Source organism: Muntiacus reevesi, chromosome 18 (assembly GCF_963930625.1).
Source record: "Muntiacus reevesi chromosome 18, mMunRee1.1, whole genome shotgun sequence".
Classification (NCBI taxonomy): Eukaryota; Metazoa; Chordata; class Mammalia; order Artiodactyla; family Cervidae; genus Muntiacus; species Muntiacus reevesi.
Window position 1 is genome coordinate 21,636,073 of NC_089266.1, and position 71,542 is coordinate 21,707,614.

Here is a 71,542-nt window from a genome sequence, read left to right on the forward strand (position 1 = left end):
CTCCTAAATTCTTTCTGCACAGTCACCTTAGCAGTGGGGACAGGTTTCTCTTGGCTTATTTCTTGTAAGATTCAAAAGATAAGAGGGATTCCTAAGGAATTGGATGGGCAGTATATTCTTACTTAAGAACAGAAGTTGAATAAATAGAAACAACCCCCGAGGACCAGTTGACCAATGCAGTCTCTTTAGATTCTTTCTTTAAATTTTATTGGAGTAGAGTTGATTTACAATATTGTGTTAGTTTTAGGTGTACAGAAAAGTAATTCAGTTATGTGTATGCATATATTCTTTTTTTTTTCAGATTCTTTTCCCATACAGGTTAATACAGAATATTGAGTGGAGTTCTCTGTACTACACAGCAGGTCCTTGTTGGTAAGCTATTTTATATATAGTAGTATGCTAATTCCAATCTCTGAATTTATCCTTCTCCTCCCCCACATAAGTTTTGTTTTCAAAATCTGTGAGTCCATTTTTGTTTTGTAAATGAGTTAGTTTACATCGTTTTTTTAGATTCCAATTACAAGTGATGTCACACATGAGTGATAGCCACATATGAGTACCCACATTTGATAACCACATATGAGTGGTATCATATGATATTTGTCTTTCTCTAAGTTTCTGTAGATTCTTGAGCACAGTTAGCATCTTGGTACATATATGATTTCTTTCCTTTGTATTTTCTTCCTTTTCTGTTTTTTAATGACGGGAGAAAAACTATCGGCAGAGGAAAATTCTTCTATGTGAACTGAACACGTCACATTTTTCATCCCACTTTTAAGAAATACCCACTACAGTAAGATGAACCCTTCTCTGGAAGATAAAAAAGAGAGGGGTCTCCCCCTTCCCTGGGCCCCCATCATTCTACAATCCCGGGGCTGCCTAAAGAGTAGTGGGTCTCTTCTGATTGCTCTCCAGGTTGGTTTTCAACAACCCACCCAGCATATCAAGGGGTTGGGCTCTCTAAGAAAACCTCCCCCTTCCTGAGCTGCTGTAGAAGCTTAGAAGATGTGGTGAAAATGAAAGATTTCCCAGGAACTGTACCCACAGGGTTCCGGGGACTTCACAAGCTGAAACCGGTGCCAAGTGACTCCTGCTTGAGGGCCAAGCAGGACAAACCATCAGTGTGGCCATTCGTTCAGTGCCTCAGAAAGTGCCCCCGAGTCATCTTCATTCGCTCATCTGACAGACATCAGTGTGCATCTGCCTCCCCAGCACCGCATTCTCTTCTGGGGATATAAAAAGGAGAAGACAAAGCCCCGTCTTCAGGAACTCAAGACTTCATGGGGGCACAATGAAGCCTCCAAGCTTGCTTTCTCACTCCCTACCCCCACTCCAGCCCCACAACCCCAATATCAGGAAACGAGACAAGAAAGTTTGAGTCAAGTTGGAAAAACTGTTGGGTTGGGCTGTTGACTACCATTTTGGCAGAGAACCCAGTGGAATCTGAGATGCTGAGAATTTGCAGCAATCGTGGTAGCTTCAGCTGGTCTTCTATGCAGCACCCTTTGGGGGTGAGGGGTAATACCCTAGGCTCCTCATGAGGGACAAGCCTACAAAATAGAAAAAAGAGCAAACAGTCACAAAGCTGGACACACTGCCTGCTCCCATGGAGAAAAGAAAATGATATAAGTAGAAAAAGATGCACGTGACAGAGATTTATATTGAGATAGGCAGTCAAGTAGGAAAAAGTATTACTATGAACCCAGGTGCCAGGTAAAGGCCTTGAAGCCTGGGCCCAGGGTGGAAAACTGCTACCTTTTCTGATGGGAGAGTAGTGGTGTTTATGGAAGGTGAGTATAGGGGTTGCTTAGGTAAACTAAACTCATGCAAACCCCATCCCACCCATTTCCTCACCAACAACTAATCAGTGCCAAGAAACTGGGTCTGGTTGAGTCTGATTGGGTCTGACTGAACCTGGCTGAGTCTGGTTGCATGTGCTTAGGTTGAGTTCGGTCTGGTTGGTGATGCACTCAAATACTGCCCATGACCTTTGTGGACTAGTAGTCAACACAGAGATGTGAGTCCAAGTCCCACATCTGCTCCTTGTTTGGAAAAGTCTCTGATTCTCTTTAAGCCTCAGCTTCCTCTTGTGTAAACTGGGGGACCTGATCAGGACTTACCATGTTGTTGGTGTGAGGAGTAAATGAGACTACTGTGAAAAGCTTGAAGAGTACCCAGCAGAGGTGGAGGCTCAATTTGTTAACTGTTGTTATCTGCTACATGGAGTCTTTCCCCATTCTTCCAATAAAAGTGGTCCACCTTGAACTCATATCACAGTCTGGCTTTATCTTTCATTTTCTGCCCTTGAAGAGATGATCCCTGTTTGATTCATATCCAGAGAGAATAGTCAGAATTCAAACAGTGAGATTTGAATCATAGATGATTCTTACGTGAGCGGGAGGGAACAAAAAGAATGTAGAAGAATGATGTCTATGGTAGAAATATGCAACTACTGCCAGCCACCAACACAACAAACAGATGTTTCTGAGTTGCCGGAGCCTGAAATTCAGTTTCCTGGATGTTAAAGATAGACTTGCTATGACTTAAGATGTGATCCATGAGGACCACCTGGGAGCTTGGGAGAAAGGCAGTTTTTCAGGCCCTACGCCAGTCCTATGGAATTTGAATCTCAATTTTGACTCCCAAGCATGATGCACTTGTGAATCTGGATAGACCAGTGGTTATCAGTCTTGCCTACACATTAGAATCATTGAAGGATTTTTTAAAAATCCTGATGTCTAGGCTGTCTCCCAGAACAAGCAGAATCTTGTTTATTTTTATAGATCACCAGATTATACCTCCAAATAGCCCGGGTTGAGAACCATCGGTCTAAACCAACCCTACAATTTACTGGTCAAGAAACTACAGTCCAGAGGTAAACTGACCTGCCCAAAATCACATAGCAAGTAAGTGACAATGCTTGGGGGTTGAGCCAAGTCCTCCATTCCCAAGGCTCTCTGTACTGTACTTTACTGCCCTACAGAATTGGGGATGGGAAGGGGGCACCAGGCTTCCCTTTCTGGCTTGGCATCTTCATGGTTGAGTTCTGAAAGAGGAGTTTCCTAGACACATGTGGCCTGTGCATGGGAATTCCCTGATGGACTGTGTCCACCTCCCCCCACCCATCTCCTGGGGGTAGGTCCCAGAGCCCAAGCTGGTTGGTGTTCTGGTTCTAGGTTAAAACAGCCCCCAAACTCTCACCCAGCCAGCCTGAGTCTGCCATTCCCACACACCCAGTCTTCCCAGAGACACAGAGCGCTCAGGGACTGTCCCCCCACCAGGCCATACAGTTCTCAGAATTCAGGTGAGGTTTCTGAGCCCCCACAGCCTCAGCTCCTGGCTCCTCTCAGAACTAGCAGGGACAGGCCCCGTTCTCAAAGTCAGCAACCGCGACGGTCTCGAAACTAGAAGGTCTAGAGGCTCCCCCTTGACTTGTTTTTGCTCTCTTGCCAGGGTTTTGAGGGAGGTGTGTGTGTCTCAAACCTCTGATTGTCTCTGCTCTCTGACTTTTCTGGTCTGTTTTTGAAGTGGCTTTTTGTTATTCTGCCTCGGCTCACTCACCTTCCTCAGCAGCTGGGGAAAACACTCAGCCTTGCTCTGCTCCCCGCTGAGCGCTTGGATTCCGTGTAAACTGCTCGCCTGCTGGCCTGGTCGGGAGGGCCTGGGCCTGTGGAGTCCTTGAGAACAATCATGGAGCAGAAAACCTCCTTGTGCTCAAGGAAGAGGAGGGAAGAGCCCTGAGAAAGCAGAGAGAACTTTCTAAGCACACTGTTACCTACAGCCTAGGCAGATCTGGAGAAGGCAGGGCTAGGGACCTCTCCTTTCACAAACGTCAGGGTTGCTATAACGAGGGTGCCCACCTGCCAGGCGAGGCTTCCCTGGTAGCTCAGTGATAAAGAATCCGCCTGCCAATGCAGGAGACATAGGAGACTCGGGTTCAGTCCCTGGGTTGGGAAGATCCCCTGGGGGAGGAAATGGCAACCCACTCCAGAATTCTTGCCTGAAAAACTCCATGGAAAATAGAGCCTGGGGGACTAGAGTCCGTGGAATTGCAAAGAATCAGACATGATTGAGTAACTGAGTATGCATACACACACCCCGGCCAGGAACCTCCAGTCTCTTCTGCTGAAATTTGAGTCGATCTAGAACAGCATTGAGATAGTAGTCTTTCATCATATGTGGCTAGTGAGTGCTTAAAATATGGCTAGTGTGACTAAGGAACTCAATTTTAAATTTCACTTAATTTCAATGAAATTTAAATAGTTACGTGTGGCTAATGACTGCTCTGTGAGGCAGAGAGGCTTATCACCAGTGGTTCTCACAGCTGGCTGCACCGCAGAATCACCTGGGGAGACGCAACCCTCGGATGCCTGCATCCACCCCAGTGATTCTGAGTTCCCGCATGGGGCATGGACTGAGCTGCAGAGTTTGGGAAGCTTCATGGGTGACTCCAGTATGCAGTCAATTTTGAGAGCCTCTGGCCCAAGAAACTCCCGACAGCTCTTCTAACCCTGACTTCCTACATTTTGATGTGATTACTGGTGTTTTCGGAATTTGAGGACCACAAATCAATGTGATACACCACATCAATGAAAGAAAAGACCAAACCATGTAATCATCTCAATAGATGGAGGAAAAAGCATTTGATGAAACTCAACATCCATTCATGAAAAAAAAAAAAAAAAAAACCCGCTTATAAAAGTGGGCATAGAGGGGACCTCCCTGAAAGTCCAGTGATTAAAACTTCACCTTCCTGGAGAAGGAAATGGCAACCCACTCCAGTATTCTTGTCTGAGAAATCCCACAGACAGAGGAGCCTGACAGGCTACAGTCCACAGGGTTGCAAAGAGTTGGAAATGACTTAGAGACTAAACAACTACAACAATATACTTTTTTAATTTTTATATGTAATTTGATAACAAAATAGACTGACAATTGTACAAAAAAAGAGAGGGAGAGAGAGAATAAAAGAGAGATGCTTTAAAAAAAAAAACAAAAAAACTTCACCTTCCAAGGCAAGGGATGAAGGTTCAGTCCCTGGTCAGGAAGATCCCACGTGCCTTGGGCCCAAAAAATTAAAACATGAAACACAGGCAATGTTGTAACAAATTCAATAAAGACTTAAAAATTAATTAATTAATTTTAAAAAAATCAGGGCTTTCCTGGTGGCTCAGTGGGAAAGAATTCACCTGCCAATGTGGGAGACATGGGTTAGATCCCTGGTCTGGGAAGATCCCAAACGTTGCACAGCAATTAAGTCCATGTGTCACAGCTATTGAGCCTGAACTCTAGAGTCTGCAAGCTGCAACTACTGAAGCCCACACGCTCTAGAGAGAAGCCACTGAAATGAGAAGCATGTGCACTACAGCTAGATAGTAGCCCCCACTTGCTGCAACTAGAGAAAAGCCCACATGGCAACAAAGACCCAGCACAGCCTGCTAATGTTTTTAAAAACATCGCCATGAATAGTAGTAATACTTGATGAAAAGCTATTCAATAACCCCTTGGGAGGACAGGAAAAAAGAGGGGTGGGAGGGGAGGGGGAAGAAGTAGAAAGAATAATAAATAAATAAAATTACTTAAAAACATTTTAAGTGGTATAGAGGGAATGTATCTCAACATAATTAAAGAATACACTTATGACAAACCCACAGCCAGTGTAATACTCAATGGTGAAAAGCTGAAAGCCTTCCCCTTAAAATCTGTAATCAGACAAAGATGCCCACTTTCATTGCTTCTGTTCAACATAGTATTGGAAGTCCTAGCCACAGCAATCAGACAAGAAAAAGAAGTAAAAGGTACCAAAATGGTAGGGAAGAGGTAAAAATTCTCATTCTATGTAGAATTTGAGGACCAAAGGGTTTACTCAGAGAATCCACACAAGACAATGTAAGGTATTTTTCCATGTTCTAAACATAATATACATTCATGGTAGAAAATTGAGAAAATTCAGAGAAATAAAAAGAAAGTTAAAATGCCCTGAAATCCCACCACCCAAATAAAGGGTTAAAACATTTAAGTGTAAATCCTCCCAGATATTTTTCCATGGATATATCCTTTTGTTTCCTTCAAAATTGGAATTATATCATGAGTCCTATTTTGTAATTAGCCTTTATAACTTTGTTTAGTTACTTCAGTTGCTCAGTCATGTCCAACTCTTTGCAACCCCTTGGACTGCAGCCCACCAGCTTCCCTGTCTTTCACCAACTTCCGAAGCTTGCTGAAACACATGTCCATCGAGTCAGTGATGCCATCCCACCATCTCATCCTCTGTTGTCCCCTTCTCCTCCTGCCTTCAATCTTTCCCAGCATCAGGGTCTTTTCAAATGAGTCAGTTCTTCGCATCAAGTGGCCAAAGTATTGGAGTTAAAGCTTCAGCATCAGTCCTTCCAATGAGTATTCAGGACTGATTTCCTTTAGGGTTGACTGGTTTGATCTCCTTGCAGTCCAAGGAAGGGACTCTCAAGAGTCTTCTCCAACACCACAGTTCAAAAGCATCAATTCTTCGGAACTCAGCTTTCTTTATAGTCCAACACTCACATCCATACATTACTGGAAAAACCACAGCTTTGACTAGATGGACTTTTGTTGGCAAAGTAATATCTCTTCTTTTTAATATGCTGTCTAGGTTAGTCATAGCTTTTCTTCCAAGGAGCAAGCGTCTTTTAATTTCACGGATGCAGTCACCATCTGCAATTAACTTGGTTTATGTGGTTAACAAATATTCATATATCACCAACTGTAAGGTTACATGCTATTTTATCAAAAATGTAAACTATAGTTTATTCAAATCCATATTAATATTGGCCCCATTTTTGCTAGTATTTTTTAAAACATTGCCTTGAATATAATAGTAGCAATACTTGATGAAAAGCCTTGTGAGGATAAGAAAGAAGAGAGATGGGAGGGGAGGGGACAGAAGAAGAGAGAAAATAAAATGAAAATAATTTGCCCAAAAAGCACAAAAAATTCTAAGTAATTCATATTACTCTCCAGAAAAGTTGAACCAGTTTACACTCCTACCAAAAGAGTGTAACAGTACCTATTTTTTATGTATGCATGGCATTGTACAAAGTGCATTTGATAAGTATTAACAATTTTGCTTGTCAAACTTAATGAGGTTTTTAAAAAAACCACCACCAACAGGAAGCAACTCATTGTTGTAAAGTCCAGCATATCTTAATAAGCACCAACTCTGTACAAGGTGCTATCTTAGATATGGATAGTAAAGATGAACAGAACCACCTTCCGTGGTGATCCAGTGGCTAAGAATCTCCCTGCCAATGCAGGGGACAGGGTTTGATCAATAGTCCTGGAAGATTCCACATGCTGTGGAACGACTAAGCCGGAGCACCACAACTACTGAAGACCACGTGCTCCAGAGCCCAAGTGCTGCAAACACTGAGCCCAAAGGCCCTAGCACCCATGCTCTGCAAAGAGAGAAGCCACTGCAAGAAGAAGCCTGCACACCACACCTAGAGAGTAGCCCCTGCTCACCAAGCAGCAATGAAGACTCAGATAAATAAATTTTAAAAATTTAAAAGATGAACAGAACTGATCCCACCCTCTGAGAGCTCAGGGCAGGGGGGAACTCAAGGACTTGGCTGTAAGGCAGGGAGGACGACATAGGTGCTAAATAGAGGTACAAAATTCACAGTACTGACCAGGAAAGAAAAGCTCATGATGCTTCACAGCAATGCCAGGAAGTCTAGGGGATGGGGAGGTGCATTTGAGCTGGATCCAGAAGATGAATACAGGCACTGGCGAGCATCAGGAGGTGGTGGCTTTGACCAATATTGAAAGGTACTAGATGCTCAGGGGACCAGAAGATGTCACTTCTATCTTCCAGAAGCTCCCGCATTTACCAACCCCCTGCAGTCAGGAATTTGCCTGCAGTAGAGGAGACCCAGGTTCAATCTCTGGGTCAGAAAGATCCCCTCGAGAAGGGGATGGCAACCCACTCCAGTTTTCTTGCCTGGAGAATCCCGTGGACAGAGGCGCTTCGTCCATGGGGTCACAAAGAGCCTTAACATGACTGAGAGACTAACATGTTCACTTTCACTTTGCAATCACAAAGCCCACCTTCAGATCTATCCCACAGCCTCTTTTTGCCACTTAACTCTCTTATTTGTGATGGGGGACAGGAGACAGTTTGGTTGCCTTCTCCAAAGTCACCTTCAGAGACTTCTGAATGTGAAAGTGAAGGTAGCTTAGTCATGTCTGACTCTTTGCAACAGTCCGTGGAATTCTCCAGGCCAGAATACTGGAGCGGGCAGCCTTTCCCTTCCCCAGGGGATCTTCCCAACTCAGGGATCAAACCCAGGTCTCCTACATTGCAGGCGGATTCTTTACCAGCTAAGCCACAAGGAAAGCCCAAGAATACTGGAGTGGGTAGCCTAGCCCTTCTCCAGAGGATTGTCCCAACCCAGGAATTGAATCAGGGTCTCCTGCATTGCAGGCAGATTATTTACCCATTGAGCTATGAGGGAAGCCCACTCAAGAGACCTCTATATGGATGCAAATACCAAACATAGCATCAGTTCGGTTCAGTCACTCAGTCATGTCAGACTCTTTGTGACCTCATGGACTGCAGTACGCCAGGCTTCCCTGTCCATCACCAACTCCCAGAGCTTGCTCAAACTTTTCATGTCCATCAAGTTGGAGATGCCATTCAACCAAACAAAGTATGGTATGATTTTATTTGGCTTATTCACTCCTTTTCTAGAATACATTGTCATACAATGTCAGTATGTCCATTTTTTAAAAGTTTCAGGGAATTCCCTGATGGTCCAGTGGTTAGGACTCAGCACCTTCCCTGCTGGGGCCAGGGTCCAATCCTTGGCCAGCAAGCCACAGAGTATGGCCAAAAAGTAAATTAAAAATAAATGAATTTTTTAATGAAAATTGAAATTAAAAAAGAGTTGCAAAAGTCAAGGTCATAGAGCAAGTTTGGGGAGACTGGGATTCCCCAAGCCTCAGCACCTAAGCCCAACTTACACACAGCACCAACACTGTATAGAGAAGGAGGTGGCCAGTTCAAGCCTTGACTCTCCCAGTTAGGATTTGTGGAGGAATTCACTTCATCTCACTGAGCTTGTAAAACATGGATTTGGAGGAATAGTGAAAAATGAGATACGAAGGGTGGAAAAGAGTTTTTTTTAAAACAACATGAATAAGAATAAGACGGCTTCCCTGGTGGCTCAGTGGTAAAGAATCTGCCTGCCAATGCAGGAGACACAGGTTCAACCCCTGGGCCTGGAAGATCCCACATGTAAGCTGCCTGCCACAACTACCGAGCCTGTGTTCTAGAAGCCAGGAACCGCAACTACTGAGGCCCACATGCCTAGAGTCTGTGCCCCACAAGAGAAGCCACTGCAATGAGAAGCTCAAGCACCCTAACTAGAGAGTAGCCTCTGTTCACTGCAACTGGAGAAAAGCCCACACAGCAACAAAGATCCAGCACAGCCAAAAATATATATATAGAATTATTTTTAAAAAGAATAAGTTGTAGGGGGGATCGGGATGGGGAATCCATGTAACTCCATGGCTGATTTCATGTCAGTGTATGACAAAACCCACAACAATATTGTAAAGTAATTAGCCTCCAACTAATAAAAATAAATGAAAAAAAAAAAAGAATAAGTTGTGACTCCCATCAATGTGGACCATGGTCAAGTTAGCCAGCTTCTTACTTTCCCTTTTTATGAGTCTGTTTCACACACACACTCTCACACACTCACACACTCACTCACACCCTTTAAACGAAGTCTCTGACGTACTAGCATTTCAGGAACAAGGCAAGTCCCCAGAGATGGCCTTTCTTCAGAAGCTCACTGAAAATGAATTCAGGAACTTGCCCAACTGTGATTCAGAGCAGGGGGTTGGAAGGGCATGACAGCCACGGGACCTTTGAGAGTGGGGTCCCCTTTTCCACCCGTTGACCGACACACCCCCTTCCCCCAGCTCTGCTCTGTTACGTCAGGGACAGAATTAAATTTCCCACCTGCCCTGCCTTCTTCACTCCCCCATCCCCTCCCCGCTCTGTGACACGCATCCCTGGAGAGTCCCCCACATCATCGCAGAACAAAAACAAAACAACAAAGAGAAAAACACCAAACCTTCCCCCTCACCACCCACCTCTCCACTATGAGTTGCCCACACGATAGGGGTTCTTCAACTCAGGCTTCAAATACTAGAAATGAAAAATGGTTTTTTTTTTTTTTTTTTTCACTTCTGCTATTTACACAGAAGTGCCTGCCAGTGCTCCTCAGGCGCTAAACCCACCGTAATTCAAATTTATTTTTAGGTTTCTCAACTGTAGAAGTCTGCAAAATGCCAAACTGGGCTCATGTGATACAGTCAACAGGAGAGAGCCTGGGGGACGGGGGTGGGGGATGAGCTATGAGAACCTGTCCTCCTCACCCCCAGCTCCCCCGCCCCGACCCTGTGCTTTACTGATTCTGCTTCATTTCAGCCTCATCGAGACTTGTAGAAGAAACCCAACTAGTATTGATCTATTTTCGTAGATATTGAAACTGAGGTTCTGGGTAGTTAAGCAACTCGGTCAAAGTCAATTAGTCAGTACCAGGACCTGGATTTGAAACCAGAACTGACTCAAAAGCCAAAGTTCTTTGTGCTGAAACCCTCCCCCTCTCTGTCTTTCTTTCTCTTGCTTCCACAGCAAATTCACGTGTACTTTCTTTACCTAAGTGTTTGCACACTCCCCACTCTAGCCACCTGTGCTTTGACCTTTTGTGCTTTGGAATAAAAATCAGGTCCACCAGAGAAGATTCTGGAAACTTAAGGTTTACTCCACCCCCAAAGCAGTGCATAGGCTTCCTTGCAACCTATTTCAGTGACTGACTCTTAGCCCCTTTCGAATCCTGGTGGGGAGGAAAGCAGAGGCAAGTTGGAACTCTCTAAGAGCAACCTGGGAGGCTGCTGGTTTGGGGCGACACAGATCTGGGTTGGAATCCCAGCTTGGACACTTATGGCACTTAAATGTCACCCAGCTTGTACTTTCTCACCTAGAAATTGGCAATGAGGTACCCACTTGGGAGCGTAGATGAGAGACCCAAATGAGTTCATGTGCGGGAAAGGACGCGAGTCAGGTCCAGACACAGAGCTGGCCATTCCATACATGTTTCCCTCTTGCCTTCCCTTCTCACCACCTCCGGAGAGGAGCACAGGACTTGACCAGGGAGCCTGGCCTGCAGCGAGCTCTATCTCTGAGGAGGTTCAAGACATTTATTAAGTAAACAACAAGGTTCTACTAAGACAGCCATATTCATATCATTTATTATATGATAAACCATAACGGAAAAGAACATTGAAAAAAAGAATGTGTATAAATGTACAACTGAATCACTTTGCTGTACCGCAGAAATTAACACAACAATATAAATCACGCTAAGTAGCTTCAGTCGTGTCCAACTCTTTGTGACCCCATGGACTGTAGCCCTCTAGGCTTCTCTGCCTGTGAAATTCTCCAGGCAAGAATACTGCAGTGGATTGCCATACCCTCCTCCAGGTGATCTTTCTGACCCAGGGATTGAACCTGTGTCTCTCATGACCCCTGCATCGGCAAGCAGGTTCTTTACCACAAGCACCACCTGGGAAGCTATACTTCAATTTTTTCAAAGAGTTTTATTAAGGCCAGCTTCCAGCATTTGCAGGGGCCAGCCAAGGGTACAGTAGAAACCTGCATACCACATGCCAGATATTTATGCCCATAAACTGGCAAGTATTAATAAAACAGGTTCTATCCCATTTTGAAAATATGTTTCCCTCATGTAAAATATATTTTATAATGACCTAAAAGGCCATGTTTAAATTTAGAATTCTCAGATTCCTTGGAGAGCTTCCTACCAGCTTCCAGCCCAGGGCCTGCAGCTCAGTCCCTTTTCCTTCCTACTCCCCGGCCTGCCATGTAAGCTCCGTCTACACCACCATCCTCTGGCCAGCTTTGAGCCTGGGGGATTCTGGATGTTGGGACCTGGAGGAAGACGAAGAAGTGGAAACACTGACCCACTGTGGGCCCATCCTTCACGTGACAAAGAGGGGTGCAGTTAGAAGGAACCATGGATACCACTGTATTGGTCAGAGCTGCCATTTGTCTGTCACTCTAAGTGGGAATTCATGCAGTGAGCTGGGACTGCAACAGTTGCCTCATCCTTCTTTCTGAATTAACCCCTAAACTTGACATTTGAAAGAAAATTATATTTTTAATCATTTTAATCAATTTGCAATCATCTTTGTCTCCCCCTGGGACAGAGGCCAAGGAGGGGGAGACTCTAACATCTGTCCTTTGATATTTACACATAGAATCTCTTCAGCTCTATTTTTGTCCTTTGCTCTTAAAAGTCTTTGCTCTAGAAAACCAGACAGTATAGGCAGAAACCAGATCTGTAGTTGCCAAGGGCTGCGGGTGGAGGAAGGGGTTGACTACAAAGAGATATGAGAGAATTTAGGGGTGTGATGAAATTGTTGCGTACTGTACCTGCGTGTGGTGGTGGTTACACAACTGTATGCATTTGTAAAAATCCCTAGAGCTGCATACTAACATAGGTGGGTTTTATTGCATGCAAACTATATCTCAAAAACTTATATAATAAAAATTCTTCAAACCACATTTTAAGAAAAGACTTGAAAGAGGAATGTGTTTAGGTCTCTAAAATAAATTTCTTTGGTGAGACTTTGAGGGTGAGTCAGTGTAGAGTATATCTGTCATGTTTGTAGCTGCCCATCATCTTATGTATGAACAGCCTTTCTTTCTGGAAGAAATTCCCTTGTTATGGTCTTGCCTCCCCAAGTAGAATTCAAGAACTCAAACTCCCAGCCTCCCTTGCAGCTAGGCATGGGCACATGACCTACTCTCCACCAGTCAGAAGCATTCATGAAGAGTTTGATTCAGAAGTATGGTGAGCGCTGCAGGGGGCTTCCATTTTTGCTGGTGTGATGACAGCAGAGACATTTGGCTTTGAGGCCTTTAGTGGTTGTGAAATTGAGTTCCTGGTCACCAGCTCAAATTCGTGTAGGGTGGGGATGCATGGGGAAGCTCTGTTCACTGCTCTCTGCTGCTGGCTCTGTGTCTTCCTGGGGAAAGACCTTGATTTCTCTGCGTCTCTTCATCTGCAGGGCTCACCTGCAGAACTGTTGTGAAATTAAGTGAAGTGATTCAGGGTCTGGTATGCAGTAGGTGCTGAGTAAGTATTAGCTCCTGTCCTCCCTCAAACAATAGGTAAGATCCTGGAAACTGGGAACTTGCCTTAATGGCCTAGGAGCCTCCCCAGAGCTGGCACCCCAGGAGCTTTATTCGGAAGCCAACGCTGACATTATCCTTTGAGGAGCAGGAGCAGGTAGTCAGATCTATATGCCCGTTAAGCTTCCCTCCTCAGCTCAGCTCCTCTCTGGCTGTACCAAGGAGTGAACATTATTTCATGAGCTCAAGGTAGAGCCTGTTTGGGGTCAAATCAACAAAAAGATGCTTCAGTCTACTGGTTGAGCACAAGAATATGCCAAGTGCTGTGTTAAGCATCCAAGAAATAAATAAGTTGCCAACAACGAGCAACCTGATGGAAGGAGAAGAATGCATAGATGCCTGTCATACAAATTAGACTGAGAGATACTAAGACAGTACCAGTGTGAATAGAATGCTGTGGGCTTGAGCACCAGAAATTCTTCAGGAGGCAAGGGCTCTCTGAGCAGGGTCTCGAATGATGAGTTTGAGTCTAACAGGGGAGGAGGGATTCAGAGGCATCTTACCCTGAGAGAAGAGCATCTGGAAAAGCCCAGAAGAATGAATGTGCATAGCACTCTTGAGGGAACTCAAAGTTGGTCCAGAATGATGGCAATACAAAGTGGGTAGAGGTGAGGAGTCTGACTCCTCAGGCCTCAGGCTAGAGGTGGCCTGTACAGAAGGGCTTTGAATGACATGAAGAGAGCACAAGAGAAGAATGAAGTATACATGGTCTCTTTCCCAGCCCCGCCAGAGATGATCAATGGACTCCTCAAATGTGGATGACCAGAGAGGACATCTAAGGTCATCTGGTTCAATTCCCAGGTGAAGAAGCAAGCTTCTTCAATGAGGAGTTTCTGGAAAATGGCTGGCTGAACCGAGACCAGAACCCCTTATTCTTTCCTACCACAACAGGCAGTCTCAAGTGAAACAAGCGTGAAGCCACTTGGGCTTTCTAATACCTACAACGTACAGACTCAGCTGTGACACGTGCAACACTGGCCCAGTGGCGGGCCTGGCCTAGGAGGTGGGGAGTGGGCATGCTGGCTGTCTCACTCATCAGTTGTCACGAGACCAGACATCACTTCCCCCCTCCTGCTTTCACCACAGAGGCTATTTCAGTCCAAGTTTCTGATCACCCTCGCCACCTGCCAAGACAAAGGTCACCACAGATGTCAACACCGGGTTTCACGGAGGGACAAAAGGAGCCCACAAGGGATTCTAGGAAACCTTCAGCCACACACAGGGGCTCCAACCTAGAGCTGTTGGCTATATTCAGACACTGTGACCAGCCCCACCCTCTCTAGGGGTCAAAATTAGAATGGTGTGAGGTTCCACTGAGCAATTCTGGAAGCATAAACTGCCCCCTGCTTTCCCTTAACCTACCATCAGACCCCCATCCTCACCTGCCCCCACCGCTTTCCTCAGGGAACCTGGCAACGTGAAAAACACAGACCTATAAACCCTGCCTCTTGATGCCCGACAATGAACCACGCAGCAAAACAGGAAGCATCTTCTTGTCATTATGTTCTCTATGCAGGCACGTCCCGACAAGAGGCAGGAAACCACCATCGGGCCGTAGCAACAGGTGTCAGGGTAACCTGAGGCTTCCCGCCAGTCCTCCTTCCCTTTTCTTCCTCCTGGAGAGCAGTCTCCTTTCTCTCTGCAGCCTGACAACTCCTCACCTCTCACCTGCTGCTCCTTTCCCTCTTCATGGCCTGAGGCCTGATAATGACCCTCAAAGGCCCTCAAACCTAGTAAGATTGTTGTCTCTCCCCCAATATCATTCTTGAGACCGGCCAACCAACACAAAATGTACACATACACTGAAATTAAAAGAACTTCTCTTGGATTTTTCGGATTGCCAACTTCTAGGTCAGTTCAAAATAGAAATTCTCTCAAATTTGGGAGTGTCCCTGGCTGGCTGAGGCCCTAAATCTATCCTAAATCTGCCTGTTGTGTTACCCTGCACTGGTGGAGACCCACACTCCTTGGCTTCAAGCGGGGTTGGTTGTTCCCAAGTGAAAGAAAACAAGGATCGAGGGAGGAGTATTAGAGGCATGGTCTTGGACTTTGCCCATTGAATTACAAACCCAGAGGGACCGGAAGCCAGAGGACACTCTGGGTTAAGCCGAGAAATTGGTACTTTAACCAGGGTTCCATCTGCACCAAAGGCTCTCTCCAGAGGACTCTGGGTCTGCTGCCTTCTCGTGGGTCTCTCCAGATCAAACCTTCTACTGAAGGTCTCTGTTCTTCCCTGCCCTGAACAAGACTTACCCTGTTCTTTCTTATGTTAACAGAGGGGCTGAGTTTAAGGTAGGCTAAGTTTTTCTTTATCCTTAAGGTCACTGGGTTATCAGTGGATGGTTGGACTGAATGACTGTAAAAGTCTCTTCCACGACCTGCTCCCTGCTCCTTCTCAGAAAACTTTGCTCATGGGCAGGACTTCCCCATGAGAATGCAGTGCACACATTCTCAGAGAAGAGGGCAGTGGGTGAAAAGCCTGGTCTGAGAACATCTTTCCTAGGAGTGGCCTTAGCCCTTTAGGTCACGCCTCACGTCAACTTGGCATGGTAGGAAAAGCCCCTTAGCTTGGAGTCAAAAATCAAGACACTTCTCTTTTAAGTCTCAGTTTCCTTAGTCAGAAAATTGAAACCTACCAAACTGAGCAACTCAGATTGTTAAATGCAAATAGACTGAAGAATGTGCTTGGAAATATGCAAGCCCCATACAAATGCGGAGACGTTGCCTTCCATTAATTGACATGTTCTTCAGTCATTAGTTGACCATGGCGTGTTGGGTCTTCAGATCCTTGCTCTTGACCCAATACCTGGCAAAGCAGATACTCAATAAATGGATACTGGGTAAATGATGGGCCAGTGAGTGGAATGGACAGATGGACAAATGTTCATGAAGAGTAGTGGGGAACAGTCAACTATGGGACAAACATTACACACCATCTGTTTCACATGTCACAACAGCAGGGAGATTCGCTCCAAACACACAGCCAAAGCAAAATACATCTCATGTGTCAAACACAACCAGATCATTGTACAAGTAACAAAGGCCAGAAATCTGGCCCCCAGACGCATCTCCCCTGCAAGGCCAGGTTAAACAGTGCGGCTTTCCCTGTTCCCCCAACTCCCAAACTGAGTGATTTGGGAAAAGTGAGGAAGCTGTTCAAGGTCTGCCAGTCAAGACTTCTGGCCTTGGCCCTTGCCGCAGACCTCTCACCACCACCTTCCTCCCTTCTCCCGGGTCACCCCTGCTCCCCTCAGACAGCACTTTTTCCATAAGCTTCCTGATTCCCTTCTCCGTGCTTCTGCGGCATGTTGGGCTTGCCCCTCCCCTCATTAGTTAGCTCTTAATACATTGTGCTTTAATTTTGTCTTCCATTATTTTTTAAATATTACCAAATACTGAATTCATAAAAGCATAAAGAATATTACATTGACATCTTTGTCCACCGGAAGTCAAACCTTACCAACACAGTTTCAGTTCCTAAAAATCCCTCTCCATTGACACCCTCTTCCACCCCCATCTTGAATTTAGTATCTACCTTTCCATGACTATTTTTATTTTTTTAATTGGAGTATACTTGCCTGCAAATTATGTTAGTTTCTGCTGTACAGCAACGTGAACCAGCTGTATGTATCCATGCCTGTTTTTATACTTTTAATGCTTATGGGCAATTTCCTCTTTATTTTTCCATCTCCTCCACTGTTACGGAATGAATGTTTGCATCCCCCCAAATTCATATGTTAAAGCTCTAAGACCCAACGTGGCTGTATTTGGAGATGGGACCTCTAAGGAAGGAAGGTTACATAAAGTCATAAAAGTGAGTCTAACCCAACAGGATTAATGTTCTTAGATAAAAGGTGTCACGGGGTTAAGAATCCATCTGCCAACACAGGGGACATGATCCCTGCTCTGGGAAGATCCCACATGCCGTGGAGCAACTAGGCCTGAGCACCACAACGACTGAACCTGTGTGCCTTAGAGCCTGTGCTCTGCAACAGGAGAAGCCCCTGCAGTGAGAAGCCTGTACCCCACAATGCAGAGTAGCCCCCATTCGCCATAACTAAGGTAAGGCTGCACAAAATCACGAAGATCCAGTGCAGTCAAAAATAAAATTAATAAAAAAAGGAAGAGACCCCCGAAAGCCTTCTCTGTATGTGTCTCTCTTGTGTGTCTCTGTGTCTCTTTGTTCCTTTCTCTGTCTCTCCCCTCCAAGCCGCCTTGCACACTCTAAGAAAAAGTTATGTAAGGACATAATGAGAAGGTACCCATCTGCAAGCAAGGGAGAGAGGATGCTCCTCCTGGACTTTGATCTGGGACTTCCAGGCTCACAATTAACTGTGAGAAAATTAATTTCCTGTGTTCAAGCTACACAGTTTGTGGTATTTTGTTGTGGCAGTCTAAGCTAATATACCCACCACGTTCCCCATGAGCTTGGCAAGATCAGGGACCGTGGGTGTTCATCTTCATATCTGCAGAGTCCAGCACTGTGCCTGGCATATAAGTGTTTATCAAATATTTGTTGAATAAATGAATGAGTGAAGGCACTGCGGAAGAAATATGGATGTCCTAGGGCCTATTCCTGGGAGCAAAGTGTTCTCTGCTCTGCCATGACACAGGTCTTATTCAAGTTGCTGCTGAAACCAGAATCTGCAGTCAGCTCCTAACAATATAAATTTAAAAAGAAGGAAGGAACCCCCAAGAGAGAGCTGGAGGAAGTGGTGTCACCTTAGGGAAAGGTTGAAATCACATCATCAATCAATCAAATATTCACTAAGCATCTGTTTATTAGGTATTCAGTTCCGAACTGCCTCCACTTCTGTAAGACAATCAATCTTTGGAAAAAACGTAGACCAAGTGGTACAAAGATGCCCCAGATAAAAGTGAGCACAATGCATTTTCTTCTCTTATGGACAAGTCCTTGGTACTAAACCCAGTCCCCGAGCGCTGGTAAGGGGTTTCACTTCCAGAGTCCCTTCTTTGACTTTAAAGATTTTCCAGACAATAAAAAATAAAAATTAATAATTTTTCTTTAAAAAGATTACCCAGAGGGAAAGAAGCAGCAGTCTCAAGGGGCTGACTTCAAATCTTTTCCTAGGTATGCAACACATGGTCTTAGCAAGTGGGCTGAGACAGAGGATAATAGCCAGGGCACCTGTAAGTGAATATTAGATACATGTTTTATTTACTTTATGGTTTATTTTTGGTTGTGCTGGTTCTTTGTTGCTGCGTGCCAACTTTCTGTAGTTGCAGTGAGTAGAAGCTACTCTTTGCTGCCATGTACAGACTTTCATTGCAGTGGCTTCTCTTTTTGCAGAGCACAGGCTGTAGGCACACAGGCTTCAGTAGTTGCAGCATGTGGGCTCGGTAGTTGTGGCTTGAGGGCTTTAGAGCACCGGCTCAGTAGTTAACGGCACATAGGCTTAGTTGCTCCAAGGCATGCGGAATCTTCCCATACCAGAGATCGAACCCGTGTCCCCCACATTGGCAGGTGGATTCCTATCCACTGTACCACCATAGAAGCCCTAAAAATATATTTTTAAAATCACGGCATTAAAAAAAAATAAATACAATAAAATAAAATCACGGCATTGTTTGGCACAATACAAAGACCAGTCAAAAATGTACACAACACAATCTTTCTTCCAAAAAGCATACCGACTCCACTTGAATAGAAAACAGTTCCCATGCTGTTGTTATAAATGCCAATTTGAGTGTCCTTGAAGTTAAGTGCTATGAATGTTCAGAGGAGGGAAGGAAGAGAAGGTGGGCCAGGCTGGACCTCGAAGGATGGGATGCAATTTGGAAAGCCATAGGTTCCTCCTATATTGTCCCTCTCAGAAAGAGTGCATGGTCACTAACTGAGTGCTAGCGTGTGGAGGGGAAGCTCGGAGTGTTGAGAAATACTAGGGAATCCCCATTGCCTTGCTCAAGGAACAGCTAAGAAACTGAAATGGAAGGCCTCCAGCCCAAAGTGTGCCATGTTCACACAACCAGAGTCGGACAGGTTGGTAAAGACGGTGAGCAGAGGTCTGGGGTGGGCACCACGGCTTAGCATCCAGCTGAGTCTGCTGAGAAGATCAGAGTCAGGATGCTTCCCTTATCCCCTAAAAACACGGCACATCTACCACAGATCTCTTCAGTCCTGCCCTGTATCCTGTGGATGTGACTTGGGGTCTTCTCTGGGGCCTATGTGGGGCTGGAGATCCAAGAAAATCCCTGAGGACAATAAGGATTATCCTGAGAAGGGAGCCTGGAGATTATGTGATCCAATTTCATTACTTTTCAGGTGGATATCCAAGAATCAGAGAGAGGAATTGACTGGTCTGAAGCCGCATAAAACATTCCAGCAGAGGAAGACTGGAACACAGGTCTTCTGCCTGTAAGCTCAATTTTTCTTAGAAGCATCTGACACATGGAAGCTTCCAGAATAGTTCCAAACTGAAGTTGCTCTGCCCTTTCTTGCCAACACCCTACCCAGATATAACCCACTAGAGTCTTTCCCACCTAGTGCAAGAGATTGTCTATATCTTTAAAAGTAAGCAGACTCCAAGTACCAGTGATGGGAGCAGCCAAAATCTTTAGAACAGAAGGAAAGTTCCAGGTCCATGAGGGCTTCTCAGGTCTCCATTTGGCAGGTTTGGAATAAAAGAGACTGGTTAAGCAGTGGACAGGATGCCACAAGAAAGTTCTGCACTTCAGAGTCTCAGATGCCAAAGCTTGGGTATCTCCTAGGCAGTCCATATCCTTACTTCATACTTGAGAAAATTGAGGCCCAGAGAGGGGAAGCAACCTACCCAAGATCATACAAAGAACTGGTGAAGAGCTTGGCTTAATGCACTGCATCCCAATTGAATGTTCTTCACATCTTTAAGGCAAAGAAAAGCTATTCTATCTATTTATCCACCTGTCTTCCAGCCCTATTCAATCTTGGATTTCCTTCTCTCATTTTAGGTAAAGCATCATGTCATGCTTGGTCTCAGTCATAACTGTAGGCAACTGGGATACAATCTAGCCATAACTTCTTCTACACAGTAGTCCCCCCTTATCTGTGGGAGATATGTTTCAAGACCCCCAATGGATGCCTGAAACTATGGATATTACCAAACTCTATATATCATACTTACTATATTTTTTCTATACATACATATCTATAATAAAATTTAATTTGTAAATTAGGCATGGTAAGAGATCAACAAAAATAGTTAACATTAAAACAGAAAAAGTATAACAATATACTGTAGCAAAAGTTATGTGAATGTGGTCTCTCTCTTTCTCTCTCAAAATGTCTTATTGCAGTGTGCTCACCCTCCTTCTTATAATGATGTGAGATGATAAAATACCTACCTGATGAGACGAAGTGAAGTGAATGACATGGGCATTGTAACAGAGCATTATACTACTGTTGAGGTGTCATCAGAAGGAGTATGGTCTGCTTCAAGTGATCCTAGATCATCAAGCCATGATGATGTCAATGGTTGGGGATCCCAGGTGGGACAGAGAAGGACAGTGCAACATTTCATCACATTACTCAAAATAGCATGCAATTTAAAAGTTCTGAATTTTTTTTTCTGGAATTTTCCATTTGATATTTTAAGACTATGGTGGACCACAGATCATTGTAACCACGGAAAGAAAAACCATGGATAAGGAGGGATTACTGTGCCTTAAACTCCTTAGGAATAGGTATCATCTTCTATCAGTCAGAGCGGAAGCAAAAAAAAAGAAGACCTGCTCTAGGTATTTCAAACAAAGGGAAGTTAACATAGGGAGTCAGTTAGACAGATGACAGAAGAGCTGATAAGTCAAACAGAGGATCTTGAAGCCACCCAGATATTAATAACAGCAGGAAGTTGCCACCATCCCTAGAACTGGAGAAACACAGGAAAAGGTAGTGCTACCAGAGCCCAGAAAATAGGGCAGGAGTTGGAACTAAGGTGCAGGCTACTCATCAGGTGCTGGCACGACAGACATAGGGGTTGGCTGATGGACTCTGGGATCAAAAACATGTGGCCATGGCTGGGGATGCCACTGGCTGTTGGAAGCAGAGAGAGAAAGGAAATATCCTAACAATGGAAAAATATGCAAATATTTACCCCTCAAAATATTGGAAAGGCTATACTAATATCAATCAAAATAGATTTTAAGACAAAAATTGTTTGCAGAGACAAAAGATATGTTATAATGATAAAAAGGGTCATCCATCCAGAGAACATAACAAGTAAACAGACACTCACCTAAACAACAGAGACCAAAAATACATGAAACAAACATTGACAGAACTGGAGGAAGAAATATGAGAAATACACAATTCAACAATCATAGTCAGAGACTTCAATATGCTACTTTTAATAATGGGTACAACAATGAGGCAGTAGATCAATAAGGAAATAAAGGACATGAACAACAGTATGTATCAACTGAATCTATTAGATATCTATAGAACACTTCACAACAGCAGGATACACATTCTTCTCAGGTACACATGGAACATAGATAGACCATATGTTAGTACATAAAACAAATCTCAATAAATTTAAAAGAATTGAGATCATATAAAGTATGTTTTCTGATCACAGTCAATAACAGAAGGAAATTTGAAGAATTCATAGATATGCAGAAATTAAACAATACACTCTTAGATAATCAACGGTTCAAAGAAGGATTCACAGGGAAAGAAACTGGAAAATACTCTGAGATGAATAAAAATGAAAACACAGCATATAAAAAACTATGGGATGAAACCAACACAACATTGTTAAACAATTATCCTCCAACTAAAAATTTTAAAACCTATGGGGTATAGCTAAAGATGAACTTAGTGAGAAACTTACAACTTTAAAAGCCTATATTAGAAAAAAGAAGAAAGATCTCAAATAAAGAACCTAAGCTTTTACCTTAAGAAATCAGAACAAGAAGAACACACTAAACCTGATTCAAAAAGATGGAAGAAAGTAACAAAGGCTATAAATATTTATTTAATGAAATACAGAATAGGAAAAATAGAGAAAGTCAATAAAACCAGAAATTGGTACGTTGAAAAGATCAGCAAAATTGACAAACCTTCAACTAGACTTACCCAATACCAAACTACAAAAATATATTGCAAGAAAATGAAACTACTTACCAATATCCCCTATAAATATAGATGCCAAAATCCTCAACAAAAATCCTCACCAAATCTAGCAACATACATAAGAAAAACAAAAAAACCAAAAGATTATACACCATGACCAAGTGAATTATCCCAGGAATTCACATTGGTTTGACATTTTAAAGTCTGTCTCTATAATACACCACATTTAATAGAATAAAGGCAAAAATTATCATATCAATGGACAGAGAAAAGGCATCTAACAAAATTCAACAAACTTGGAATAGAAGGGAATATGCATGATACACAAAAACTAACTCAAAAAGAATGTCAGAACTAAAACTATAAAACTTTCAGAAGGAAGCATAAGAATAAATCTTCATGGACTTGAATTAGGCACTTTTTTCTTAGATATGACACAAAAAGTATGTGAATAAAGAAAAATAATTTGCTCATAATTTTAAAGTTTTGCACATCAAAGGATACCATGAAGGCAGTGAAAATAATCCACAGGCTGGGGGGAAATATGTATAGGTCATGTATCTGATAAAGTTCTTGTATCAAGACTACATAAAGAACTCCTATAACTCAACAGTTAAAAAGCAAATAATCTGGGGGGGGGTGGGGGGTAAAAAAAAAAAAGAAAAAACAAATAATCCAGTTTTTAAATGGTCAAAGGATTTAAATAGACATTTTTCCAAGTAAAATTTATAAGTGGTCAATGTTGTGTTGTTGTTGTTTAGTCACTAAGTCTTATCTGATTCTTTTGCAACCCCATGGACTGTAGCTTGCCAGGCTCATCTATCTATGGGATTTCTCAGGCAAGAATACTGGAGTGGGTTGCCATTTCCTTCCCCAGGGGATCTTCCCAACCCAGGGATTGAGCCCATGTCTCCTGCACTGGCAGGTGGATTCTTTACCACTGAGGCACCAGGGAAGCCCACAAACGGTCGACAGGCACATGAAAAGGCACTCACCGTCATTAGTCGTTAGGATAACACAAAGCAAAACCACGTCACACCCACTAGGATGGCTAGAATAAAAAAAAAAAACATAGAACAGGTTTTGTTGAGGATGTAGAACCTTCATACATTGCTGATGAGAATGAAAAATGGTGAGGCCACTTTGGGAAAAGCTTGACAGTTCCTTGAAATGTTAAACATGTAGTTGCAATATGACCCAACATTTTCACTTGTAGGCATGTTCTCTAGAGAAAAAGAAGCATATCTCCACACAAAAACATGTATATGAATGTTCCTAGCACCATTATTCACTATAGCCACAAACTGGAAACAACCCAGATGTCCAACTCATCCTGGATGAACAAAATGGAGTATGTATGCACACGATGGAATATTATTGTGACATAAAAAGGAATGAAGCATTGATATCTATAACAACATGGGTGAACCCTGAAAACACTATGCTAAGTGAAAGAAGCCAGACACAAAGGCCACACAGAGAATAGTTCTATTTATGTGAAATGTCTAGTACAGGCAAGTCCATAAAAGACGAAAGTAGATTTGTTGTTACCAATGGCTGGGGGTGGGGATGGAGGGGATATGGAGAGTCACTTCTAATGAGTAAGGGTTGAGGAGGGGTGGTTTTTCAGGAGGAAGCTATTTTAAATGTTCTAAAATCGATTGTGGTGATGATTGCCCAATTCTGTGAATATACCAAAAAAATTTTTTTTGACTGGTACTCTTTAAAAGGGTGAATCTATTTGTGAATTATATCTCAATAAAATTGTACTTAAAAGGAAAGGAAAGAAAGAGAAGAGGAGAGGAAAGAGAAAAGAAAATGAAAGAAAAGGAAAAAGAGGAAAAAAGAGACAACCTGGTCCAATGGCTGACTCATGTTGATGTACGGCAGAAACCAACAGAATATTGTAGTGATTATCCTCCAATTAAAAATAAATAAATTTCAAGAAAAGAGGGAGATCCTGGCACATCCCTCCTCTTCTGCTTTCCAACATGGGTCAGTGCCTCCCATTGGCCAAACCTACCCAAAAGTCAGAGGGCAAAGCTGTTTGGGAAATGTAGTCCGCTGTGACACCAAGGAGGCCCAGGGAAGGATGGGGATGGATTCACTTATCTCCAGCTCCCTGGCATGTGATACCCAGGCTGCAAACACTTGTCACATCAATAAATAGTTTCATTCCCCTGCTTCGGGCGGGGCCCTGAGTCTGCAAGGGGGGCTTTCTGAATGCAAATTACCTAATGATTCATGATCCTATGACCGGTGAGTGGGCCGTCCTTCTCTTTCACCTTCTTATACCCCATACACCCTTTGGTCCCAGGAAGCCACCTAGTCCAGACCCTGAGTGAGGCCGGACTAGGGGGAGGAGCTGGGGTGGGAGGGGCAGGGGAGAGGGTGGCTCCTCTCAGAGCTTAAAAGGGGCTCGAACCACATCCTCCCCAGACAGAGCCCCGGCACAACCTTCCTGTGTGGTTTCAGCCGCCGAGAGAGTCATGGACCTGGGTGAGTGAGCCTCCCCCAAGTGAGAGAGCAAGCAGTTACCGGGGTCACTTGGATGCCCAGAATGACTTTGTGGAATGGGGGTGGAGGATGGGGTGGAAGGCATGGGGGAGCCTCCCAGAGGAACCAGGTGGCTTTGGTGGGAATCAGTGGCTCCTCCCAGAGAACGTGCCCCCCTGTTCCTCCAGGCACTTCTTTCGGACCCGGGGAAGGGGGTGACCATTGTTACCAAGAATAGTAGGTTCTGCAGAAGGTGCCAGGGCTGGGGTGGTAGAGGTCTGGACAGCACCTGCTCTAGTTAGCCAGGGGGTGATGGGGAAGGCTCTTGGGGTCCCTGTTTCATCAGAGAAAACTTAGAGGGTTCAGGACCCTCCATTCGCCCTCCTATTCCCACCTCTCTCCCAGGCTAAATAGGGCTGAGCTTGTCTGCTCTCTTAGGGTTATGACGAGAGGCAGATTCAAGGTGAGTGCATTATGTAAATAACACTATACAAGCAACACAAGCTGTGCTTTTTTTCCTCTCTGCTGCTCATCCCACGGGAAAGCTGTTGCCTTTTGTCGGTCAAAGGCTGAATGGGCAACAGGAAATGAGACCACGAGGGGCCTTCAGCTGGGAGAAGTCACAGCCAGGGCCTCCAACTCAGCCCCCAGTCTCACTGACTTTTTCTACCCAGGGAGATGGCTCTTCCCTTTCCAAAATCCATCCTCTGGTTTAACCTTGGTCTTTACTAGAGGGAGTCCAAGGGAAGCCCCAAGCAGCTTCTTGAGGGGTTCACCCAGCTCCATACACCCCATTTACAAATCTCAGCTTAAGTCAGACTGGGCTGAGGCTACAAAGGCCAGGTTCCTGGACGGCTTGTTCTCACCAGCAAACAAACACCACAGCAGCCTCAAAGCCACAAGGGGTTGGCTTTAAAAAGTGAAGGTTCCCTGTTCATCCTCTGCTGTCCTCACACCCCTCCCCATCACACCACAGCCTCTTGCCTTCATGTCGGCTTTTCCCGCCCACTCGGAACCCAGGGTCTACTCAGCAAACAGCTGTCAAAGGGCTAAAGTGGCTGTTGCACCACCCCCCCGCCCCCGACCCAGAACTCCTGGAAGGCAGGCTTTGATCCTTGCATCTCTGATTCCCAGGGACTTTGGAGGTGTGAGCAGAAAAAGGTTTGTGGAATGAATGAATGGCATCAAGAACTCTGACTTTAGTTTTTAAAAATCTCTTCCAACTTCCCCTCCTCCCAGCAGCTTGCCCACTAATCCCACTTCCCAGACATCCACCACCACTAACCATGGTACCAGAATGCAGACATCATTCCCTGGAGACCCCGATCCTGCTCCTCTGCTTGACCTCTGTGAAAGAAACCAAACAGGTCCCAGTGGTGCACTGGTAAAGGCTAGAGAACCGGCTCCTTGAGGTGTAGTGCTTGTCAATTTCCACAGTTACATGTAAATTCTCCCATCATAGCTGATTGAAAGCTGTCAGCCGATTTCAAGCCGTGAAACGACTGATCACAGAGTCAGAGAGAGATGAGCCCGTGAGGGCAGCCACAGCACGGCACGGAGGGTCCTCCTCCCGAGGACTAGGTTTGGGGTGCTAGATTCACAGGCATTAATGGGGGAGGGAGGTCCCTTTAATGCAGGACATGTCTCCAGGATAAAACGATGCTCTTACTGCTTCACTCAATTCGAGAGAGCCCCAACGGCTGACTGAGCCCCAAATACTGGAAGGAGGGGACATCACTGAGACACTTTGCTCAGATCAGGCTCCAGGGCTCTGGGCCGTTTGTAGGACGGATAAGCCACAAAGGATCTGTTTCTTTCTCTTTGTCAGCCCTGCAGGGCGCCTGAGGTGGGTGAGGGGTAGAGTTTCTGTTACACATAATGAGAAACGCCAGAACCAGGGCTGAGCTGGCCTTTTTCACGATTTGAATGGGCAGCCCCGAGACGCCTTCCCCGTCCATCTTCAAGAAATGGGGCCTAAGACTTCAGTTAGAATTTTCCAAAGCAGAGAAGAAAAAAAAATGAGCCATGGGATACTCATTACCCACAGCTCAGCCAGAGATAGTGGCAGAGGGAAATGTTGAAGGAATTTAGGGCCAATCCCTCTGGCCTTTGGGGAGCCTGACTGGGGAAGAGGGGAACCCTGCAGCCTGGGTGAGCTGTTGGGAAATCTCTCTTCTTTGCTTGGTACTTTCAGTCAACTGCTATTGATGGAAGAATTCAGGCAGGACCAGTCTGTTGTGGGGAGAGACACACCTGTCAATGAGCCATTGCAAGAGGGGGAGAGAGAGTGCTGATGGGGTAAAAGGAGGGCAGTTGTGAAACCTAAAAAAACGAACAGTGACTATGAGTCAGGGGGCATTTAAGCTGGGTTTTGAAGGATGTGTAGGAGTTCTCAAAGCAGACAAGGAGGAGCAAGGGGCCTAGGAGGTAGCAGGACTAGCGATCTCAATGGCTCAACTGTCAGTAATGTAACTGAGGGAATGGGCATAAGATATAGTAAGTGAACGGCAGTGGAGTGATTCAGAGGTTAGCCCCACCTAAAGGCATCGAAATCCAGTTTTTTGAAAACTCCATGTAACTAAGCAGAATATCCTGTGGACTCACCCTGCAGGCTCCCAGCTGGTCAGCTCTAATAAAAATTAATAGAGACAAGAAAGAGGCAAGTTGAGGAGGGTGTAGAGAACCTGACTATACTGAGAAGGAAGGGAAGTAGGAGGGACAGGCAGGGTCAATCTTTAAGAGTCTGTGTGGCATTGCTGAAAAAGTTTGGGCTTTTTTGCTGAAAGCAATGAGAAGCCAGTGAAGACTTTTCTGTTCCAGTTAGGTGAGTTAAATATTGTGATCTGTGTTTCAGAGGAGCTCTGTGGTGGCAAAGCCTTATGTCAGGGTAGAAGTGGGGCCAGCTCTGGGATGTCACAGGGATAGAGGCAACAGAACGAGTGACCAATAGGTGGAGGAGAGTGTGGATTCCCTTGATGCTCCACAGAGGCCCCAATACACAGCAGACTCAATGGAAACGAAGTAGCAGGAGTTCCATCCAAAAATCTCAGACCCATCTCCTTGCAGCTGTGTGACCCAGACAAGTGGATTAACCTCTCTGAGCTTCTATTTTCTGAAATGTAGAGTGAGGCTCACAAGGGTAACTCACAGGATATTAGAAGGGAACGGAACATAAAGCCTGGGAGGCAGCACGGAAGAGGAATTGGGAGTGTGGTTTCTGAAACTAAATGGATTCAAAGCCCAGCTACACTACCAGCCGGCTGTATGACTTTGGGAAAGTCACTGATCTCTAGTTTCTCTCACCGGGAGCTAAGGTTGGAGTTCTAGGGAATTTCCTTTTCGTTGTAATCATTACTAGAAACTCAAGAACTCAGAAAATACCCAGTGCATCACTCAACCACTCCTCAGCCCCTGAGATTCCCAAGTTCTCTGGCCCCACGCTGGTGGCTGCCCAAGGCCAGTTGCTTTATGACTTTGTAACAGACAAAAATCATTTGAGTCAAGGCCGTTGACCAGGCCCCCTGTGCTTCACACCAGAGTTTCCCCAAGTTCCTGTTTGGTCACCTTTCTTGAAAAACAGCCTATGCTGGTCCTAGAAGATCCCTGCTCAACGATCTTCTCCAACACACCTGGAAGGAGACCTCACCTACACACATCCCCCAGCCCCGTTCCGGAGCCCTCCACCAGCCAGTGGCAAAAGGACTGACGGGGCCCAGGAAAGGAGCTTGATGGAGTGAAATAGGAACACAACTCTTGCTCCTCGTGTTTCACCCGTTGTGACATCAAAACCTTGAGGTTTCTCGGTTCTCACTGACAGTCAGAGCAGGCTTTCTCTAGAGTAACCGAAAGACTGGTACGTGTTTAAAGAAACCTCGAGCGCTTCACATCAAGATGAGTCAGTGGAGGTTGGGCAGCTCGTTGGACCGCGAAGAGAGTGTGCTTAAGGGTAGAGATGTGGACTCGAGCTCAAGGGCTCTCAAGGATAATTCAGCAAGGAAGGGGGATGAGAGAGAGGAGTGGTGATCTTGCACAAAAATCCATTCCCACCCAGGACTGCAAATACTCAGGGGCAAGTCAGGGATGACAGCTCCTGCCCCCGGAAACAGAAGGTGAAGCTAGGAAAGCAGGTCCAAGTAGACCTGCTGGCCAACCACGCTCAGCATCAGGCTGTCATCCTTAGGACTGGTAGAGAGGTCCTAAGGATTTAGCAGGAGGGCATGGTGGGGATTGGCATCAGAGCTATGATTGAGGAAGATGTGCCTAGCAGTAATGTGCAGTATAACAGGAGAAATGCCTCTTTATTTATGTGACTCCATGCCCTTCCTCCTCCCTCCAAGACACCCCAACCACAGAATTCCTTCTTAGGCAAACTCCCTGGATAACAGCAACTTGGAGGTCATGTCATGAAATTTCCAGCAGGTGGTGCTGTGGCCAAGCTTACGGATTCACTGGCCCTGTGCCGCTGCATCTTGGGAAGCAGAATTCCTTGCTTGCTTGAAGGGAGCTCTGGGCCTCCAGAAGGTGCTAGAAGCAGGGTCCCAAGCATTGGTCTATTGACCCTCCTGAGACTAGAGATGCGATGGGTCAGCAAGTCCTGCCTTGGATTCATTCTTGGCATCAGAGTTACTGCGATGGGTCAGCAAGTCCTGCCTTGGATTCATTCCTGGCATCACAGTTACTGTCTCCCACGGGCTGGTCCAATTATAGGAAGGGGTTTTACAAAGATGAAGAGGGCACAGCTCTCAGACTTTAAGTGAGATAAGACTTCTGTATAAATCACCTTGTCGACTTGCTTGGTCTCCCCTGCTTGACCCCCTGGAAGAAATAAACTCCAAGTCCAGCTCTCAACTCAGCCACCAAGCAGGACTGAGCCTCCAGGGCTCACATCAGGCCTTGTGAGAACCTGGGTTCTTAACCTGCCATTCAGAACTAAGGAGGGCCTCTTGGCTTCCAGAAAGTACCCAGGCTCTGACTCACTCCTTCCCACCATTTTTCTCTTTTACCTGCCTCTTTTCTCTTCCACCAAGGCCCTAGATTAGAAGCAAGTTAAAGAAGAGAAAACATATCCACGCAAGTCAAGTGACCTGGGGGAATGGCCTCACTCCTGTCACAGAGCCACACGCAAGGTCCCCACAGGGCAGCTTGGGAGAAGGGCAAGCAAGTCGTTCATTCATTCAGCAGCACACAGTCTCTGGGCACCTCCTCATTTATGGGCCTGAACTAGGTAAAAGGGACAATGTCCCTGGCCCAAAGGCAGACTGGGGGCATGGGCCAGGTGAGCCACCAGGGAGTGTGGATGGATGGCAGCGGGTGAGGGCTGTTTCAGGGAGCCCCATGGGCCCTGAAAAACTTTCCTCTTTGCCATTAAGAGGCAGTAAGGAACACTCCTTCATGCAGCCCTGTGAAATCAGTCTACTTCCTCAGCCAGCCTCCATCAGGAGACAGTCAGGGCTTCAGAGGTGGCTGCCCACCCACTGGGTGCAGGAAAAATGCCCCCCATTGGCTCCTGGCACCAGAGCAGAGCAGGACACCCACACACCACCTCCATCACCTCAGGGTCTTGCTTCCTGCATAGCATGGAATAGGAGGGGATCATCCAGACACAGGAGTCAAGGTCAGCTGAAACTCAACCTTGAGGGATAATTTGGGCCAGGATGGACTTTCCAATTCCAGAAGAGACCCTGAAGAGCCAAGGCGGGGGAGCCGCCTGCCCTGCATTCTGATCCCCCTCCTTTGCAGGACCCCTTCTGGAGCTGAGGAGGAATAAGAGGTGAGGGCAGTGAGATTGGGCAGCTGGCCAGGTGCTCCAAGGCACAGTCTGGTTCTCAGGTTCTCAAACGCAGTGTCCAGAGCTTGTGATGAAAGTTCCCCACGTTCTCCCTGGCTCTGTGGGGGTTTCATAACAAAGAGCCAGCACGGCTGAGCAATAATTTTCTCACCTTGTCTCCTTCAGGGAAGCCAATGAAGAACGTGTTGGTGGTGGCCCTCCTCGTCATTTTCCAGGTGAGGTGTCCGGCCTGCCAAGGAAAGCTCTCTTTCCTTCCCCAAATGCCCCTCAAGAAGCCTAGCCCTTCCCAAACCCAGGCCCTGGGGTTCTGGTGGAGTCACTGGGCATTTACTGGAAAGAAATAGACCCAGGCACAAATTTGGTCTTCTTTAAACTGATGACCACCGTCTACATCTGTTGAGTGACCCTAGAAAGCCACAGGTATTCTCTGAATTCCTTTATCCATTTCAATTAAAACTTTTGGGAAAGCAGGTTACCCTGCATTCCCCACTTCACTTCCAATATCCCCACCAAGGAGACAGAAAAGTAGACTCCTGAGTTCTTGGACAGAGTTATTTGCTTTGCAAAAAAGTGAAGGCTGTGAGGTTACTGGATCTGGAACATATGTGCCCACACCCATGCGTGTAAATTTTCATATGTGAGATGAGAAAAGAACCTGTCCACTTCACATGTGAGATTAGGAAAGAATCTGCGGGCAGCTTACTATCCTATCGCCCCAAAGATATCTTCCCCCCAAGACCTCCAGCTAAATATTCCCTTCGAAGACCCAGTTCCCTTTTCTGAAATAGACTGATCTGAGCCTCACTGGGGGAAGGGGAGGGGAGGATGGGGACCCTGGAGGGACGGAGGGTGGATGGAACCCATCCTTCAGGGGGGCCCAGAACTCTGGAGGAGCAAAGGTCACCAGCTTACAGGTCTCAACTTCTCAATCCCAGATGTGCAGACAGAAAAATCCACACCCACCAAGTGCCAGAGTTAGAAATCCACTCTTCCCCCGACTTTGCTGGGGTTGGGAGCTCTGCTGGAGCCAGAGGAGGCGGCTGAGGCCAGAGCTGGAGAGGCAGTGCTTCAGAATTTGGCTCCTCCCCAGGTCTGGAGGCCAGAGAGGCAGTTTTCCAGGAGCTCTGGCCAGAGGCAGGCCCCAAACTGGGCACTGTTCCCAAAGCCCCATCCCAGAGGCCTCCTGGAGCTTGGATTGTAGCCTACAGCCTGGCCCCTTCCCCATCAGCACTCCCTCCCCACCGTCTCCCCTCTTCCCAGGACTCCAAAGGGCTAGAGTGCTAACAGTGGAGGCTGGAAGCTTGGGGAGGGGATGAGGGACAGCTGGGCTCATCCTCCTCTTTACCTGGGGAGATGGGGGTGGCTCAGATGGGGCAGGATGCGGTGGGGCTGTGGGCTGCAGAGACAGCAAGCCTGGTGGCCCCTGGTGAGGGGTGGGGAAGGTACGAAGACGAGAAAGAGGAGGCAGAAGGGGGCAGTGGGAAGCACACGTCATAGAGGCTGGGTGTATTGCCCGCTGAAGCTCAGAACTCCCTCATGTCCAGATCTGAGGTCTCGGGTGTTACCCTGGGCAGCCAAGGACAACCAGCCTCTCACAGGCCTCCCGGGCTGCAATTGTACCTGGAAAAGAGAAAAGGGTTGCCACTGACATCTCTTCTCAAGATAGCATTGCCCCCCAAAAGGCTCCAGGATTTGATTTGGTCCTCACCCTGTCCCCACACAGAACAGTGATGAATCCAGAATTTGGAAGTGAGAAAGAGACAGGCAAATCCGGAGACTGGGTTCCCGTTCTGGCTGAGTAACCTTGAACCAGTCACATTGTTTCTCCAAGAGCCTCCTTTCATCACCTCTACGGTCCCCCCAGTTCCTCAACTGTGAAAATCCATCATACAGGGCTGCCCAGGGCCCCATTCCCAGAGGACGGACCAGGAGCTGAGGCAGTTTCCAGCCCAGCTCCCGCCCTGCACCACTCAGCCATCCCATGTGTCTCCTTCATTGATCAAATCACAGCCGTCTGCCTGAACCTTCACCCTGCCCTGCAGATAAGCTAAAAAAAAAAAAAAAAAAAAAAAAGCCCTGACATGTGAGCCCTACTGATTGGAATTTGCCAGAAGAGACAGCGAGGAAGAGAGGAGCAAGGTGCGGGGAGAGGGTGGGAAGATGGAGGGAAGGCAGAGACATGGCTGCGCTTCCTTCCTGTGCTCAAGAGGACTCACAGCTGAGGCTGTGGCCCTGCCATCCACTTGGGCCCGCATTGCCTGGGCTCCTGCTGCCTGCCGATCTCAGTGCTTTGGGCCCCAGGGATCCACAAGCCTTCCAGTCACTCACCACCCATGATGACAGCATCTTGCCCCAACCCAGGGCTTTGTGGCCTCTTAACAGAGTTTTACCTTCCTCTCTTCTCACTCCACTTCCCTGGTGGCTCCGGGGTAAAGAAGCCACTTGCAATGCTGGAGAAACATGTTCGATCCCTGAGTTGGGCAGATCCCCTGGAGAAGGAAATGGCAACCCACTCCAGCATTCTTGCCTGGGAAATCCCACGGACAGAGGAGCCTGGTGGGCTACATTCCATGGGGTCGCAAAGAGTCAGACCCAACTGAGCGACTATAACCACCACCACCTTCTCACTCTGGGCCCTCCTCAACTTTAGCCCAAGTGGATTTTCCCTCAAAAGCTGGGCTATTTTTGTAGGCCCCCTCCCTTGGAAAGTTCTTTCTACCAGATTCCAAAGGAGGCTCAAAAAGAAAGACCCTACCATCCCATTCTCCTGGAGTTTCCAGCAGGCAAAATCAAAGCTCCATGAAGAAAAAAGGATGTCAGAATCCAAGTTAGGATCCTCACAGCAACCATGTGAAGGGGATAGTATTCATCTCCACTTCACAGATGAGAAAACTGAGGCTTGGAGAGATGAAGTATATTTAACCAGCCCAGGGCTCTTTTGACCCCCAAGCCTAGACCATTTCTAGTCTGCCATTAACACCTGTAAGATCAAGTCTCTCAGAAGACTTGCTACTTACTGGAAATGCAGAATCCCAGGCTTCACCCCGTCCTACTACATCCTATGAACAAAATCCCCACGTTCAAGTTCATGTTAAACTTCGAGAAGCCAACAATTTCAAACTGGAGAATCACCTGGAAAGTTTAGAAAAACAGATTCCTGGGCCCCAGCTCCTGACATTTGGGTTCAGTGGGTCTCAGATGGGGTCTGAGAATTTGCAGATGATGCTGATCACAGTTGGAAACCACTGCTCCAGACAGTCCCAGGGCAGTGAGATTCTGACCCACTCAGCTAAGCTGGAGCATGTTCCTTCCCCGCAGGTGTGCCTCTGCCAAGATGAGGTCACGGACGATTACATCGGAGACAACACCACGGTGGACTACACGCTATACGAGTCCGTGTGCTTCAAGAAGGACGTGCGGAACTTTAAAGCCTGGTTCCTCCCGATCATGTACTCCATCATTTGCTTCGTGGGCCTGCTGGGCAACGGGCTGGTCATGCTGACCTACATCTATTTCAAGAGGCTCAAGACCATGACCGACACATACCTGCTCAACCTGGCCCTGGCGGACATTCTCTTCCTTCTCACCCTCCCCTTCTGGGCCTACAGTGCAGCCAAGTCCTGGGTCTTTGGGGTCCACGTTTGCAAGCTCATCTTTGGCATCTACAAGGTAAGCTTCTTCAGCGGCATGCTCCTGCTGCTATGCATCAGTATCGATCGCTACGTCGCCATCGTCCAGGCCGTCTCGGCCCACCGCCACCGTGCCCGCGTCCTCCTCATCAGCAAGCTCTCCTGCCTGGGCATCTGGATGCTGGCCATGGTGCTCTCCACCCCAGAGCTGATGTACAGCGGGATCCAGAAGAGCAGCAGCGAGCAGGCACTGCGGTGCTCCCTTGTCCCCGAGCACGTGGAGGCCTTGATCACCATCCAGGTGGCCCAGATGGTGGTAGGCTTCCTGATCCCCCTGATGGCCATGAGCTTCTGCTACCTCGTCATCATCCGCACCCTGCTCCAGGCACGCAACTTCGAGCGCAACAAGGCCATCAAGGTGATCATCGCCGTGGTCGTGGTCTTCGTAGCCTTCCAGCTGCCCTACAATGGGGTGGTTCTGGCCCAGACGGTGGCCAACTTCAACATCACCAGTGGCACCAGCTGTGAGCTCAGCAAGCAACTCAACATCGCCTATGATGTCACCTACAGCCTGGCCTGCGTCCGCTGCTGTGTCAACCCTTTCTTGTACGCCTTCATCGGCGTCAAGTTCCGCAGTGACCTTTTCAAGCTCTTCAAGGACCTGGGCTGCCTCAGCCAGGAGCGGCTGCGGCAGTGGTCTTCCTGCCGGCACACCCGGCGGTCCTCCATGAGTGTGGAGGCTGAGACCACCACCACCTTCTCCCCATAGGAGGCGCCTCCACCGGGACTAGAGGGACCTCTCCCAGGGCCCCATGGATTAGGGACGTGGAGAAGAAAATACAACAGCTGCTGAGGGAAAGGTTGGTCTGGCCATTGAGGTTTATCTTGTAAAAACCTGAGCCGCAGAAGACAGAAGAACGCCAACCCTCGCTAGCTACCTCAACCAAGGTTGCAAAGAGACGTGGTTGATAAGCTACCCCAGATCCTGCAACACTCCAAAACCAAGACCATTATCCTCTAAACCCCAAACCAGAGGTGAAAGTCAAGAAACAGCTCACACCTCGCGGAGTGAAGGGGAGCGGGTGTTGGTGAAATCTAGGTGGTAGAAGGGGCCCGGCGAGCATTCCAGATCAATGTTCTTCTCAAAAGAAGTCCTCCCCAAGACTCAAGGCGAGGTCTTCCAGAAAGCCAGGCTTTGTCCCCAAGACCAGAGATCATGGGGAAGCTCCTCGCCTGAGCAGGGGAACAGGGATGCCAGTGGGTCAAACTAACTCTCTGAATCCCTGCCTCCATCTCTCTTTTTCCTCTGTCATCCGAGCCAGCAAGAATCGGCAGCCTCCAAGCCTCCTAAAAGCATGCTGACCCCTCGCCTGCCACCTCTACTCAGGCTCTCCACGCTGAAGGGGTGTGGTGCTTCCCACAGGCCAGGCCCCGCCAAAGCCATGTTCCCAGCCAGGATTCTGGGGCAGAGATGAAGTATGGCCGGCCCATCTCAGGTCTCAGCTCGGCTCCGAAGGGAGGAGCAGGCAAGGAGAAAGGTTAGGGGCCGGGGGTGGGTGACAGCGCTGCCTGCCGCCAGCCAATGAGCTGCCGCTTTGTTCTTTGCCACGGGGACAAAACCTCTCTCATCCTGTTCTGCTTTCAGTTCATTAAGAGAGCATATTTTACTCATACACAAATAAAAGTTTTCCCTGGAGGAAACAACAACTTTAAAAGAAAGGGAAAAAAGTTTTTTTTTTTTTCAGTAAATGGCGAATGAGTGTGTTCTTGTTTTGCAAACCCCATGCCCCACCTGACCACCCCCACAGCCCTTTTCTCCCCCAGGCTTCATTGTTCAGAGATGCTCAGAGCCACAAGGTCAGCTTGAGCTATGCTCTGAGCCCTTCCAATGACACAGGCCCTGAGTGGCTGAATGAGGTAGGAGGGGCAGAAGGACAGGGTGTCCAGCTTGCAAACACCTTTCCAGAACTCATGGGACCCAAGCCTGTGCAGTCAGCAATGATCTAGAGACACAGTCTGAGCCGAGCTCTGAAAAGAACCAAGTTGTCCCTGTAAAGTCTATGGCTGGGAACCCTTCCCTGACCCTTAGCAGCACTTTCACACTGTCCTGTTCATCTATTCCAGCTCAGTCTGGAACTGGAGCCCCTGTCCCTTGCTCAGGCTCCCCAGGCTCCCAAAATGGTGTTTAGAGGGAGGACCACCCCCTGACACCCATCTGCCATGGCATCCTGGATTCAGGGGGCTTGAGATGGGACCCACGTGATATATCCTGTACTGGATACTTGGGAGTCAGGTCTGCCCTTGACCCTCGCTGGCCACTATTGCAACAATGGCCTTCCATTGTGTGGACACCCATCGTGGAGGGGAAGGGATCAAGGAATAGCCACTGTCCCCATCACAGGCCCAGGATCCATGTCACTGGGTGTTCTGATGCCTGCCCAGTCCCCGGCTTCTCCAAGTCAGAGAGGTTAGTCCAGCCTGCGATGTATGAGGAGGTGTCGGAAGGACCTGGCACCGTAATAGCTCAGGGTCTGGAGGTAGAAGGAAGCTGAGACCCTCAAGAAAAGGTGATTCCATCAATTTTCCAAAGCGAAAGAGCCTCATTGGAAACAGAGCCTGCCTGGAAATGAAACCCATTCTCTCATCTCATAAGCGCATTGCAGTACCCTCCTCCATGGGATGCACTGGGCTCAAGCCAGGACCGGCGCCCTGAGAAGGATGAGGCTGGCACGTGGAGCCGTGGCACCAGCAGCCACATTAATATTAATCAGTGCAGCTGCCATGGTGGGAGGGGTCACCCCAGCACGACTGCGGGCCCTGAGGGGAGCGTGCCGGGACGTAAGGGTGGGAACGCTGGTGTGCACATCCTAGTGAGCTTACACATGGGAAAATATCCTCCCTTCCTGAAGGGGAAGAATGTAACAGAGCCGTCATGAGCAGGAACCCAGGCCAACCGCATAAACACACCACCTCGGCTTCAAATACGTTTTTCTAAAATATCTCCAAGTATTTGCAAAACCCCCAGCAATGTCCATTCCCCACAGTGCTATGTCTCAGAAGCACTGACCTCGGCTCACTGCTAGCCTGATTGCTGCTCGCTTGCACAACGCTCTCACATGCCTACCCTGAGGTGGGGTGGGGGCCTAGAATCAAGGAAGGGACTCACTGGGAATACCCAGGGCCTCACTCTTTCTCTCTCTCATCTGCCTCATGTTCACAGCCCCCACGACCCCTCCAAAACTCCCCTTATTTCCATCACCAGTGCCTTGCCCCCTCTTCCTTCTCAGTTACAACCCCAGGCTATAAATCTGACTTTTTAGCCCGAAGCTGCACATCTCTTGAACCATGGCCTCATGGAGCTGCAAGGAACCTTAAAGATCAGCGGGCCCAACCTCTAATCATTCTCTAGTTGGGAAAATTGAGGTTCGAGGGAGGAACTGATTTGCCTAAAGAGACACTGCAACATGGGGTGGTAGGTAAACTTGCTTTTGGACTTGAGGATTTGGCAGGACTGCAGGAGGTGGGTGGGGGAGAGTGGAGACTCTGGAGCCCAGCCAACTTGGACTCTCATCTCTGCTGCTTCCCAGCTGTGTGACCTTCAGCTGTTGCTCAACTGCTCTGAGTCTCAGATTTCTCAACAGCAAAATGGAGAGGATTTGGCAAACATGTAACACAATGCCTGGAATGCCTGGAGCTCGGAATCTGCAGCCAGACTTCCTGATTTGAATCTCAGCTGCACTACGTGGGCTGATTCCTTAGTCTCTCTGTGCCTAGGCCTTCTAATCTGTGTAATGGGGATGGGGCTTCCCAGGTGTCGCTAGTGGTTAAGAACCCACCTGCCAATGCTGGAGATGTAAGAGACGCAAGTTCGATCCCTGGGTCGGGAAGATCCTCTAGGGGAGGGCACAGCAACCCACTCTAGTATCCTTGCCTGAAGAATCCCATGGACAGAGAAGCCTGGCAGGCTCCAGTCCATAGGGTCGCACAGAGTCGGACACAACTGACATGCCTTAGCATGCACATAATGTGGATGACCAAAGAACCTACCTCTTCGGATTATTGTGAGCAGTAAATGAATTCCTATACGTAAAATGCTTAGAAATCCTTAAAAACGATTGCTGGTAATCATTAAAATGTTCAATAATTGGTAGCTTTAAAAAAGTTGCTAACCATAAGGAAATCAAATTCATTTCCATACCCTTGTAATTTATAAATCAAGCTAGGAGACAACTTTGAAATTAGTCTCTGCTTCTCACCCATTGTACAGGTGAGTCAACTGAGGCTTGGAGAGGGAAATGACTCTCCTGAGGTCTCCCTTGCGCTCCAGGCAATGGTAGAACTTAATGGTGCTCGAGCTCCCATCCAGAACTCTTCCTCCAGTCCACCACACTAGCTTACACACATCTACCGTCACACACACCAGCCTTATCCAAGACTGTCTAGCACTTCTTAAGCAGGCACTGTCCCTCTTGTCCTGCAGTAGGTCCCTAAGAAGAACCTCTCCTCTCCCTCTTCAATAGTTTCCATCCTGGCCATTAGGTTGGGGAGAATGAAGTGCAAAAGAAATATGACTGTGGTTCCAAAGGAAATTGGACAACTGATTTTTTTTAAGAAAGAATCCGCTCTGGGTGTTAGGTTCTCAGTTGCATTTCTGTGTTGAGGGTGAACAGTTCGAGGAAGAAGAAACTGGCCTCTGAGGGTGAGGGTGGGGGGTTAAGGCAAGTGACATGGGGAGGGGAGAGCAATTCTGAGAGGTGAGCAGAAGGCAGTGGGGAGGAAGGGGAGGCGTGAGTTCTGAGGATGACATAGCTGGGAGCTAGACTTGGAGAGTGTTCTCAGTGGGTAGAAGGACACCCCCACTACACTCACACACACACAGCACGCACGCATTTCCCTGAGCCTTCCAGTCTCACGTGGGGAGGAAGGGGCTCTGTTAGCCCTGCAGACAGATGGGCCCATGGCCCATCTTTGCCAGAAATTGGTTACAAATGGCCCGTTTCCCTGGTCTGAGCCCATAGAAAAATCCCCCAAGGAAGAAGAGGAGGGATCTCTCCCTTAACTCAAAAGAACAACCCTGTCAGCCCTCCTAGCCCCCACCCCAGGAAAGAGGCCCTGCCGGAAGTAGAAGCCTTGTCACACACACACACACATCCCACACAAACCACACACACACACAGACACACAAACCACACACACACAGACACACAAATCACACAGACAGACACACAAACCACACACACAGACACACAAACATCAACCTCCCTGTCTTTTGTCATTTATCTTGTCTCAGGCCCAGAAAGAGATCCAGACAAGGGGCCCGCGGCAGAGAAGATTCACAGCCCTCGCTCAGCAGCCAGCGCAGCTCTAGACTAAGGAATGAATCAAACTGAGCTCATCCAGACTCAGTCTCGAGGGGATGTGAATTCTCCCTCGGGCTCCTCTGTGTGCGGGCATGTGTGTGTGGCTCAATTCTGACTTCTCGGCGGCTGTCAGTTCTCTGCCTCCCACATTCTCCACTTTGAAGGTGGAGAAAACCTCATTTTTGCCTATTGTTCATCAGCCCCAGGGTATTCACTTGCAGGACTGTTCTGTGCGTCACAGTGACCACTACACAGCGTGCCTCTGGATTCTCATCTCTGGGGAAATAAACATCTCCCTGCAGGGCAGGGCAGGGGCGGGTTTTGCCTGGTACTGAGGGGCCGTTCAGTTCCCTCTCGTGGCAGTAGGTCCCAAGGTCAGACTGCAAGAGAGCCAGAGGGCAGGGGAGGAAACACGCCTAGTCCTGATGTCCTCCGAGGCTGGGTCAGAACTCGCTTAGGACACAAGAGCTCATCATTGCTCTAAGTAAATATCTGACATTATGAAGTTCAACAGATGTCGCAGATGAAACGCCCCCAAACTCTTTCCCAATGTTTACAAAGGGGCCTGGGAACTCATGCACATTTATCTTGTATGGTTTATGCAAGCTGCACTCAGAGCTGAGCAGAAACATGATCACATGCAGCGGCCGAGGGGTGCGTTCTTCGCAGGCTGGGGAGGGGCGTGCATGGCCAAAGGCATGTGATCAAGCCAGGCGCCAGGAGTCACCCACAGGGGCCCCAGGGCTTCCTCCTGCTTGTCCTCCCTGACAGCTGACTCCCCAGGCATGCCTGCGTGAACCCCCCTTTCCACCACACACCTGCTCTGTGCCCCTCTGTCAGGGATGCTCATCTGCTCAGGGCACTGCTGCTGCTGCTGGCAACCTCTGGACTCAATCGTTCAAGGAAAGGGGAGCAGGCAGAAGGACAGGGCCTGGGCAGTTGACAGACCCAACCCTCTGCGTGTCCCCTCCAGAGCAAGAGACAGGCCCCGACCCACCCAGCATCCTCCAATCCCGTCAAAGGCAGAACTTGGATTTTGGTCCAAGAACTATATACCTCCTCCACTCCAGCCTCCCTCTCAGTTACCCTACTCCTGCCCAAGCCCCCTTACTCCCAAACGTGGACATGGACTACTCAGAACTTGTGAGTTTTCATTTCTGGAGGACTCAGAGCTGGGAGACGGTGGGTGGAGGAGGGGAAGGTCAAGAAAGGGACTTCAGGAAGCATGGAGCCTCAGGATGAAAGCAGCCTCAAAGAAGGGGGAGGGGTCCTAACCTAGTTGCTCACGGCTCATGAGTGCTGAGTGGCTATGATGCTCCAGGACTGTGTTCTGTATCCCATCTCTTGCTGAATTTTTATGACAACAGGTGAGGAAACCTAAGCTTAGAGAACTTGTGTAATTTATCTGAGGTAACACAGCCAGCAAAAATAACTACAGCTCGGGACTTCACTGGTGGTCCTGTGGGTAAGACTTCACTGTCCAATGCAGGGGGTGTGGGTTCAATCCCTGGCCAAGGAGGTAAGATCTCACATGCCTCACAGTCAAAAAAAAACTGAAGCATAAAACAGGAGCAATGTTATTAAAAATTCAGTGAAGACTTTTTAAAATGGTGCACGTCAGAATCTGCCCACAATGTGAGAGACCTAGGTTCCATCCCTGGGTCAGGAAGATCCCCTGGAGAAGGGAATGGCAACCCACTCCAGTATTTCTTGCCTGGAGAATTCCATGGACAGAGGAGTCTGGTGGGCTACAGTCCATGGGGTCACAAAGAGTCAAACACAGCTGAGTGATTAATGCCACATCAAAAAATTATTTAAAAAAAAGAATAACTACAACTTTATTAGGATTTTATCATGCACTACACACTGTACTAAACTTCCCATCTTATCCCATTTCATTTTCACAACAACTCTACTTGAATCCCATTTTACAGAAGAGGAAACTCAGGTTCAGGGAAATTAAGGAGATTTGTCCAAATCACACATCTACCATTTGATAAAGCTACTGAGTGATTTCAACCAGTTCTAGCTGGCTTCTCAAGCTCATGCTCCTGCCACTTCACTCCACGGGCCAACTAAATAACTGTTTATTCATTGTCAAATATATACAAAGCCCCTACTTCTTGCCAGCCATTGTGTTCAGTACAGCCAACATTTCTCATAACCCACTGGATGCAGAACACTGACCTGGGAGGAGGGAGAATCAAGTGATAAAGACACAGCCCCACCTACCCAGGGGGATGTGATCCCACAGCTGGGCGGCAGCTAGGCTTTGTTGCTCCCTTCGGGGTTTGACTCCCCAGCTCTCCTCCAGGCCCTGATTTCAACACAGGCTTCTTCCACAGGCTCACCCTGCAGGGCTGTGTGCCTGAGAGGTAGGGGTGTCCTGGCCCTACCACGGGCTCACTGGGCAACATGAGCAGGTCCCCTCTCTGGGTCTCCATCTCCTTAGCTGTGAGATGAGCGAGCCGGACTAAATGGGTGGGGTCAGCCAGCAGAGCTCCGGGCACATTGATGCCTGAAGAGGTGCAGAGTGAGTGGGTGAGGGGCTGAGGAAGCTGCCACACCTCCAGCTGTGGTTTCTGGTGGGGCCACCGAGGCAGCAGGTGGAGGGAAGTGCTTGTCACTCATCCAACAAAGGCAGTAAAACAAAAGCCTCCCGGGGCTCTGTGGGTGCAGGCAGTCAAGGTGCCAAAAATAAAACACACACCTTTCCTTTGATAGACCCTAGCAGCTGCGGAGGGGCCAGGCCCCGGGGGAGTGGTGAGGAAAGAGCTCAGATTTCATGCGCAGCACACCTCCCCCTGCCACCCCCCACCAACACACACACACACACACAAGCAGCATGCTCACTCATATACACGACCAGCTTCACAGGTCTAAGACCCGTGCAATCACACAGAGCCTGCACTCAGGAGGGCCCACACCTAATTAAATGCTCAACTGTCTCTGTCTTGAAATTCTTCACAATTTTTGAACAAGAAGCCCAGCATTTTCATTTTGGACAGGGCCTTGCAAGCTCTATAGCTGTTTCTTTGGGTATGCAACCTTAAGTACGTGCGTTCACCAAATGTGAAGAAGCACAAAACAGTTATATCAGACAATATATACACTGTACACACACGCACACAAGTACAGAAACATAAACACCCACCCCACACCAAACAGTCATTCCTCGTGCACACTCACCATAGTACACACACACAACCCAGAGGGCCGTGGACACTCACAGCTGATGCTCAGAGACCTGCAGCCCATCGGCACAGTTTGATCAACTTTTAACATTGGGGGCAGCAGAGCAAAGTACTAGGGAACCGGCCCTGGGGTGGGGTGGAGAAACAGGTTTGTTTACTCTGTCCCCAACATCCCCAGCAGCTATAGCCAGCTTCTCTCATCAGCCTGGGACCAGGAGCTGGGACCAAAAGAAAGGATGAACGTTGAAAGTGGAGGGGTCAGAAAAAAAGAAGAAAGCAAAGAAATCAAATGGAGAGAGGGCAGGGCACGCAGGGAGGGGGAGAGAGGACAGCAGGGCAGGAGGGAAGTCTCCAGGCAGTGAGCCTGATCAGTGGTCCCATCAGAGTCTAGGCAGTCTTGGAGGGACTTCCCTGGTGGCTAAGACTTCCAGGGGCTAAGACTCTGTGCTCCCAATGCAGGGGACCCGGGCCACGGATCCCAAATGTTGCAACTAAGATTTGGAACAGCCAAATAAATAATTTTTTTTAAAAAAAGAAGGTTTTGGACTCAGAAAGTAAGAACAATGACTCTGACTTTCCCAAAAGTACAGCACACCCCACCTCACCCCAGAAGAGAGGCAGTTCTAAGCTTCCCCACCTCTGCTTCTCACTAGCCACCAGTCCTTGGGCAAAGCACTTAACTTTTCAGCCCCAGGCCCCTCCTCACATCCTCATTGCAGGGTGGTCAGGTAGGCATCAACACCGTGCTCTCACCTCCTGGATTCTCCCCAGCACTGGGCATCTCCTCTCCTTGTCAAGGCTTGCCATCCAATCCTGGGTTCAGAAACTCCCTCTTTTCCAGCCAGATGCAGATATGGATCTAGCCCAGCGTCCTTTCAGGGACCGTCAGCATCCCCAGGTTCTTTACAATCCTGCTGCACCTTCCCCCCGACAAGCCAGGAAGACCCTGGAAGATCTGGGACTTTTTCTTCCTCTTCTACTTTCTCCCCCCAGCCTGACTCCCGTCATGTAAAGCTGCCCCAGGCTCTCTGCCCTGAGATCCCAATAATCTGTCAGGTGGTGCCATACACCAGGGAGTTCACCAGGAAACAAATCAGCTCTAAGGAGAGTCCACCATGCCCTCAGGCTGTCCCCATTTCAGTCATCTTCGGGGAAAGAGGAGCTGCCATCCAAGTGGCACGTGAATAACCTTGGTTTCACTGGAATTCTTCCAAGAGCGTAGGTCCCTCAGAGCCCCCACACACTCATACTCCCTTGATTTAAGAGAAGGAAACAAAGGCATTGAAAAATGAAAGGGTGGGGGCAAGCAGTAGAGTTGTGGTCTGTGGTCTTTTTCTCATCTGCAGCTCCTAGGAGACCAGACATAGCGTGGTCCTTCCCCACTGCCCAGCCTCTCCAGTGGACAGATGCCTCCTATGCCCCAGGCCAGCCAGGGCGGGGGCTTGGTCATCAGAGGTCCCCCGGACAGGAGGAGGGAACAAAGCAGATCATTTGGCCTGAGATTCCCATACCAGCTTCACCTTTTTCCTTCTCTGTCACCTCAACAAGTACTCTCTGCTTCCAAGCCTTAGTTTCCCCCATCTGAAAATAGGCATAATATTGTCCTAACAACTTTCCTAGAGCTGTTGGGAGAATTCCACTCCATGGGATCAGGAGGATGGAAGAGCTCTCTGTGACCACAAAGTGATAAGAAAATACAAACTTTCTTTGTATTGGTTCACTTAATGATCTCTAACTGGAAAATTCACACACAACAGGGGACTCATCTTGGTGGTGACCAGACATGAAAACCTCCAGCCTAGACATCAGTCTTTTTTTTTTTAGTTTATTTATTTTAAATGAAACAAAGATGAATATTTTAATGACAAAAAGTACAATTCACAAAGAATAGACATCATAACCACAAAGACACCTAACATTAGACACCTAATCACAAAGGAACAAAGATAAATAAAGCAAAAATTCAAATAAATAAATAAAGCAAAAATTCAGAAGAAATATAAGGAAAAAGAAAAAAAATCATAGTGAGACATATTAACATTTCTCTGAGAATATTTTATCAAATGCAGAAAAAATCAGAATAGGAGCATCTGGAATGATGTCATTAATAATTTAAATATAATAGACTTCTATTTAATTAATTAATCTTATAGCCTACACAAGTATATTTAAAATTCTGTATGTTATGCGTTGCTATTAGATAGACATCAGTCTTTAGGGAGGGTAGAGAGAGCCACTTCCCACGACAATCACTGGAATAATCTCTGAAGGCGTGGGTGCCTGCTTTGACCTTTTAAGGGTAACTTTCCCCCCAGAGATGTAGGAGTTTAGCACCCCTGACACATGAGAACAGAAGTCTCTTGCTTTGGCTACAGGGCGTGGGGGGGCGTCACTGCCACACCTGTGTACTCCCATAGCCTCCGGTACCCGACAGGCTGAGCTCACTTCTGACCACAGTTCCTTCCAGGAAAAGAGGTTTCAACCACACTTCGAAGGTTCTTACCAACTCCTGATTGGCTGGCCTAGCCAGTGCCTGGCACAGAATAAGTCAAAAATGTTGGTGGAATCAATAGCAAATTCAGGGTCTTCCCACACCTTTGACTCATAAGTTTTCGCTCTGCCCAAAAACCCCTGCACTGCAGAGACATGCCCGGGGTCAACGGGCCCTGTTATAAGAGTGCCAGTCAGGAGCAAGGGTAAGGGTGCCCTTTCAGACTTGCTGCCCTGGGGGAGTCCCAGGCAGTAAATAGATGACCCTGCCTTCCAACGTCCACCCCCGCCCCACGCAGGCACCCGGTCAGAGCTGTCCGGCTCTGACTCGAGGGCTCCTCTGCAAATAGATGCCGTTTCCATGGGAACTGAAACCCCCGTTTGTTTTCCCTCTCAGACACTCTGTAATTTCCAGCACGACCTGTGCAACGTCATTATCGTAACCTCGTGGCAAGCTGCTCTTCCGAGGGTGTATCCAGAGCAGGCAACTGAACTGACCCGAAGAGGTCACAACAATCTCCCCCTGATGACCCCCACACACGAGAAGGGCCTCCAGTGGTCGTGGGCACCAGCCCCCACCCACCGCCCCGCTGCAGAGAGGAGGCAAAGCCAGAGACTAGTCCTTGATCTTCCTGAGGGAGGCCTGGGGTTGGGGCGTGGCGGGGCACCGACGGGGGCCCATTTCCAGTAAGAAGTGGGAGGGAAGAAAAAGGTCTCAGTCTGGCAGGCAGGGCCCCCGGCGATGGGTAACAGATGATTTCTAGCTGCAGGGGGAGGGGAGGTTGTGCTCGCAGCAGTTGGATCATCAGCCTCTATTGTCTGAGCCTCTGAGGAAACAGCCGCAGAGACGAACACTGAGCGGAGAGGGGGACTCGGGGTGCTGAGAGGGTGGGGGTGACAGGTGGACGAGACAGTGGGGAACTGGACGAGAAGAGGCTGGACAGGCTGCCTGTCTCATAAAATATTCTGCTCTCTGGCCCCCATTCCACTCAGGCTCGGATCCTGAGGAGGCAGGTCCTTCCCCTGTTGAGGCCTGAGAAGACTGCCGCCCCGGGCCAGCGCCTTGGCCACAGCCCCCGAGACACCCAGGGCCAAAGGACTCAGCGGAGCCCGCTCGCACTCCTGGCCCCTGGAGGCCATGGCGCCGTCTCCTACCACCTGCAAGGGCAACAGGGAAAGTTCTCTCTGGGCCCCGGGGGGCCCCCGGAAGAGGAGAATGAGCAAGGGCTGGAGTCTAGATGCCTTTGAACTAGGCTCTTGACCTCACTCTCACTCCAAACACCCTCGTCAGCAAATGGGGCATAATAATAATAACGCCCACTCTCTCCCCTTCCAGGGCTGTGTTGTGGGCAAGGTGAGGAAACTTGGTGTGAAAGTGCTTAACGCCCGGAGACCTTGTTATTATTGTTATTATCACCTGTGGGGAGAGTCCCACCCCACCTTGTTTCACCCCAGGCTCCCACCACTGCCCACCCCTTCCCGCAGAGCCCCCAGCCACAAGCCAGGATGCTCAGGCCACATCCCGGACACTCAGGATTACTCAGTGGGGTCCACCAGGCAGGCCTCAGCCCCGGCCGGTGGCAGGAGTGCAGGGAGAGGAGCGCTGGGAGGGAAACAGGATGTGGCCAGCCATGTCCCGTCCTCGGGCTGACAGCTGCTTTCCGAGGACCCCGTGGCTCAGCCCTCACCCTCGTGCCCTCGGCCGGGTGCGCTTGCCAAGGCCACGCCAGCTCGGGCCACCTCCCGGCAGCGCCGTGCGGTGAGCGACAGCACTCAAACCACTGACCTGATTTTCTGCAAAAGGGAAAAGATAATAGGGTACTTCCACGTGGGCGGCACACACAGTGGAAACTTTCTCTGTTTCCTTGACAGGAACCCAGCCCTGAGAGAGAGAGAGGGAGAGGCTGAAGTTTCTATGCTAGGAGCTTCCTGCAGTCCCAAAGCCAGGTGTTTACCTGCGGCAGAGACCTGAGTTCCTGGAGCCCTTCAGCAAGGGGCCAGTGCCTCAATGCCATCTGAGTCTCTATGAAGCCTCCGGAGGGGAGCTACGGTCCAGCAGGGTGGGGTCGTGGACCAGGCCCCCGCAGACCACCACCTCCCCCACCCCCCGCTCTGGCTCTGTGCTGGGACCCCACAAAGGGATTCGGAAGAGCTCCATCCCCTCTCCCCAAAGGATCTCTCAGGTCCTGGGTGGACATGTTTGCTATATGAACAAATATCTCTAATCCCTGTACTTTCTCTATACTCAGGGTCCCCTGGGCCTCAAAAGTATCTTGGGGCCAGATCCTGCCATCCCGTAACGATTGAGGTCTCAGAGTAAGTTCTCAAGGATGGGTAACTGTCCTTATGATCTATCAATCATCCTCAGAGACACCCGCCTTCCTCTGGGCCTGGAACAGCATGCAAAGGAGCTGCTGAGTGGACGGGTTGGTCACCCACCAACATGTGGTCTTAGAGATGCACGGCATCAGAGCAAAAGGGACACCAGAGGTCACTGGCCAGCTCCTTCAGGACAAGCCTAAGGCCTGAAGTGTCCTTAGCCCTCACTCCCAGTTATCCACCCTCACTACTCAAGCTGCTGACCCTGAACCCGGGAGCTTATAAGAAATGCAGAGGCCCAGCACCTTGGAATGGTCAATTGCAGGCAGGGGCAGACACAGATACCAGAAACCACTGCCATCACAACCACCAGGTTCAGAGCCGCACACCACATCCTACATCCATAATGGCGAGGAAACAGACTGGATGTCCTTCTCCCTAACCTGAAACCACAAGCTCTGACCACTCACAGCAGCATCTCGGCAAAAAACTCCAGATTTCTGGGGGAGGCGGAGAAGGAGGGCTGATGGCAGAGAGAACAGGACTCGGGCACGATAACACAACCTAAACCAGCGGAACCTGGGAAAGGAAGGCTCTGCTTTCACATACTATCAAAGCGAAGCGAAAGCGTTAGTCACACAGCCGTGTCCGACTCTTTGCAACCTCATGGACTGTAGCCCGCCAGGCTCCTCTGTTCAAGGAATTCTCTACCCAAGAGTGCTGGAGTGGGTTGCCATGCCCTTCTCCAGGGGATCTTCCAAGTCCGAGGATCGAACCCAGGTGCCCTGCATTGCAGGCAGACTCTTTACCATATGGGCCACCGGGAAAGCCTACTATCAAAGGAGGATAGAATGGAGACTGGCTGAGTGACTCTCCTGTATCTACAAGATGTTATATTTATATTTAAATACAATCAGTGTTCCCCACAGGACCTTTTATCCACACTGGCTTTGTCATTCCTGAATTCTTAGTCTGACTGGTCTCTCAATTGGCTGGCTTTGGTTTTCGAGATATTTTTATTCCAACAAGGACTCATAGAATTACATTCCATGATTTCTTTTATGTTTGATAATGTCTGTTTGTAACCATTAGAAATAAAAGCAACTTTAAAGGACTTCTGTAGTGGCTCAGACAGACGATAAATAATCTGCAATGCAAAGAACTCTGGTTGGATCCCTGGGTGGGGAAGATCCCCTGGAGAAAGGCATGGCTACCCACTCCAATATTCTTGCCTGGACAATTCCATGGACAGAGAAGCCTGGCAGGCTATATATAGTCCATGAGATTGCAAAGAGTCAGACATGACTGAGCGACTAACACTCGTAACAATTGCCAGGTAAAAAATAAGAAAGAAATGCAGATGCTCAAGCCCCAGACCTTTAAATCAATATCCACCTTTTGACAACATCCCTAGTTGGTGCCTCAGCCCAGGCGTGGGACTCCTAGGAGTTTCATTCTGCCTGCAGAGCTGTAGAACCCAGGACAGGGTAGAGCCAGCCCACCCAAGTCACCGCTGCTTTCCTCTCCCAGCCGAGAGAGTCAGAGGAGGTTGACGTAGTTGTAACCTCAGAGGGTCCTAGCTGTCCTTGTGGAAGATGGGCAGGAAAAGACACCCCCACCCTGGGTGTGGAGAACCTACAGGCTCTCTCCTGCCTCTCACCCCACCTTCTTCCACCTTCCAGACTTTGCCCTTTTTAAATCAAGGGACTGCCAAAGGGGAAAAAAAAAAAAGAAGGATGTTCTGGACTTCCTGGGAGGTCCAGTGGTTGACTCCATGCTTCCAGTGTATGGGGCATGGGTTCAATCCCTGGTCAGGGAACTAAGATCCTGCACGCTGTGTGGTGTGGCCAAAAAACTTAAATAAATCAACTGAGGGACAGTGGTGGGCAGTAGACTACAGGCAGGTTGTCATCTGGCCTGACCTAAACTTTTAAGGACTTTTGGTTCACCTGCTTTCTAGCAGCTGATAATCAAAGGTTTCAGTTTCGCCTGCCCGTTGGCTTGTGTCCCTTGGTTAGCCCGATTTCCAGACACCAATGCATGAGTGCATGTATGTGCACTCAGTCATGTCCCACTCTTTGCACCCCATGGACTGTAGCCCACCCGGCTCCTCTGTCCATGGGATTCTCCAGACAAGAATGCTGAAGCAGGTTGCCATTTCCTTCTCCAGGGGATGTTCCTGACACAGGGATCGAACCCACGTCTCTTGTGTCTCCTGCATTGGCAGGTGGGTTCTTAACAAACTGAGCCACCAGGGAAGCCCTCCAGACCCCAGACTAGAGTCCACTTTTGGGCCTCTGATCCCTGCAGGCAATCTGCACTCCAGCTGAGGCCCAGCCGGCTTCAGGGAGGGGAGCTGTGTTGGGAAGAAGGCAGTTTGGCTGAACCGGAAAGCCATTAACTGCTATCAACACCCCTAGGGTGTGAATATCATTGATTCATTTATTGCTGTAACATCCTAGTGCGAATTAGCTATTGGCTCTTCTTCAGTTGGCTGTCAAAGAGTGGGATGGGACATCTGGACTGTCTGAGTTTTAACAGAGGAAGCGGCCTTAGGAAGGAGAAAGTACTGGTCCAGTTAGTTTCCAACCCTCCCGCTCTGCTCCATCTGGCACCACTCCAGCCTAGGGCAAAGGATGCAGGGAAAGTCTCCACCCACCACAGATGTCTGCACCTGTGGGTGAAACTACCAGGTTCCTGTTTTATGCAGTCTCCTGGCCTGGGATTCTGAGGGTTCAGTGAGGAGGGGCGTTGCCTCCATCTACTCATTGGTCTCCCATCTCAGAGCACTGCTTTTAAAGCAGTCATCATATTTCCCACGAGGAGGGGAGGGAGGGAGGGAGGAGGAAAACTGACATTTAAGGGATTCATCATGGGTTGGTCATATGCTAACTGTGTAATCAGCAGCTCATTCAGGTCTCACAACACTGTGAGTTGGTACTGCTATTATTCCCATTTTACAGTCAAAGAAACTGAGGCTGGAAGAGGTTAACAATGTGCCCAAGGGCACCCAGCTATTAACTGGCTGAGCTAGGATTAGAACCAAGATGTTCCATCACTGGCCAGGTCCAGAGAGGTGAGGCTGTGAATTGGTTTGAGCTTCCTTCAAGACCAGCTGAAGGATGTGGGGGCTGTAACACCTCCCTCTTCATCCTGAAGGCTCTCTTCCTCCTATCTCTCCTCCTGAAGCTAACAAAAGGAAAGGGAAGATGTCAAGCCAGCCCATGGAGCACAGGCTGGGGACCTGGATTCCTGCCCCTTTTCTGAACTCAGTGACTGAGCCAGCATTAGCCTGGGGCCAGGGTTCCCTGGGCTCTTCATGTTAATTTCTGGCCTGTCACTCCCGCTAGGACTGTCACGTTCCAAGGCCTAGCTGCCTCTGGTGCTCCAGCCGGCACAGACCTGGGGCAGGGGGAGAATCCAGCTGGGCCTGGAAAGGGGCTAGGGCTCCCTCCAACCAGGGCATGGGGACATAGGATGAGAAGGGACAGCGGCGGCCTCTCCAGGCTGAGGTGTCAGCAACCTGGAATAGCTGATGCTCCCTCCCCTGAACTATGCCAACCCCATATTTAGGAAACGAATATTTATTGAATATGTCATCACATTTTGCCACGAGCAGCAGTTGCTGTGATTCCATGTCTCTTTGAGGAAACTGAGGCCCGGAGAGGTTGACCCACGCACACAAAGTCTCACGGCCAGTGAGGGTACTGAAGCTGAGAGGCAAGCCCAGGCCTCTCTGGTCCCTCTCCCTCTGGCCTGATACCAAGACCTCCATCCTTTAAAAGTGAGACTTGAGGATTTCCCCAGGCGGGCCAGCGGTTAAGGTTTCACCTTCCAATGCAGGAAGTGCAAGTTCGACCTCTGGTCAAGAAACTAAGATTCCACGTGCCTTGTGGCCAAAAAAAGTCAAAACATAAAACAGCAATATTGTAAGAAATTTAATAGACTTTAAAATGGCCCTCATCAAAAAAAAGGGAAAAAGATCTTTTTTAAAAACTAAAAAAAAAAAAAAAAAAAAAGTTTTTTTTAATTAAAGTGAGACTTGATTTTGGAGACCAGAAGCACAGTCTCTGTGCTTCCAAGTCCTCCAGCCACTTGCCTGTGGTCTGTGCTGCCCTAGGCCTGACTCCTGCACTGCCCTGAAGCCTGGAGGGTCTCACCACAGGGCAGAGGCAGCTGGGAAGGTATAAAGAACAGGCCGGCAGCTACCTTATTATCCTTCCTCTGCTCAAAAGCCTCCCAAAGCTGTCTAGCACCTGCTCAACGAATGCATACTTCCCACACAAGCCCTCCTCAATTACCTCCACAGTCTCAGTGCCCCCATGACTTTCCGCCAGTTCTCTTGTTTCACCAAAACTGGACTGATCTGTGTTTCCCCCAGGAGACCTGAATTTCCCTCTCCCTCCGCCTCTGCACATGCTCTTTCCTCCCCCTGAAGCCCCGTCCCAATCATCGCCACCTGTCAGAATCCCATACCTCCTGCGTGGCCCATTACAGACGTCACATCCTCCAAGCACCCTTTTAATGTGAACCAGTCCCCTTCACAGGGATTTCTGAAGGACATCTCACTCCCCCAGGCTGTTATGAGCTCCTGAGTGCAGAGTCCTGCCTTGTTGGATCTGTCACGGTGCCGATTCTGGGCAGGGGCCTAGCAGACCTGGTGGAATTGATCACCAGAGCCTCTCTCAGAAGCAGGCCTTGCACCTAGAGAGGCCTGGGGTGGCTCAAAGTGAGATTCAGACTTCCTGGGGTGCAGGGTTTTCTTGCGCAGGGCTCACCCCTCTCCCGGGCTGCTTAGAGGTGCCAGCTCTGTCACCAGGAATCAGGATAGATCTGGGAACAGCGTGCGAAGCAAAGGAATGTCCCACCCACAGCATCTGGAGCCACTTCCTTCCTGGAAGGAGAAGAAAGGAGAAAGAGGAGATCCAGCCTCCCCCGACAGGGGCGTGTGGGTGTGTGTGTGTGTATGTGTGTGTGTGTGTGTGTGTGTGTGACGAGCTGGGGTCCAGGTGGGAAATGAGGCTGCCAGGAGACAATCGGGGGCCCTGGAGACCCCTTCTCCCTTCTCTGCTCCTTCCAGCCTCTCCTCTGTGAATCCCAGACTTTTGTCCTCCACCCCTTTTCTCTCTCTTTCCCCATCTCCACCTCCCCCATCTCTCACTCCTTTATCGCCATGACCACCACTCCCCTGGACTTCACTGCAGAAAGACCACGCATTACTCTGAATTTCCGCCCCTTATCTCACCATCCCAGGCCTTCCTAACAGCCTGCCAACACCTCTCCACCCCTTCCCGCCTCCAGCTCTCCCCCTCCCGAGGCTTTCCCGCCTCTTGACTGTGTCCCTGTGATTCCCTCAGCCCACAGTGACCTTCCCCACCCCACCCCGTGTTCTCCACCTCACCCTGTGCGTGACCTGCCTCTCCTCCAAGGTCCCCTCGGAAGGCACTGCCTGGCTCCCAGGTCAGAATACATCGCCCTCTTCCCTAGGCTCCCACCCACCCAGTGCTCACTACACTCTGCCCTGGATAGAAATAGTCTTGTTAAAATAATAGTAATAAAAGTCTTTGTTTATCCACAAATCCTTTTCCCCTTCCGTAGTATAGAGTTGATCCTGGGAAGTGGTTCCCTCCTAGGGGAATCTCTCTCCCAATCCTCATGGCATTAACATAAGGCTGTACAAGGAATTTTCACCAACAAAATGTGAGAGGAAGAGACAGTAAAGATGCTAGTGTACCTTCTCAGTGGGGCCACCTCACTTCCCCATCCACTGCCTGGATGCCGATGGCCAAAATGATCCTGGTAGCCACATGTTAAAAAGGGAAGTGCTGTCAGCAAGGTTTCTGGATGAGGCCCTCTGCCAATCTGGCATTTCTTAAGACCATTACAGGAGCAAGAAACAAATTTCTATTGTATCTAACTCTACACATTCTGGGCTATTTGTTACACCAGTTAACCTATCCTGACCAATGTAAGTCACTGACAATTAGTTACTGAGAACTTACTATATGCCAGGAACAATAAATGCTTTCACAGTCATTGTCTCAGGTAATCCTCACAGCACTTCTACAAGGGAGCTACAGTTAAGTCCCCATTTTATAGATAAGAAAAATGAGGCTTAGAACTTGGTCATAGTTCCCCAGTTAATAAGCTGCATTCTAACCAGAACCAGAGTGCAGAGCCACCGATGGTGAGTTTGGTACACAGCAGATACTGGGCCCTTGATTATTGTCACTGGGAAAGTCCAAGTGGGGTTCTGATCACACTTTCCCCCCTGCAGAGACAAACATCACCCACACCAGATGATTTTAAATGTGATTGCTTTTTAGCTCCCATCTTCTGAACATGCAAGGTCCCACAGAGAATGGAGGGCACGTCACAGATGTCACTCAGATCATTTCAGAAGCCCTACCAGGCGGGCATTTTGTTGATCAGGAATTGGCTCTGGGGAGCTATGGGACCTGCCCAAGTAACCCCATGTGGAAAGAGTGAGGTCTGTTGAGCCCTCACCCCCATCCCCTGTCCCACGCCTCTGCCTTGTCAGGGGAGGGGTGGGGGTGGAGGAGCACGTGCATTGTGTGCATGCACATGTCCTGCGTGCATCAGTGTTTCACCGCCTTCCATCACTCAGTCTGGTTTTCATTTCTGCAGGGAAGAGGGTGGAGTCTGACAGAAGCGTGGCAGGAAAGAGGATTCCTCAGGCTGAGGGAATAAAAGATCAGAAAACAGAGTCCACAGAAACTGTAGCTGCCATGGCTAACCTGCTGGCTTCATCCAGGAGGAAAGGGGCCCAAAGAAACAGACTTGCTCAGTGAGTTGGAATTAAAATCTGCACTTCTAAAACCCCACCAGTTCTCTTTGACCAAGCCCTCTGCCTCAAAGCAGGAAGGAGCTAGAGCACCCACTGTTACAGGTCTCAGGGACCACCTCCTCCCGGCAGCCTTCCTTGGCATCTCTACCACTCCCCTGCACCACGGTGGTTTACTCACCCACTAGACTGGGAGAGGGCGGAAACAATTCTGCCTTTGTCACTGGTGCCTCTGCAGACCTCATGAGACCTGGCACATGGTAGGCACTTGATAAATGTCTGTGGAATTCAAAGTCCAAATGAACGCATGGACAAACCACTTGATTATACATGCTATTATGCATAATAACAGCCTCAGTGCTTTCATTTCTCAAACCATATAGTCTCAATGGAACCCCGTGAGACCCCGGTGAGAAGAAGAGTGGCAACAAGTGTATGCACACATGCACACACACCCAAACTGGCATGTGCAGCTCCAACCCGTCCATGTGTGTAGGTATATAGAGACACACAGATCCCATCCCCTTCCTAGCCAGCAAGGAGGATGCATGGCATGCCATTTCCTGCTTTATCTGCAGAGACAGAGGCCTTCTCAACCCCAAGACACACACACACCCCTGGTCCTTCACAAGGACCAATTTTCCCTTTAGGCTATGAGTGTGTGCTCAGTGGTTTCCAATTCTTTGTGACCCCCACGGACTGGAGCCCATCAGGCTCCTCTGTTCATGGGATTTTCCAGGCAAGAATACTGGAGTGGATTGCTATTTCCTCCTCCAGGGAATCTTCCTGACCCAGGGATTGAACCCACTTCTGTGTCTCCTGAGCCGCAGGAGGACTCTTGACCACTTGAGCCATTGGGAGAACCTCCCTTTAGGCTAGGGGAGAGCAAAAGAAAGCTGGCTGTCCACAAGGGGGCATCCAGAGACCATTGACTCCATGTCTCAGAGATAGAGTTACTACTTAATTAGCCTCAGAGAGACCACAAGATCCGCAGGAAAAACTGAGGAGGCTGCCTGGGGTCTTGAGCAGGAGCCCAGAAGAAAAGATGGTCAACCACTGGAGTAGCAGGACAGAGAGATGGAAATGGAAGCTCAGTCGTTCAATAACAGAAATGCTGATTATGGTTGCACTTCACATTTATTCAATGTTTCTCTGATCCATGTTTGCACTGTCCCACGTGCAAACATTATTCAGTTCAGTTCAGTTCAGTCGCTCAGTTGTGTCTGACTCTTTGTGACCCCATGAACCACAGCACGCCAGGCCTCCCTGTCCATCACCAACTCCCGGAGTTCACCCAAATCCATGTCCATTGTGTCGGTGATGCCATCCAACCATCTCATCCTCTGTCGTCCCCTTCTCCTCCTGCCCTCAATCTTTCCCAGTATCAGGGTCTTTTCCAATGAGTCAGCTCTTCGCAGAGGTGGCTAAAGTACTGGAATTTCAGCTTCAGCATCAGTCCCTTCCAATGAACACCCAGGACTGATCTCCTTTAGGATGGACTGGTTGGATCTCCTTGCAGTCCAAGGGACTCTCAAGAGTCTTCTCCAACATTATTAACATGTAATAACTCATTTCATCCGCATCGCACCTCTGCAAGGTGCCGTATTACTATAGTTTTTGTTTCATAGATGATAAAACAAATGACTCAGAAAGATTAAGTAACAGAATCAGAACTGGAACTCAGGACCTATGGTTCATCACTGACTCTGCCAACTGTTCATTCAGCTCCCTGGGTGTCAGCTGGGCCTTCAGACCCCCTCCTTTTAACCCAGGACTTCAGACCCCGTACTTCTAACCCAGGGCTCCTGTCTCAGAGCTCTTTCTGGAAGTTTCTGAAGGGCCTGGAAGCTGATTTCATAGGCAAGCGTAACTTATGGTCCTGAAGCTACCCGCTCATACACTGTAAATCGTTGATGTTGAGCTGGCATAACGCCTCGGAAAGCAATAAAGCAATTCCTAGCAACACTCACAAAGCCGTTTTTCCCCGCTGGAACCCAATCATCTCATGCCTGGGAATTTATTCCAAGGAAATAATTCAAACGGAAGCCAAGTATTATCTGCATAAATCCGTGCACTGGAGCCTTTCTTTAAAGGTCAAAAACTGGGAACCAGACTGGGGAAGTGGTTTAGTAAACTGGGACGTCCACACAATGGGCAATCAAGCTGGAAAACCGCAGCTGTTAAGACTGTGACGGGAACGGGAAAAATGCTTTTACTATACAATGCGTCACCACCACGCTCCCCCCCCCCGGACACACTCACTCAACGAAGCTTGCTTATCAGACAGGGAGAGAGAGAGAGATCTGTTCCTGTTAGAAATAGATTCTTAGCCTCCACTGCCCCCAATGACGTGGGAAAGAGAAGCTGAAATATAACAACAGTATCAAACAAAACAATCTTTGGCTTTGGAGTTTCCAAGGTCCCAGCTGCTGACAATTTCTGAGAGCAATTTTCAGGATTGGTTATTAGTGACTTGCACATTTCACACCATACTGTGATACAATTCTTCATATTAACTCTGTAAAGATAACTGATGGAGTTTTTGTTTCCTGACTGAGCCCTAACAGATAGAGATATTGTCGGTGGACTCAAAGATATCTTCCCGACGTTGATGAAGATAAAAGGAAACTTCAAAATTAAAGTGCCCGTCACTATGTCAACTTATGTGAATATATGTATTAGGATGGTGACAGATATGGCTGGCCTTTTCCAAATTAAACTCAGGGCTCATTACCTATTGCTGAAAGTTATCATGAAGCTGAAGGTCATGAATCCAGGTACAGCTTAGCTGAAGCCTTATTTTGGGGTCCCTCGTAGGTGGTAGTCAAGGTGTTGTCCAGGGTTGTAATCATCTCAAGGCTTCACTGGGGAGGGTCCGCTTCCAAGCTCACTCACGTGGCCATTGGCAGGATCCAGTTCCTCGTGGGCTGTTGGACTGAAGGACTCAATTTCCTGGCTGGCTGGTGGCTGGAAGCCGCCCTCAGCTCCTTGGCACGTGGGTCTCTCCGCTGAGCAACACCATCGTAGCAGCTGGCTTTGTCAGAGCAAATGAGAGAGACGAGACATGGAGAGTGAGCACGAGCAAGATGGAAGTCAGAGTCTTCAGGGGCCTGGTCCAGTGGTTAAGACTCCATGCTTCCAATGCAGAGGACACGGGTTCGGTCACTGGTTCGGGAACCGAGATCCCACATGCCATGGGGTGTGCCAAAGCGTTTTTTTAAAAAAGAGTAATATCCTCTCATTTTTGCCATATTCTATTCATTAGTAGCAAGTATATGGGTCCAGCCCACACTCAGAGGGAGGGGACCCTACAGGACATGTGGTATGCCTACCACATACTTGAACATTTACAGTATCTTCTCAATAACAAAAACAGTATTTTCAAACATTCCTTGTCTAATCTGAATATTTTCTAAATCTGTCAGCAAACTCCCACACCCATTTCTCACCAGCCACAGTCTGCCCATCCCCTACTTGCAAGGAACCAACGTTCACGGCATCAGACCTAGCAGAAAGCCCCCCAGTCCAGCCCACACTCCCACCTTGGTGGGGCGGGGGCAGCTGTAGGAGGAGAGGAGCAACAAGGCACTTCTGGAAGCAAAGTGTCAGAGGAGGGCGGCCGCCAGGGCTCCACCTTTGAAAAAGGTGGCAATGGTCGCTGCCCTGAGGGCATTCACAGGGCTTTTATTTTTCATTCTCATAACCTTTTTTGTTTTTGTTCTCATTTTTTTTTTTTTTCCTTAACCAGCCCTACAAGGTTTGGCCAAATGTGGCTCATCTACTACCTCGGACTCAAATCACTCTTTTCTTTTCAAGCACACCAGCCTTGTCTCTGCTCTCAGGCCAGATTCTCTCCCTCCTCATTGTATTCACTTGGGCTCTTTCCTCTCCAATATCCCCAGCCTGCCCCCCAAACTTCACCAGCCTTACTCTTTACTGAGCCTTCAGCCTCAACTTGGACATACCTCCTTGCAGGGGCCTTGCCTGAGCCTCCAGACTAGGCCACTTTCCCTCCCTGGAGATTTCAGATTCAGACCAGGGATAGTCATTATTGGGTTGGCCAAAAAGTTCATTTGGGTTTTTTGTAATATGTTTGAAAAACACCTGGACGAACTTTTTGGCCAACCCAATACAACAAGCCCTGCAGGATTTTTTAAACAGTGCACTTTGGGGGGACTTGCCCACCCCGGTCATGAGCTCTCACAGAGCTTTCCTCCTCCAGTTTCACTCAGCAAACCTGGAACGGGTTAGAGGGTTCCCTGAAGACCAGATACACATCTGTCTTGTCGGAGCTAAACGGGGCGTGGAGTCAATGAGCAAGTTGCTTCTAATGTGGGCAGGCGGGGGGCTCAGCCTGGTTCTGGGGAAAGCAGGCACTTCAAAACATCTAGGTTCCACTGAGAACATCAGGATGCTAGGGGAGAATCACAGTCCAGGACCAGGAGACTTCTTCCAGAGCTCCTGCAGAAATCCAGGATCCTTGGAGCTCCTGCGGGTGCTGTGTGGGTTGCCCACAGCCCCACTGTTAAGGATTACAACTGGGAGCACGAGATTTAGGGTTGCCAGAGTTAGCAGATAAACATGTAGATGCCTATTAAATTTGAATATCAGGTGAACAACAGATAATTTGTGGGAGACATATTTATTCTACCTGGCAACTCTGCCAAGTTGTAAATAGGGTCTGAGGCACTGAGATTGGAGTCCTTGGTTGTTCCAAGGGATTTCTGGAGAAAAGAACAAATCCTAGGGCTCCAAACAGGCCAGGCCCCTGCCATGTTCTAAGAAAATGACAGCAGTCAATCATTATTGTAAGAGTTCAACTCTGGATGCAACCTAAATATCCTTCCAGGGGACTGTATTAGTCTCCTAGGGTTGCTGTAACAAATACCACAAATTGGGTGGCTTAAAATAATAAATTCATTGTCTCACAATTCTGGAGGCTATAAGTCCAAAGTCAAGGTGTCAGCAAGGCCAAGCTTCCTCTGAGACTCTGAGTAGAATCCTCCCTTACATCTTCCTTGTTTCCAGTGCATGCTAAGTCCCTTCAGTCATGTCTGACTCTTTGCGAATCTATGGACTGTAAGCTACCGGGCTCCTCTGTCCATGGAAGGCTCCAGACAAGAATACTGGAGTGGGTTACGATGCCCTCCTCCAGGGGATCTTCCTGACCCCCAAAGGATTTAACCCACATCTCTTATGTTTCCTGTGGTGGCCATCAATCCTTGGTGTTCCTTGGCTTGTGGCTGCCTCACAACAGTCTCTGCCTCTTTCATCACATGGCATCTTCCCTGTGTATCTGCTCTTATCTTTCTGTAAGAACACCAGTCCTATTGGATGAGGACCCACCCTAATGAAGTATGACTTCATCTGAACTCGTTAATTGCAAAGATCCTATTTCCAAATAAGGTCACAACCACAGATATCAGGGATCAGGGCTCCAACACACCTAGGGAAATGAATGAATTAAGAATGAGTTATGGAAGAATGTTCATTATGGATCTTTAATTTAAAAAAAAAAGAAAGCAAGATGTAAGAAAAACACACACAGCATGATCCCCTTTTTGACCTTAAAAACAAAATGTATGCATAAGCCATTATGAATAGTTTTTACTTTTCGTTTATTCAGTCAACAAATAAACTCCCGCCAGGGATACAGCAGTGACTAAGGCAGGTCCCATCCATGCCCTCCTAGAGCCTACAATTACGTATGTAGCTCACCAGAAAGATGTCCATTTGTTTCTGTTTCCAAGTGACCTTGGAAGGACAAAGGGAAATATTTTTTATTTTTTCTGTATTGCTTGAAGTTTTGTAACAAGCATCTTATTAATTTGTGGCTTTTAAAAGATGTTTCACTTCTTTTAATCCTAAAGACCAACCCTTTTTGGAAGCTTCTTTGTTATGCCTTCCTGAGCACTGTGGCTCCTGTCACAGCTGCGTAAGCAGTGGTACCACCATGAGCCGATGGCTGTTGGACCAACCAGCCAGGCTTTCTGAGTATGGGTAAGTGTGAACTAGCAGGAAAGTTGTACACAATCCAATCACTCATTTATTAAAATTTTATTGAACTTGTAATTATACATTTACATGTGTTTTTTTGTTTGTTTGCTTTTACATTTACATGTGTTTACTTAACATCTGTCTGTCCTATTGGATTCTGAACTTGGAGATGGTGGGGCCATATTTATTTTGTCCAACATTGTATAACCAGCCTTCAGATAAGCACTCAACATATACTAGCTACTCAGTAAAAGTGTGTTGAATGCATGAAAGAATATCAAACCTTGAATTGGCTCCTATCTATCATCCAATCTAACCCACTCATTTTATAACTGATAAAACTGAAGCCCAGAAAAGTCAAGCCACAGACCTAGTTGTGCTCTGCTTATTCACTCAGTTGTGTCCAACTCTTTGCAACCCCATGGACTGTAGCCCACCAGGCTCCTCTGTCCATCGGGATTCTCCAGGCAAGAATAGTGGAGGGGGTTGCCATGCCCTCCTCCAGGGGATCTTCCCAACCCAGGGATCGAACCCAGGACTCCTGCACTGCAGGCGGATTCTTTACCATCTGAGCCACCAGGGAAGCCCAGAAGTGATAGTGAAGCCCAGAAGAGCCTTATCACTCCCAATCCAGATTCTTACCTTAAAAAAAACAATAATAGCATGGTATACATCTTTATGCTGGAGGAGGGCATGGCAACTCACTCCAGTATTCTTGCCTGGAGATCCCATGGACAGAGGGTCTTGGCAGGCTACAGTTCATAGGGTGACAGAGTCAGACATGACTAAAGCAACTTAGCATGCACATGCATATATTTTATAGTGAGATGAAAAGACATATAACCAATTAAGCATACAGAAGTACAGTCTAATAATAACCAGAATTGTGAACCATTGTTTTCATCAAATTGTGCCTTTTCCGACTAGGGCGAAAAAGTCAACAGATGTTGAGGTTTGTGGGTGCTAGTAAATCACACCCCTCACTTCTCCAAGTTCTGATCCAATTGAGAAATAGTCACAGGAGACAAGTAGGGATTAAAATGTCAGCTTTATTGCTGGTCCAGATGGGTTGGAGGATGTGGCTGAGACCCAAGGCCCAAATGGGCTTCCTTTCCTTCTCTCCTGATGTGACCTTACCCACCCACTCACAGCACAGCAGCTGGACTATTGAAGTCTTCTCAGGCAAGTTGGGACTGCCCTGGTACTCACTGCCTGGAGAAGGCAGGAGCAGAGAGCACACGCTGCTTGTAGTTCAATCAGTCCCAGAGAGAGAGCCAGGAACGGGCTGAGCAAGGCACACTTGATACCTTTCCCCAACCCCGCCAAATCAAGAGGTCAGTCCTCCCCTCCCAGTGAGCAACAGGAAGGGGCTGCCAAGAAAATTTAAAAGTGTCTTCCCAGTACTTCCAAGAGGATGTCAGTTCCTGTTTTATGGGCTGATGGAGAATAGGGAGAAGAGAAAATTGTCCCCCTTCATGACAGCCTTCAATTTACTCAATACCTTTTCATAAAATCTAAAAACTTCTGTGTTCCAGGAAGCACTCTGAGGTTAAAGCTTGTATGATTTGAAGGTGAATTTGCTGAATAAACAAACAAAACAGGAAATTAAACAATTGGTAACTTAAACTAATAAAGGATAAATTTTTCTTAATCAACAGGATATAGGAGACAGGCAGTCCTGGGTCTGTGTGAAGCTCTGGATGCCATCCAGGACCAGGGCTCCTTCTGTGTTTCCACTGCACCATCTTTACAAAGTAGTTTTTGCCCTCAGGCTTGCAGGATTTCTTCTCCATCCATCTCTAGGCATCCTACCCACATCCTAGGCGGGAAGAAAGGATAAGGGCAAAGAGACAGCTAAATCTGTCCCTTTAATCAGGAAAATAATAGCTTTTCTGGAAACTCTTTTCACAGCACCTATGTTTTCATTTTATTGGTGGGAACTGTATCACTTGTCCCACTTCTCTGGAAGGGGGGGCCTTTGCATTTAGTTTCTTTTTTTTTTAAATTAATTTCTTTGCATTTAATTTATAACTTGACAAAATTGCATTCTTTCAAATAAAGGGAGGATAAGAATGAATATTGGATGGCAGAACAAAGGTTATGAAATAATGATGAAAGACAATATAGAAAATATTGTCAAAGAATTGCTTTTTTAATAAGATCTAAATGGGGGTGTGTGTGTGTTTGTGTGTGTTTCACTTTTAGCTTTTGGCAAACATTCAAGAAAGAGAGTAGTCCCTGTGCAATTATTTTCAGAGCATAAAATGATAGAAAATTTAGTTCATTTTACACAGTTAGTATAACCTTGATACCTAAACTTAACAAAGAGAAAAAACACACTATAAATACATTCATTAACTAACTAACTAAAATTGCATACCAAGCTAACTTGCAAGTGACAAAAACCTCATATTTTCCCCATCTAGGTTTCTCCCTTGTTTTATTGAAGTATATCCTCAAATGACTTATTAAGAAAAAGTATATAGGAAATAAGTTCTTTTAGTCTTTGTGTGTCTACAAATGTTTTTGATCTGCCTTGGTACCTGATGGACAATTTAACTGGATATTGAATTCTAAACTGAAAGTCATTTTCCCTCCGAGTTTTGAAGATATTATTCTATTCCACTGTGTTTTAGCATCCAGCACTGCTCATGAAAAATCAGATGCCTTTCTGATTTTCATGGCTTTGTAGGTGTCTTCTTTTCTCTCTCTCTGAAAACTTTTAGTAAACATCTTCCCATGTTCCTATGTATTTTGAAATGTCAAACTCTTGCATGTTCATTATGCTCTCTAAGTCTGGAAGCTTTAAGTCTTTTTGGTCTGGGAAGTTCTATTCAATTATTTATTGGAATATTATCTCCTACTTTCTCCCTTCTCCCTAAAATACTTATTAATCAAACCTGGACTTCCCTCATTTTTTGCCTCTTTCCTCTAAAAATAATTCTATTTCTTTCCCTCTTGCTTTGTTTTCTGACAGGTTATCTTGACAATGACTTTCCATCTTTCCACTGAACTTAGGTTACATTTTTTATATCAGGAACTTTTTTTGTTCTCTAATTGTTCCTTTTTCATAGCACTGCTCATGTTTCATAGATATAGTGTCTTCTTGGATTCTCTTGTTAAGCTCTCTTCTACCTATATATTGTTTCTGTTTCCTTGGAGATCTCTTTTTTCAGTTTATTTATCTTAGCTCTTTCTACTTCATATTTCAGGTTTCCTCAAATAGCTTCTGGCTTACGGTTGCCCATTCATAGTTAAGAATGAAGCAGTAGAAAAGTTTCCAGGAAGCTTTGTGTATCTAGATAAGAGGAGCTGAATGGCAGGCTTTGTTTCAAAGTGAGTTGGTCTTTATGTCTGGGGACTTCTAAATGTCAGCCTGCAATGTGCTTTACTCTAGGATATCATCTTAAAACCAGCTATCCTAGTCTTCCTCAGACATTTTTGTGTCTTTAAAGAAGACCCTCTATTTTACTGGGAAGGAGCGGTATAGGGGAGGGGCAGGGCAGAGCTATGCACTCTGCATACAAGAGTCAGAGTTTATTGTCTCATTTATAGACTTTCAATTAGACCCCCAATTTCAGCTGTATATCCTCTTCTCACCCTCCACTGCACCCCACATATTCATGTCTCAAACTTCTTCAGTCTTCCATGAAAGGGTCAGCGCCCATCTGGGCTGCAGATCCTGCCATGTGCATCCAGCCTACAGCATCTTCCATCCTGCCTCCTCAGTCACGACTCTTCCATCAAACCACTCCTCTATAAATATGTGGAGACTTCCCTTGTCCACAGACAATTTTCTCCCAACTCTCTTCTTTGGGAAGATTTATATGTGTATTATTTATTTCTCAGACATTTCTGGAGGAGGAGGAGGAGATAAGTCCATGTGCATTTGGCTGGCCATCACAAGCTAAAAGCCCCACCTGCCTAGTAATCTGGGCTCATAAATGATGGGCATGGGCCTGGGTTCTCTTTTACAGTTTTAAATTTTTACAATTTTACTGAGAAGAATGCAAAGTCTTTCTAAGCCTTGACACATTTACAAGAAATTCAAAAATATGCACAGAGAGGCAAGGAAAACTTTTTTTTTTATTACATAACACATTTGAGCATGTGTTGATTAAAATATATTTTAAATGTGAAACGAAAATCAGACGTGTCCCTAAAGCACCTCCCAGAATCCTAAACATTTCATAGAAGATACTCAAGAAACCACTGGCCTAGTAAAAGCAGCATGGAATTGGGATTCAGATAAACTTGATACTGACCCTGACTCAACCATTGGTCCTCTCCAAACATTACTTTGCTCAATCGCACTTACCTCCTTAGATTACTGGGAGAATTAAATGAGACGTATACATGAAGAGTACTTGGCACAGAACTTGGTGATTAGTAGGTGTCACTAAATGCTAAAGACTGTTTCTTTTCCCCACTTCATACTGAACTTCTCACCATGCTGCACGTCATTCTACGACACGTCCACCTCCCTCCTTCTCTATATCTTTGAGCTCAGCCTTCAATGTTCAGATCAGACATTCCCACATTTACAAAGTCTTCCCCCTGCTCCAGAAGGCTCACTGTTCTGTCTTCTGTGCCCCTGCCAACCGTAGCACTTGTTCACACCTCTAATCTCTCTGCAACCAAGAGAGCTGTGCGCACATCTGTCCCTCTGCTGGGGAAAGAGTCCCCAAAGGCAGCATCCTGCTCTTGTTCCTAAGATTCCCCCTGGCACCCACTGTGGCAGCTGACACTCAGTAAATGCTGGAATCTAATTGAATGGCAACTAACTAACCTGAATTAGGGACAGCCTGAAACAACCGCCAGGCTGAGACACAAAAACCAAACCATGACCCATATGGACAGATTCTAACTTGTACGCAACGTAAATACCTTGTTCCTTTCCTGTAGGAGTTTCTGAGCTGTTGTCATTATGACCTCCACCCCCAGTCCTGCCACTTTGCCAAACACAAGTAAACACATTCAACGCCGGGAGACAGAACTTTGGTTTGGCTCAGCCCTTTCCCCACCCCATGAGACAGAGTCAGGAGGACCAGACAGAGCTCACCTGGATTTACGGGAACCCACTGGGTGGGGATAGGATTTTTCATCTTCCAGAATGACACATTTAGCTCTGGGGCTGGGCGAGGCAGGATGCCTTCTCTGTTATTCTCCTCTGCCTTCTTGGGCAGCAGATGACAGAAGAAAACATTTGGGGCCCTGAACTCTCCCCCCTTCCTCCCTCTGTCTTCATCTCTGACCCAGGTAGGGTTAGGCCAGGAATCAAGCGAAATAGAGATATAACAGTCTGTATGAAGGACCCTGTTCTGGGGCCTCCCATAGACCACCCATATTGGGTGTCACTGGTGTCACAAACAATGTAAAGTCCCTGTCCTCCAGGAGCCCCCAGTCTAATGGGAAACAGGATAGGGAGACACAGTATAGTCTCAGCTTTCAAGTCGCTCTCCAGCTAATGTGGTCACCGCCATACTCAGGAAACATCCGGTCCAGAGTGGGGGACTGTGCAGGTGTACACCAGCATCATCCAGAGTTAAGTAGATACAGCCCCAGCCATGGCACCTACTATGTGCCAAGCATTCGACATATGTATCAATGTTTTCAAACTGCGGTGCTGGAGAAGACTCTTGAGAGTCCTTCGGATAACAAGGAGATGAAACCAGAGAATCAATCCTGAATATTCTTTGGAAGGACTGATGCTGAAGCTGAAGCTCCAATACTTTGGCCACCTGATGCAAAGAGTCAATTCATTGGAAAAAAAACCCTGATGCTGGGAAAGCGTGAAGGCAGGAAGAGAAGGGGGTGACAGAGGATGAGATGGCTGGATGGCATCATTGACTCAAAGGACACGAGTTTGAGCAAACTGCTATCAACTCAAACTGCTATCTCGAGGAGATATCAAAGAACAAGAAAGCCTGGCGTGCCGCAGTCCATGCAGTCGCAAAGAGTCAGACACGACTTAGCGACTGAACAGGAACAACAACATCGTGTGCTTGGTCATCATCCAAGTGGTGCAGTCTCAAAACTGCGTTATTATCAGGGATGGCAACTGAAAAATGATAATTTTGAAATAACTAGGTTTGTTTACTTGAATTGCTGAACCTGAACGAAAGGGCTTCACAGATCACAGCGATGTTTCTTGGGTCTCCTTGCTCCCACCCTCTTTCCCCTCACACATTGCAGCTGCTCCCAAACCTCCCTCCTCTCTTCGTCTTGCTCCTGCTGTTTCTTTCTCTCTGTCTTCCCGACTCTATACCACATTTGTCTAAGGATTATTCTGACAAATCAGACGCCTCCTTAGAGGTCGAGAGAAGGCAAAGAAATCAAGAAGATAAAGCAGAATTTCCCTCCAGTGCGCACAGGGAAGGGAATGCCCAGGAAAGAATGTGTGCTTGGGTGCTAAGTCGCTTCAGTTGTGTTTGACTCTTTGCAATCACATGGACCATAGGCTCCTCTGTCCATGGGATTCTCTAGGCAAGAATACTGGAGTGGGTTGCTAGGCCCTTCTCCAGGGGATCTTCCCAACCCAGGGACCGAACCTGTGTCTCCTGAGACTCCTGTATTGCAGGCAGATTCTTTACCACTGAGCCAACAGGGAAGCCCTGGGAAAGAATACTCATACACTAATAATTTCCATCCTGCCATCTAGATATTGATTGACAGATGGTCCTTACTCTACAGATGAAAAAACTGAGTTTACAAGTAACACACACCCAACAGCAGGCCCTGGATCCATGGGGGAATAGGGATTTGAAACCACGCCTTCCGGCGTCTGGGCGAAGGGAGAAGTGGTCGCTGAAAAGACAAATATCAATTCGTGGGTGCCCAGAGGGAAGGAGCCGGGTGACTCATGGCTTCGTGGAAAAAATCTCCAGGGTGAGGCAAACTTCTCTTCAGTACCTCAGGATACGTATGTGTTTGTGTCTGTGCATCTGGAGAGTCGGTGAGGTGACCACAGGGAGTTCCCCTCAGCCGTGGTTCACAGCCCACAGCTCCCAGCGTGGGAGGACATTCCGCGAGGAGCCGCTCACCCCCGGAGACTCAGGGAGAACTGTGAGGACACTGTGAGGAAATACACAGGAGTAGGGTGGGCCGAGGGGCTCTTGGGGGCCAGGCCAAGAGCATAATTCACCCATGGGCGTCTTCTGTCCCTGACAATATCAGGCTGGTGTGGCACAGGCAAGAAAACAGAGACCCAAAGAAGTTTCACCACCAGGCTGACACCCAGACCTGACTCCCACAACGCCGCGCAGCCACCCTAGCTGCTGGGGAGGGGCAGACACATCTACACCCCACTCCCACGTCCCCCAAGTGAAAGTCGCTCAGTCGTGTCCGACTCTCTGCAGCCCCATGGGTCATACAGTCCATGGAATTCTCCAGGCCAGAATACCGGAATGGGTAGCCTTTCCCTTCTTCAGGGGATCTTCCCAACCCAGGGATCGAACCCAGGTCTCCCGCATTGCAGGCGGAATCATTACCAGCTGAGCCACAAGCACCCCACATGCCCCAACCCACCCAGAAATGGGGCCTCAGAAGGCCTTTGGCATCTCCCTCTTCTTCTGGGGCCACCAAATGACTCAAGACGAAGACTCCTCAGGGTGGACCCAGGGAGCTTGTCTTGCCAACTGTTTCCCAAGCTCCACGAATGAAGGAATGTGGGTGATAACCTCACTGGCATGAGAGCATGAACGCTGGGCAAGGGGACATCAGGGACCTCTTCCTGCTTTGCCAGAAGCCAACACCCAGGGCAGACTCTTTGTGACCCCATGGACTATAGCACACCAGGTTTCCCTGTCCTTCATTATCTCCCAGAGTTTGCCCAAGTTCATGTTCATTGAATAAGTGACACCATCCAACCATCTCATCCTCTGTCACTCCCTTCTTCTCCTGCCCTCAATCTTTCCCAGGATCAGGGTCTTTTCCAGTGAGTTGGCTCTTCGCATCAGGTGGCCAAAGTATTGGAGCTTCAGCTTCAGCATCAGTCCTTCCAATAAGTATTCAGGGTTGATTCCCTTTAAAAGTGACTAGTTTGATATCCGTGTTGTCCAAAGGACTCTCAAGTCTTCACCAGCACCACAGTCCAACAGCATCATTTCTTCAGCACTCTGCCTTCTTTACAGTCCAGTTGTCACATCCATACATGATCACTGCATTGATTTATTTATAAATATATTTATTCATTCGTATTTTATTTTTGACTGTGCTGAGTCTTCATCATAACACTCGAGCTTTCTCTAGTTGCAGGGTGTGGAGGCTGTTCTTTGATGTGGTGGCTTCTCTTGTTGGGGAGCATGGGCTTTAAGCAGGTGGGCTTCAGTAGTTGTGGTGAAGGGGCTTAGTTGCTCCACAGCATGTGGGATCTTCCCGGACCAGGAATCGAATGAGTGTTCCCTGCATTGACAGGCAGCTTCTTAACCACTAGATCACCAGGGAAGCCCCTACCTGCTTTCTTAGGAATACTTGTGGACAGGGTTTGTTTGCAAGCCTTTCCTCTTATGTGTTTAAATCAGAATTTCCCTCTCCATTCGGAAAGTTCCTAGGTGGGGGGTGGGCATGGGCCAAGGGAGTTTGTTCACCTCTCTGCTCAGATTCAGTAGCTCTTGACCTCAGTAGTATAGGAATCATGGCTTCTCCTTGAGGCCACCTCTCCTGAACACCTCTCTCCACTTAGTATCTGAATTTTCTCCAACCTCCTCTCTCATTTACCCACCTTGATTCTACCCTGCCCAATTCAGATGCTACTACCAAGAGTTTTCCCCTCAGTCCTTCTAGAAGGGATTTTGTGGGGGATACGTCTGAGGTCCTCAAAGAAACGGGCCTCCCCTGTGCTCTCTGACCTTCCTACAGCCCCTTGAGCTTCCCTGGATTCCAAGAGGATGTTGCTTCATCTGCACATTGGAGCCCAAGAAGGATCAATCTCCTGGTTCTATTTTTTTTTTTTTAATTGGAGGATAACTGCTTTACAATATTGTGTTGGTTTCTGCTATACATCAACATGAATCAGACTCAAGTATATGGATCAGCCACACATATATACATATGTCCCTCCCTCTTGAAGCTCCCTCCCATCTCCCACCCCATTCCACCCCTCTAGGTTGTCACAGAGCTGCCACTGAACATGCATATTAGCGATTAACTGCCTACATCTTCTCTTGTCACCTCTGCACAGCTGTTAAAGTCCACTGCCTTTTTTTAAGTCCTCTAGCTCCACTGTGGTATGCCTGGAAGCAAGACTTCAGTCCTTATTGTCTTTGAAGAAAGAATTCAGCAAAGAGACCGAGATCATGAAATGAGCGGACAGCATTTATCAGTAGGAAAGTACATGTGGATGAGCGTATGGACAAAAACTCAGAGTGAGTTACTCACAATGGGGGCTTAAGTTGCTTATATGGGGCAGTTTTCTGTCTCTGGCCAGTCGTCTCAATTGTGCCCATATTTGTTCTGACTCAGTGTCCTTTCTGATGTGCGCGTGCATCTCTCGGCCAAAATGAATTCCAGCGTGAAGGTTTCTGGGAGGTTGGTATGATATATTATGGGCTGGTGACTCCTCCCTCATTTGATCCCTTCTGCAGACTGAGGACCTCTTCTGCAAATGTCAGACTGAACTTTCACCTAATCAGGGCCCAGGGCTCCTGCTGGTATCTTGTGTTAGCAAACCAGTTGCAGCTGCTCAGCCCGGGGCCTGTTTATCTCCCACATCACCATGATACTTCATCCAGACCAAGAGTGCTGGGGGAAGCAGGTGTCCTATTTCTCCAGGCACCCCACCCTGTGTTCTGAGGGTTTGGGTGGACCCCCAAAGGTAGTGAGACCCCAGCAAGGATTAGAGGCTGCTCAGCTCACAGCTCACTTTGGAAACTCTTTCCTGGAAGGAAAGCAGGGGGCTGGATTGGATGATCCTGGGCCCTCCATCCTGAGAATCAATGGTGGGGCTGCCCTGAGAGCCGGTCAACAGAGTATCTTTTCCCTCCAAACTTCTTCCCTTTCTGGTGCAGGTCTGTTGACTGATACGTGAAACAGACCCCCGAGGCCAGACAGAAGGCAGAGGAGGGAGCCTGAGGCAAAGGAGACAGAGGGAAATCCAGATCAAGATCAGAGATCTGAGCTCTAAGTGTCCCCAGCATCTTCATAAATCCAGACCCCAACACCAGCCACAGCAGGAAGTGGTCCGTGGGGCTTTATGAACAAAACGAGTGGAGAAACACCTTGAAGCCTGTGAACAACCCCCACGGCCCAGGTCCAAGCCCTGCTAGAACCACAGACAGTCCTTAGCACTAGGAGGATAGATGGGCAACAAGAAGCTGCAGCCCCACAAACCCGCCCCACCACTTACCACCCCATACGTCACGAGGGTCCTTCAGAGCCTTTATGGGGCAGTGGGGAGTTAACTGTCAAGAGGCCTCTGGGAAGGAAGCTCCTCAAGGCCTTGCCCCAGTTTAAGACAAAGAAACAGCTCTGCTCTCAGGGAGCCCCCACTCCTAGGGGGAGACCCAGGCCCTACTAGGGGTGTGGGTGCGGGGTCAGTCTTGCTCTTTAAGACACCTCAGGGCTCCTCCATGACTCCCTCCCCCAGGGCAGGGAGAGGCCAAGGGTGGAGACTCCTGAGTAAGAAGGGTTACCAAGGACTGCCCTTCCAAGGACAGTGACTCAGAGGCAGGAAGAGGGGAGTGAGAAGCCCTCACCTGGCCTCGTGGGCGCAGCTGCCAGACACCTGGGAGACCCCAGGGCCTTCGCGCGCCTTCAGGTGCCACTACCCCCAGAAAAGCACCTTGGAAGACAGGCACCCATGGGGCACAGCGGAGGTTCCCGGGGCCAAGAGTCCTGCAAATGCTGGTGGGGTCGGGGAGGAGGAATTAATGAATTCCTTGCCCAGAGCCCTGACTTCTTTCTGCCCGGAGCTCAAACGAGCTCAAACAGCGTTTGCAGGAAAGCACCCGCTGCAGGTGCCCACTCTCCCTCTGGGCATGCACCTTGGACACGTGCCAGCTGACTTTCCCAGAGCACCTGGCACTTCACACTGGCTGGTCTGCTGCCAGCCTGTCCTCCCAGACAGACCGTGAACTGCCTGAAGGCAGAGCCCAGCCTGGCTCTAGCTCCCCAGGGCGATGTGTGCAGAGCAGC

At 48.0% G+C, this 71,542-nt stretch overlaps 1 protein-coding gene and 2 long non-coding RNA genes across 3 annotated transcripts; 1 reads left to right on the forward strand and 2 right to left on the reverse strand.

Annotated features, from left to right (window-relative positions):
• Window positions 1-1,424: 1,424 nt before the first annotated feature.
• Window positions 1,425-3,730, reverse strand: LOC136149348 (uncharacterized). The gene is made up of 3 exons (XR_010659665.1): window positions 3,562-3,730; window positions 2,121-2,319; window positions 1,425-1,550 (listed from the first exon to the last, which is right to left on the reverse strand). It is a non-coding gene; the product is annotated as an uncharacterized lncRNA (long non-coding RNA).
• A 21,068-nt stretch (window positions 3,731-24,798) lies between these two features.
• On the forward strand, window positions 24,799-35,888 carry CCR7 (C-C motif chemokine receptor 7). The gene is made up of 3 exons (XM_065910044.1): window positions 24,799-24,830; window positions 30,781-30,830; window positions 33,934-35,888. Exons 1-3 carry the CDS (start codon window positions 24,821-24,823, stop codon window positions 35,011-35,013), a joined length of 1,140 nt encoding a protein of 379 aa, XP_065766116.1. The 5' UTR covers window positions 24,799-24,820; the 3' UTR covers window positions 35,014-35,888.
• Window positions 35,889-53,134: 17,246 nt separating this feature from the next.
• Window positions 53,135-57,794, reverse strand: LOC136149624 (uncharacterized). Its single transcript, XR_010659686.1, has 3 exons — window positions 57,147-57,794; window positions 54,594-54,691; window positions 53,135-54,306 (listed from the first exon to the last, which is right to left on the reverse strand). It is a non-coding gene; the product is annotated as an uncharacterized lncRNA (long non-coding RNA).
• Between the last annotated feature and the right edge of the window lie 13,748 nt (window positions 57,795-71,542).

Coding starts and splice junctions, on each gene's coding strand:
- CCR7 (XM_065910044.1), top strand. Junction 30,831..33,933: donor CCCTCCTCGTCATTTTCCAG/GTGAGGTGTCCG, acceptor CCTTCCCCGCAG/GTGTGCCTCTGCCAAGATGA.